General features: G+C 45.0%; 3 protein-coding genes across 3 annotated transcripts; 2 read left to right on the top strand and 1 right to left on the bottom strand.

Moving 5' to 3' along the window:
* Positions 1–2,113: 2,113 nt before the first annotated feature.
* Positions 2,114–2,425, top strand: LOC139273664 (histone H4). Its single transcript, XM_070890703.1, has one exon. It carries the CDS (start codon positions 2,114–2,116, stop codon positions 2,423–2,425), a length of 312 nt encoding a protein of 103 aa, XP_070746804.1.
* A 6,468-nt stretch (positions 2,426–8,893) lies between these two features.
* On the bottom strand, positions 8,894–9,190 carry LOC139273672 (histone H4-like). The gene has a single exon (XM_070890708.1). It carries the CDS (start codon positions 9,188–9,190, stop codon positions 8,894–8,896), a length of 297 nt encoding a protein of 98 aa, XP_070746809.1.
* A 32,220-nt stretch (positions 9,191–41,410) lies between these two features.
* LOC139273626 (zinc finger protein 436-like) lies at positions 41,411–57,036 on the top strand. The gene is made up of 2 exons (XM_070890598.1): positions 41,411–41,571; positions 55,111–57,036. Exon 2 carries the CDS (start codon positions 55,467–55,469, stop codon positions 56,391–56,393), a length of 927 nt encoding a protein of 308 aa, XP_070746699.1. The 5' UTR covers positions 41,411–41,571; positions 55,111–55,466; the 3' UTR covers positions 56,394–57,036.
* Positions 57,037–72,089: the final 15,053 nt, after the last annotated feature.

Here is a 72,089-nt window from a genome sequence, read left to right as displayed (position 1 = left end):
AGTGTGTTTAACACTTACTGAGCTGGGAAACTACAACTAACCCCGAGAATCGGCAGCACAGGCCGAGCGGAGAGGAAACCCTGTGCTGGGAGCTGTAAATCTGGGATAGTTTGTGCTGTGAATGTGCAGATGTGAACATTGTATGAGTGAGCGTGTGTTAAAGGGGCGGCCGGGTGAGACTAATGTCACTGTGTTTGTGGGTCCGTCTCATTGCCGGATTCCAGAGTCCCTCTTGTGTAAAATTCAAAGATTTCCCTGTCACAGGATCGCCCTGCTCCCCTGCTCAGGTCTAAAGTGGGAATTAAACGTCAAGTTTGATGTGATTTTAAATTTCAATCGAAAAACAGAGAAAATGTCCGCGATCGAGTGAGAGAGCGCGATCAGTGCAGCAATGAAACGGGTTTAAATCCAAATTGCTGCCTTCAGTTCGGAGGAAGCTTTCTCGACAACAAACATCCCGGTGTTCGGGACAGAAAGAGGCCAGTCTGGGAATCTGGAGGGCCCGGGTTGAATTGGAATCGGACAGTTAATGAGGAGAGAGAAACACAGAGAGGCTGGAGGGGCGGGGAGCTGACAGCAGGATGTCTCCGCCCCGTCCGCTCGCTACCTTTAAGTTGCTCTGTGCCGCCGCCTCCCGTTTCATTTCTGACCGAGCTCTGACTGTCAGAGATTTTCCACAGAGCCGCCGATATGACTGAATGCCGCCGCCGCTCAAACCAAGGCCCCCCGCAAGAAGAAGAAGGCGGCTCCCCGCTCCAAGTCAGCCGGTCCCACGTTGGGCGAACAGATCCTCAAGGTTGTGGCCGATGGCAGCGATCGCAAGGGAATGTCCCTGGCCGCGATAAAGAAGGCTCTGGCGGCCAAAGGCGTGGATGTGGAGAAGCGCGGGTCCCAGATCAGGTTCAGTATCAAGAGGAATGTGACAAATGGCTTCCTGGTGCAGACCAAGGGCACGGGCGCCTCGGGCTCCTTAAAAGTCGCTAAGAAGGAAAACCAGGGGAAAGTGGGAAGGAAGGTGAAGAAACCAGCAGCCAAGAAATCTCCAGCCAGCAAAACCAGCAGCCAAGAAATCTCCAGACAAGAAACCAGCAGCCAAGAAATCTCCGGCCAAGAAAACGAGCACCAAGAAGGCGCCAACAGTAAAAAAGACAGCGAAAGCGGCGGCTGGGAAGAAGGCGGCAGCGGCGAAGCCCAAGAGCCCCAAGAAGACCTCGGGCGCAAAGGTGAAGGTGGCCAAAAAGGTGGAAAAACCGAGGGCCAAGGCCAAATCAGCAAAACCCAAGAAAGCAGCGCTCAAAAAGTAAATAAAAAGTGCAACTTGTAAACATCTGAACCCAAAGGCTCTTCTCAGAGCCACCCACGCCTCTCAGAAAAGAGTTGATCCCCGAATCAAATGATCCCTGTCCCGGGGCCGGGCTCAGATTTCAGACAAAAATCATTGAACATGAAGCCAGGATCCCTGGTGACTCGCTGACATTGGCTGCACCCACCCCTCCCCCAGTGTCTGCAATAAAACACAGAATGGGATGTCCGGCCCGGGCCTCACTGTAACCGGGGATGTGTTCGGCTCCAGTCTCAGTTCCTGCTCATTGTCATTTCACAGATTCAGGGGGAGAGTCTGTGAGACGGTGATACTGGCGGAGATACCCCGCCTCACAACTCAAACCCCAAACACCACATTCTCCAAATCAGCTGGAATAAGGTGTTTGTAAACTGCTGAACCCGTCTGTGAGAGGAAGCGTGGGGAGATGGAACAAGGTCTGAGATTGACAGGGAAGGGGCTGTATATCGGCGGGAATATTCGCGATTGTTAATTGTAACGGGACTTTATTTTAAAGCTTCAGGTTCCTGGAAGTCTTGAATATAAATTCCGAGTCTGTTTCGGTTCTATTGTCGGAAAACGGTTTGAAATTGGCGGCTGCAGAAAGCTGGAGGCGGAGCTGGAAGATCAGAGGCCGCTCTCTGCTCTGTCTGTCAATCTTGACTCTGTCTCCTCCCCTTCCCGTCTCTCTCACTCTGCGCTTTCTCAGTCAGGTCGGCTCCGGCTCTATAAAAAGGAGCCGGCAGCAATTCACTTCTCATTCAGCGGCAGTTTAACTGAAGAGTCATTATCATGTCTGGTCGAGGGAAAGGAGGCAAAGGATTGGGTAAAGGCGGAGCTAAGCGGCACCGTAAAGTGCTCCGTGATAACATCCAGGGCATCACCAAACCAGCCATCCGCCGCCTGGCTCGCCGTGGCGGTGTCAAGCGGATCTCGGGCCTGATCTACGAGGAGACCCGCGGGGTGCTGAAGGTTTTCCTGGAGAATGTGATCAGGGATGCAGTCACCTACACTGAGCACGCCAAACGCAAGACGGTCACTGCCATGGATGTGGTGTACGCTCTGAAAAGGCAGGGCCGCACTCTCTATGGATTCGGCGGCTGAATAACTCGACCCTTTTCCCCAAACACAACACAAAGGCTCTTTTAAGAGCCACCCACCGGTTCACAGAGAGAGCAGCGACCCGGGGATCGGAGCGCGGACATTTGGGTTGGGAAATGGTTTCGGCTGTTTAATTAATGGAAAGAAAGGTTTGGATTTATATAGCGCCTTTCACGACCACCGAACGTCTCAAGACAGAAACAGAAAATAGGTGCAGGTGTAGAATAGGCCATTCGGCCCTTCGAGCCTGCACCGCCATTCAACAAGATCGCAGCTGATCACCCACTCCAGCACCTCCACTTCCCGACCCCCGCCCCCCCCCTCAGCCGCAAGGACCACATCCAACTCCCTCCCGAACACATCCAATGAACAAGACCAATGAAGTACTTTTGGAGTGTAGTCGCTGTAGGAATATGGGAATTATTAAATATTTTACAACTATTGTAAATATGAGAGATCAAAAACTCCGGCTGACAGTCACAATTACTGGGCAGGATACACAGTCCCAGATATTACAGTCTCCCCACACAGATAATTCCTGTCATGTGAGGTTTCTGTGAGAATCGGTTAAATGGGACGGCACTGGCGGGATCGATGCGGGACTTTATGTTTTCAAGAAGCAGTGACCGGGGATTTATTCCCGCCCGGTACAGACCGATCAGGGAATGGAACAGAATTCAAACCGGAATGTGGCAGAATGGGATTGGTGACTTATAATGGGGCACAATCGCCGTTATAAAGAGCGGGATTCTTAAATTGCTGGCGGGAAATTAGATTTTATTTAATCTCTGTTGGTTGATATTCTGAAATCGGCGGGCTTTTTGAAATTGACCAACTTTCAGTTTCAGTTCAGCCAATCAGGATCCAGTATTCTCCGCCCTTCATTTTCACTATTGGTGCTTGGTTCAAACTTGATTGGCGGTCGGGCTGCAGCCAATCACAGCCCCGGGGCGGACCCTCACACACTTTAAAAGGAGGCACAAGAGGAGGCTCTACATTACCAGTCGCTGTGTCCCAGATTGTGTTGAGATCCGTTCAGAAAATGGCCAGGACCAAGCAGACAGCGCGCAAATCCACCGGAGGGAAAGCTCCTCGCAAACAGCTGGCGACCAAAGCGGCCCGGAAGAGCGCTCCGGCCACGGGCGGAGTGAAGAAGCCTCATCGCTACAGACCCGGCACCGTGGCTCTGAGGGAGATCCGCCGCTACCAGAAATCCACCGAGCTGCTGATCCGCAAACTGCCCTTCCAGCGCCTGGTGCGGGAGATCGCTCAGGACTTCAAGACCGACCTGCGCTTCCAGAGCTCCGCCGTCATGGCCCTGCAGGAGGCCAGTGAGGCTTACCTGGTGGGACTCTTTGAGGACACCAACCTGTGCGCCATCCACGCCAAGCGAGTTACCATCATGCCCAAAGACATCCAGTTGGCCCGCCGCATCCGCGGGGAGCGCGCCTAGACTCCCCCTGCCCCGACTCGGAGCTTCAGCACCAAGTGCAACAACGGCTCTTTTCAGAGCCACCAAATCAGCAAAGGAAAGAGCTGCGATCTCTTGTAACCAAAGCTTCGTGTTGTTCATTAACCCACTGTAGGGACGGGCAGAGGGTGTGGGACTGATTAATGATCGTGTGTTCATATACCAGCTCGGTTCACATGGGAGTTATTGACGATTAACTGATGAGCCCTTTAATATTTTCAGAAACTGACATCGGCTTTACGTCGCTCTGACCCCAAGTTCCCCGGGGCAGAGCACAATTTCCCCATTCGGTGTTGCCGGAGAATGGGGGCAGGCAGATCTGGGAAGCACTGCAATGGACACGGATCCTGTATGTGTACATCGCTCGCTGATGCAGTGCGGTCGAAATTGACTGGGTTAGCAGAGAAATACACAACCCGGGAACGGCCGGAGCTCCCGAAAACAAAATCAGCATTCAAACTATCTCAAACCAGACCAGAATTAAACTAGGCCCTTTTATTACTACATTAATTCATCATCGCCGACTCTCTCGTTTTCAGACAGATTAAAGAATATTTAAAGAACCGGTGGCGGTATTTATACAATTGTTGAGTGACAATTGTAGTTCAATTATTCGCTGTTAACGGGAAGAGTGTATGTGAGAGCAGAGAACCGTAATGCAGAGACCGGGAACTGAAAACTCCCGCGTACGGATAAGGGGTAAGCCATTTAGGACTGAGATGAGAAGCTCATTCACTGAGAGTTGTTAACCTGTGGAATTCCCTACCGCAGAGTTGTTGATGCCAGTTCGTTAGATATATTCAAGAGGGAGTTAGATGTGGCCCTTATGGCTAAAGGGATATTGAGAGAGAGCAGAAAAGGGGTACTGAGGGAATAATCAGCTATGATCTTATTGAATGGTGGTGCAGGCTCGAAGGGCCGAATGGCCGCCTCCTGCACCTATTTTCTATGTTTACAGGTCTAAAACAGATTAATCTATCGGTACATGAATTAAAGGTCTCTGACTCCATTAAGACAGTAAGCAGCCCTTTCACAGATACTGTGGGTGGCTCTGAAAAGAGCCTTTGGGTTATTAGATTAAATCTTGTCCGCTTTACTTGGTCTTGGACGAAGTGGTGGTTTTCTTGGGCAGCAGCACAGCCTGGATATTCGGCAGCACCCCGCCCTGAGCGATGGTCACCTTTCCCAGCAGCTTGTTGAGCTCCTCGTCGTTGCGGATGGCCAGCTGCAGGTGTCTGGGGATGATGCGGGTCTTCTTGTTGTCGCGGGCCGCATTGCCAGCCAGCTCCAGGATTTCAGCGGTCAGATACTCGAGCACAGCAGCCATATAGACCGGGGCTCCGGCACCCACACGCTCAGCGTAGTTCCCCTTTCGCAGGAGCCTGTGAACACGGCCCACAGGGAACTGCAGTCCGGCCCGGGAGGAGCGAGACTTGGCCTTGGCGCGAGCTTTACCGCCGGTTTTTCCTCTTCCAGACATTTTCACGATCCACAAGTTCAGACAAAGAATGAGAAACTCCTCCCACATCTGCCCTTCTTATAGCTTCTGGAGGGATGCAGGGAACGAACTTGTGATTGGTCACTCTGTCGTGGATTTCATTGGCTGTTTCCGATGACCAATCACAGTCTGTCTAGTCCACCAATGAAAGGAGGGCGGAAATTACTGGTTCCCAACAGCCAGAACCTAACGATTTTTTAAATTCAAAAATCCCGCCAAAAATTGTTAAAATTGCGGATTATGTTAGTAACTTCACCATTAGCCAAATACTTCAAAACACTTTGTTTCCTTTTGTCTTATTCCATGTTCCCCTTGCAAATTCCAGCCTGTTACAATCAGGATTAAATTCGGCTTCAGTTTCAAACTGTCTGCAACGGGCGGGACTCAGTCCCCACTAATTCTGTAACGGGACACATTCCAGCTCCATCTTTGTAAAAGTGAACTTCTTTTCACAGGAGCTGCTGTGGGAGTGAGACCAGAACTGAGAGTCCTTCTGTAAAAAGAGAAGAGGGACAGGGTGTTCAAACTGCCCCTGTTCAAACTCCCATTCTGGGTTGTTACACTGCGGAGAGTCCCGGGTTAATAAACGGACTGAGCGCAACGGAATAAAAAAACTCGTGAAAAGGGCTTGAGTGAGAATGTGACAGAAATCGGAGTTTCCCTGCCCCCAAAAATAAATACGTCGGCAGGCGCTGTGAATGAACGGGTCTGAGAACAAAGGGAAAGCGACCAGGGACCGTGTTTGTAGTTTATTCACTGCAGGAAATTCCAGCGACACCAAGGTCAAGCCGATCAGTGAAGCTGCTTATGAGAATTCAAAACTAAATCTACAGCTGGAACTACAAAGGTTCTCAAACACAATTGTTCGGGAAATAATTACAGTAAATTCAGTCTAAAGGGTGATGTATTTGTGCAGCTCTTTCAATGATGTTGTGGGTGGCTCTTAAAAGAGCCGTTGTGTTTGGGGTTTGTTGTCAGGACAATGTGGAGTTTTACTTGGAGCTGGTGTACTTGGTCACCGCCTTTGTCCCTTCCGACACAGCGTGCTTGGCCAGCTCCCCGGGCAGCAGCAGGCGCACGGCGGTCTGGATCTCCCGGGAGCTGATGGTGCGGCGCTTGTTGTAATGTGCCAGGCGGGAAGCCTCACCCGCGATGCGCTCGAAAATATCGTTCACAAACGAGTTCATGATGCCCATGGCCTTGGAGGAGATGCCGGTGTCGGGGTGAACCTGCTTCATCACTTTGTAGATGTAGATGGAGTAACTCTCCTTCCTCGACTTTCGGCGCTTCTTGCCGCCCTTTGGTGGTGATTTCTTGATGACTTTCTTGGCACCCTTTTTCGAAGCTGGTTTCTTTTCCTCAGGCATCGTCTTGTTCAGTCAGGTACAGATATGAAGGAAATTTTGCTCCGGGCTCGCATTATATAGGCAGCCTCACACTCCGCCCACAACCTTATGCTAATGAGGGATGGGTGAAGGCAATGACTGTGATTGGTTCATTGGCCGCGTTGTCAATTTCCATTGTTCTGTATCTCTCTGATTGGTATCTTTAAACATCCAATCAGATTTATTGCTCGCCACAATCTCAAATTCTTAAATTAGGTCATCAATTACATCCCCTCCCGATTTATACTCTGTTCTTTATGTTTCTATTCTGCTCTCAAGCAAAAATGGTTAATGACGGCCGGACTTATGAGGAAGGTTCATTCACGTTTTTTTCTATATATACATTCAATAATCTGAACAGCTGTGTATGTCGATCTACATTTTTACATGTTCGAGACATTGACCGGTTTGTAACCGAGATTGCCTGAGGGTCACTTCTGATCAGGACTTGGGAGTCCTTCTATGAGGGCAAGGGACCCTCACTGTCCTTCCGCCCTGATGCTGCCTTCCTCCCATCGTTTAATTCAACACCTTTCTTATCTGTCACTGCTGTAACATGGATGTAACAGCATGGATTTATGAAGGGGAAGTCATGTTTGACAAATTTGCTGGAATTCTTTGAGGATGTCTCAAACAGGGTGGATAATGGGGAAGCAGTCGATGTGGTGCATTTGAAATTCCAGAACGCATTTGACAAGGTGCCACATAAAAGGTTACTGACTGCACAAGATAAAAGTTCACGGGGTTGGGGGTAATATATTAGCATGGATAGAGGATTGGCTAACAAACAGAAACCAGAGAGTGGGGATAAATGGTTCATTCCCAGGTTGGCAATCAGTAACCAATGGGATGCCACAGGGATCAGTGCTAGGACTCCAACTATTTATGATCGATATTAACGACTTGGAAGAAGGAACCGAGTGTAACGCAGCCAAGTTTGCTGACGATACAAAGATGGGAGGAAAAGCAATGGGTGAGGAGGACACAAAAATTCTGCAAAAGGACATAAGTGAGTGAACAAGGATTTAGCAGATGGAGTATAATATTGGAAAGTGTGAGGTCATGCTCTTTGATTTTTTTCTGCCAAAGTGCAAGTTATTACTTCAATGGTGAAAGATTGCAAGGTGCTGCAGTGCAGCGGGACCTGGGGGTACTTGTGCATGAAACACAAAAGGTTACTATGCAGGTACAGCAAGTGATCAGGAAGGCCAATGGAATCTGGCCTTTATTGCAAAGGGGATGGAATATAAAAGCAGGGAAGTCTTGCTACAGTTGTACAGGGTATTGGTTAGGCCACACCTGGAATACTGCATGCAGTTTTGGTTTCCATATTTACAAAAGGATATACTTGCTTTGGAGGCAGTTCAGAGAAGTTTCACACGGTTGATTCCGGAATGAGGGGGTTGACTTGAGGAAAGGTTGAGTAGGTTGGGCCTCTACTCATTGGAATTCAGAAGAATAAGAGGTGATCTTATCGAAACATATAAGATTATGAGGGGGCTTAACAAGGTGGATGCAGAGAGGATGTTTCCACTGCTAGGGGAAACTAGAACTAGAGGGCTTAATCTTAAAATAAGAGGTCGCCCATTTAAAACTGAGATGAGAAGAAATTTCTTCTGAGGATTGTGAATCTGTGGAATTCGCTGCCTCAGAGAGCTGGGACATTGAATAAATTTAAGACAGAAACAGACAGTTTCTTAATGATAAGGGAATAAGGGAATATAGGGCAGGGAAGTAGACCCGAGTCCATGATCGTATTAAATGGCGGAGCAGGCTCGAGAGGCCGTATGGCCTACATTTGCTCCTATTTCTTATGTTTTTATGTTTTTATGTTCTTATGTTCTAACTACATTAGTTTTTTCAGTATTACCTTCATCTGGAATGCCCCGTAAATGTCTATGATTTGAAGACTAAAAGGACATTCTGTCCATCGTGTATATGCTGATTTAAAACACCTAACACCACAATATAGATCTTGGCAAAAAACATATCTATACAGAACAAAATGTAAATCAACTATCTCGCCCCCGTTCCCCAGGTCACTGCTCTCTCTGTGAGGAGGTGGGTGGCTCTGAGAAGAGCCTTTGTGTTGTGTTTGGGAGAAAGGGTCACGTTATTCAGCCGCCGAATCCATAGAGAGTGCGGCTCTGTTTCAGAGCGTACACCAGATCCATGGCAGTGACCGTCTTGCGCTTGGCGTGTTCAGTGTCGGTGACCGCATCCCTGATCACATTCTCCAGGAAAACCTTCAGCACCCCGCGGGTCTCCTCGTAGATCAGGCCCGAGATCCGCTTGACACCGCCACGGCGAGCCAGGCGGCGGATGGCTGGTTTGGTGATGCCCTGGATGTTATTACGGAGCACTTTGGCTCTGCCTTTACCCAGTCTTTTGCCTCCTTTACCTCCTCCAGTCATGATGATTCTTTACTGAAATCGCCGCTGAATGTTAATCTCTCGCCTTACCCATTGTCTGTTGAGACCACCAATGAAACGAGGGCGGAAATTCCGGTCCTCAACAGTCACACCTCGAACAATTTTTAATTTCAAAAACACCGCCAATAATTTTTTAAAGTGCGGATTATGTTAATAAATGCACCATTAGCCAAAGGTTTACAAACAGGTTTTACTTCCTTTTATTTTATTCCATATTTCCCTTACTAATTCCAGGCTGTTACAATCAAAATTAAATTCTCATTCACTGTCAATCTGTCTGTAACAGACGGCAATCAATCCCCACTGATTCTGTAACGGGGCACATTCCAGCTCAAACTGTGTAAAAGTTGGGAATCACAAATCATGGATTGATCTTCCGCACAGGTGGGAGTGAGACCAGAACTGGGAGCCCTTCTGTGAAAAGGGAAGAGGGATAGAGTGTTCACACTGCTCCCGTTCTGGTCTCTGTACGAACTCCCATTCTGGGTTTTTACATTGCAGGGAGTCCCGGGTTAATAAACGGATTGACCGTAACAGGAATTGAAAAAAAAACTTGTAAAGGACTTGCGAGAGAATGAGGTGACTGAAATCTGAGCCTCATTCCCTAAACAAGCTCTTAATTCCTCGGCAGGCGCTGTAAATGGGAACGAGCAACAATGAATCGTGTTTGTAGCATGAATGGCGGGAAATTCAACAGCGGTCCTAACGTCGAACCAGACAGTGAAGCTGCTTATGAGAATTCAAAACTAAATCCACAGCTGGAACTGCAAAGGTTCCCAAACACACTTGTTCAGGAAATAATTACAGTAAATTGAGTCTAAAGGGTGATGCGCTTTAGATCTTTCAGAGAGGTTGTAGGTGGCTCTTAAAAGAGCCGTTGTGTTTCTGGTTTGTTCTCTCAGGACAGCGTGGAGTTTTACTGGGAGCTGGTGTACTTGGTCACCGCCTTTGTCCCTTCCGACATGGCGTGCTTGGCCAGCTCCCCGGGCAGCAGCAGGCGCACGGCGGTCTGGATCTCACCGGAACTGATGGTGTCAGATTATGGTATGAGAGTGTGTATTTTATTCTGTACCCGTCTATCTCTGGTATATGAATGTGGCATTTAATCTGTACCTGTCAGTTACTGGTATATGATTGTTGGGGTTACTCTCTACCTCTCAGTTTCGGTTATGTGATTGTGGGTTTTAATCTGTACCTGTCACTCTCTAGTATTTGAGTGTGGTGTTTATTCTGTATCCATTTGTCTCTGGTATGTTAGTGTGGGTTAATCTGTACCTGTCAGTCTCTGATACGTGACTGTATTTTTTCTGTAACTGTCAGTTTATATGTGAGTGTGTATTTTATTCTATACATTTCAATCTCTGGTATGCGAATGTGGGGTTTAACCTGTACATGTCAGTTTCTGGTATGTGAGTGTGGGTTTAATCTGTACATATCAGTTTCTGGTCTATTATTGTGGGCTTTAATCTGTACCTATTAGTTTCTGGTATGCGAGTGTGGGTGATATTCTGTACCTGTCTGTTTCTGGTATGAGAGAGTGGTTTTAAGATGTACCATTCAGTCTTTGATATTTGAAAGTGGGGATTAATCTGTACCCGTCAGTTCCTGGTAGTTGAGTATTGGTTTTATCCCATAGCTGTCAGTTTCTGGGGTTTAATCTGTAACCATCAGTTTCTGGTAAAAAGTGTGTGGTTTAATCTGTACATGTCAGTTTCTGGTCTATGAATGTGGGTTTAATCTATACCCATCAGTTTCTGGTGTGCAAGTGTGGGTTTTATTCTGTATATTTCAGTATCTGGTATATGAATGTGATATGTTTCAATAGTGAAACAGCATTTGATCCTACCGCTCTGTGTGGCTGTAAGATTCACAATGTAACTCAGCCACTTTGGATCACTGTTGGACTGACAGCTTCTGCTGCCTGTGATAACAGGATTGAGGTCAGTTCTGTGTCTCTGCGCTCTGTGAGTGATAATGTACTTACTGTATGCGAGAAGGAGCTGCCTGCACTTTGTCTTGTGTTCTGGATGGAAGAAATATCATATTTATACTGGCTCAATGAAGTATTTTGCTTTGAGAATAATAATACCAGAAAAATATTAGTTATGATATGGACAACTGATGGGGAAAATATAAAATAAAGTTGTAATGAATGTATATGTTTATAATAAAGTAAAGTATCTGGAGAGAGGAAACCGTGATTCAAACAGTGTCCTTGTCTGACCTAACTGCAGTACAACAGCACTCAGATTTTCCACACCAGATGTGTAGAACGGTTCTATAGAAAGTTATCAGCAACCAGACACAACCCAAACCCAGCACTGGTCCATGAATGAGATCACCCGATTAATACAATCGAGGTTTATATCCTCCACTCCCATAGGACTAACTGTAAAATTCTGAATCGCTTTCTGGATTATAACCACAGGTACCTGGGCTGTACAACAATTGTTCTCAGTCTATTGGAACCGAGTTAAGTGCCTGTGCAGTCAACAGAATGTCACAGAGCCCGGATCATGATGTATCTGAGGGAGCGACAATGTATCTTTCGATCACCTTCAACGCGGTTCTGGAGAACTCAACGCACCGAAACAAAATTACCAAATTTGAAATGTCTACTTTCTGTCCTGGTGCCTGCAATAGATGCACTTTGTGACACTCCTCACATCCTCACTGTCAGACTGTGTTTCCACTGTTCAATGTCCAAGAAGGGCAGACACGGTGAGATTGAGACTGAATCAGGAACATTCACTACTGGTTTGGTGACAGAAACCAGCAATGATTTGAAAGAGTGTGGTGATTAACTTTCTCTGTTACCTTACACTGTACACACACAGCCCGGGATATCCCCGCTCCTTTCCCCCACTCACTCCATGTTCCCGAACTACTTCCTGCTCCATTCTGCCTCTTACAAACAGCCCCCGATTCCCTGACACAAAGCCCATTTGCGGACACAGTCCCAACGCAATGAGCTGCTGTAAGGTGGCTGCTGTTTGCTTCCTTACTCTGGCCCAGGATATCTCCGCTCCCTGATGTGTTCAACGATTATCAGCCCAGCACAGAGGAAATGGCAGCCACTGGCAGAGTTGGGGGAGGGGAGGTCGCATGGGCCCTTCCCGTCGGTTTAAACACTGGGCGGGGAGACGAGTGGCCGGGGGTGGTGGGGAGCAGGCAAGTATTTCAATGCTCGAGTGTGAAGTTTGGAGGTGGATCTGGAAGCTCAGAGGCCGCTGTCTCTGCTCAATCTGTCACCCTGTATAGTTCAGACTATGGGATGTGAGTGTGTGTTTTACACTGTATAGTTCAGACTATGGGATGTGAGTGTGGGTTTTACACTGTATTGATCAGACTATGTGATGCGAGTGTGTGTTAAATTTTATATGAATCAAAAAGCAGAATGTTTAAAAGAGGAGAGACTAGCAAATGTAGTTACTCAGGAGGATTTGAGTGTCATTGTACACGAATCACATATAGTTAACTTGCAGCTACTGCAAGCAATTCGAAAGGTAAAGGATATGTTGGCCTTTATTACAAGGGGTTTGGAGTATAAGAGTAAAGAAATGTGGCTGCAATTATGTAGGGCTTTGGTGAGACCACACCTGGATTACTGGGCACAGTTTTGGTCTCATTGCCTAAGGAAGGATATTAGAGGGGGTGCAACATTGAATCCTGGGTTAGAGAGATTGAGTGAAATGCACCTATACACTCTGGAGTTTAGAAGAATGAGAGCTGAGCTCATTGAAACCTAAAAAAAATCTTAGAAGTCTTGGCAGGGTAGATGCTGTGAGGATGTTTCCCTTTGCTGGATAGTCTAGATCTAGGGGTCATAGTCTCAGGATAAGGGATCGGACACTTAGGACTGAGATGAGGAGCAATGTATTCACTCAGAGGAATGTGAATCTTTGGAATTCTATACACATAGGTCTGAGATACTCAGTCATTGAGTATATTCAAGACAGAGAACAAAGGGAATCAAGGGAAATGGGTATCAGGCAGGAGTTCAGGGTGAAGTTCAGCCATGAATGTAATGAATTGTGGAGCAGGCTCGAGCGGCCTTACCGCCTGCTATTTCTTATTCTCTTACAGCTGTCAGTATCTGCTACGCGAGTGTTGTTCTTTCTTCAGTTTTTGGTGGACAAAAGTGGGTTTTATTATACACCATGTCAGCTTCTGGAATGTGATTGCGAGTTCCACTCTGTTTTTGCCTGTCTCCGGGATGTGAGTGTGGATTTTACTCTGTACCTGTCGGTCTCTGGTATGTCAATGTGGGTATTATCCTGTACCTGTCAGTTTCTCGTATGTGATTGGGGATTTATTCTGTACTTGTCAGTTTCTGTTATGTGAGTTTTATTCTGTACCTGTTATTTTCTGAATTTGTAACATGGGTTTTCCTCTGTACCTGCCAGTTTCTGGGATTGTGAGTGTTAATTTTTTGTCTGTACCTGTCTGTTTCCAGTATCAGAATGTAGGTAAAACTATGTAGTTCTCAGTCTCTGGGATGTGAGTGTGCGTTTTACTCTGTATCAGTCACGTCTTTGGTATGTGAGTGGGTTTTATTCTATAGCTGTCTTTCTCTGCTATGCGAGTGTGATTTTACACTTTATCATTCAGACTCTGATATGTGAGTTGGGTTTTATTCTGTACCTGTCATTTTCTCGTATGTTAACGTGGGCTTTAATCAGTACCTGGCAGTTTCTGATATGCGAGAGTGGATTTTAGCCTGTATCTGTCAGTTTATGATATCCGAGAGTGGGTATCTCTCATTGTCTTTTATGTAAGTGTAAGTTTTACTCTGTATAGCTTAGTCTCGGATATGGGAGTGCAGAATTTACTCTATAGCTGTCTTTCTGTGTGATGCAAGTGTGGATTTTACTCTGTATCTGTTAGTCTCTGATGTGAGTGTGTGAGTTTTACTCTGTATGTCAGTTTCTGGTATGCAAGTGTGGTTTTCCTCTATCATTCAGGCTCTGGGATGAAAATGAGAGTTTTACTCTATGTTAATATCTGCGATGTGAGTCTGGGTTGTATTCTGTAACTTTCATTTTCTCAAATCTGAGTTGGGTTTTATTTTGTACCCGTCAGTTTCTAGTATATGAATAGGGGTTTTAATCTGTACCTGCCAGTTTCTGCTGTGATAGATACAGCACAAAAGCAGCACTGTCAGTTTCTGATGTGTGAGTCTGTTTTAATCTGTACCTGTTAGGCTGTGGGATGTGAGCGTGTGTTTGGCTCTGCATCGATCAGTATCTTTTATGTGGCTGTTGATTTTGCTCTGTAGCTGTCACTCTCTGGGATGTGAATGTGGGTTTGACTCTGTAGCTGTCATTTTCTCATGTGTGAGTGTGTTATAGACTGTATGTGTCACTCTCTGTGGTGTGAGTGTGGGCTTTACTCTGTATCTGTCAGTTTTTGGAATGAGAGTTTGGTTTTAATCTTTACCTGTCAGTTTCTGGTATTTGTCTATTGTTGTTACTCTCCAATTGTTAGTTTCCAGGATGTGATTGTGTATTTTAATCAGTACCTGCCAGTTTCTTGTACAGGAGTGTGGATATTAGTCATATCTTCCAGTCTCTGGTATGTGAGTGTGTGTTTTACTTTATAGCTGTCTGACTCTGGGATGCAAGTGTGTATTTTATTCTGTATCTACTGGGTTACAGAATGTATTAACAAAAACTGAGAGGTACAGAATAAAAGTTATGTGAATATCCATTTTACTCTGTACCAGTCACTTTCCGATATGTGAGTGTGGATTTTAACCGATATCTGCCAGTCAGTCAGTCTGTTCCCATATGTGATTGTGATTCAATCTCAATCTGTCATTCACTGTGCCCGAGAGTATGTGTCATTCTGTCTCTCTCAGTCCCTGGCACCGTTTGTGGGTGTGGGATCCATTCTGTCTCTCTCAGTCCCTGGCACTGTGTGTAGGTGTGGGGTCCATTCTGTGTCTCAGTCCCTGGCACTGTGTGTGGGTGTGGGATCCATTCTGTGTCTCTCAGTCCCTGGCACTGTGTGTGGGTGTGGGGTCCATTCTGTGTGTCTCAGTCCCTGGCACTGTGTGTGGGTGTGGGGTCCATTCTGTGTCTCTCAGTCCCTGGCACTGTGTGTGGGTGTGGGGTCCATTCTGTGTCTATCAGTCCCCGGCACTGTTTATAGGTGTGGGATCCATTCTGTGTCTCTCAATCCCTGGCACTGTTTGTGGGTGTGGGATCCATTCTGTGTGTCTCAGTCCCCGGCACTGTTTGTGGGTGTGGGGTTCACTATGTCTCTGTTAGAATGGTGATGTGTGTGAGTGCAAGAGTTATTATGTAATTGACAGTCTCTTGTTGCCAGCTATTCTTGCTGTGTGACTGTTGGATTCTGTTCCTTCTTTATGCCTATGCTAGTTTGAGATTATCTGTGATTATCTCAGGAGGAGGTTTGGTTCAGTCCATTACCTCCGTTTCTCTGCTCTTGTATGTTAGTTGCTGGGTTTGAGAGTCAGTGTACAGACACCAGTGTGGATTGACACCGTGTCAGTCAGTCCTTGTGTGTGAGTAAGGGAGTGAAAATGGATCTGCCTCTCAGAGCGATATGTTTGGACTTTGAAACAACATCTTATTGTACTGTTCCAAGTGACTGTGGGATTCATAATGTAACTCTGGGATTCGGATCACTGTGGGACTAGACAGCTTCTGCTGCCTGTGACAATATGATTGAGGTCAGTTCTGTGTCTCTGTGCTCTGTGAGTGATAATGTACTTACTGTGTGTGAGAGGGAGCTGCCTGCACTGTTCCTTGTGTTCCAGGTGGCGGAAAGATCACATTTATTCTGGGGGTGAAGTATTTTGCTCTGAGAATAATAATATGAGAAAAATATTAGGTACAAGTCATGGACAGGAACTGTAGACTATAACAATAAAGTTATAATTAATGTGTTTCTTTATAATAAAGTAAAGTATCTGGAGAGAGGCATGCGCGATACAAACAGTGACATTGTCTGACCTCACTGCAGTACAGCGGCACTCAGATTCTCTCATCATCATCATCATCATAGGCGGTCCCTCGAACCAGGATGACTTGCTTCCACGTGAGCTCACAGATGTTTCAATGAAGGACCTGATATTCCAATCCTGACTCCAATTGAAAGGGTGGAAGATGCCTGTGCGTGGATTTTTTTAACGTGTGGTGACCGTTGCACATCAGCTACCACACAGGCTTGACAGAGCTAGGACTTTATCCAGTGGCAAGGGTTGACCAGGACTGGAGACCTGCTCGGCTGCACGGACCTAGTGCGCACAGACCCAGTGTGGGCTGGCCTGTGCTGCCCCTGGGCCATCGGCTCTTCTGGGCCCTGTACCCTCATTCGCCACACCACTGTCACAATCTCTCGCCGCTCCTCCGCCACAAACATTCGCCGCACCTCCGCCATGATCTCCCACCGCACATCCATTACAAACATTCGCCGAACCTCCGCCACGATCACCCACCGAAGCTCAGCCACGATCCCTCAATGCCCCTCCGCCTTGATCACTCACCACACCTCCGCCACGACCATGAGCAGAGGAGCGGGACGGTCGTGTCGGAGGTGTGGTGAGTGATCAGATTCCCCACACCAGCTGTGTCAGACGGTTCTATAGTAAGTTATCAGCATCCAGACACAACCCAAACCCAGCACTGGTCCATGAATGGGAACACCCGATTGGCAGAGTCCAGGTTTATATCTCCCACTTCCATGGGACAATCTGTAAAGTTCTGAATCGCTTCCTGGATTATAAGCACAGGTATCTGGGCTGTACAACAATTGTTTTCAGTCTAATGAAACAGAGCTGAGAGCCTGTACAGTTAACAGAATGTCACAGATGTATCTGAGGGAGCGACAATGTATCTCTCGATCACCAGCAACACGGTTCTAGAGAATTCAACACACCGAAACAAAATAACCGATTATTGAAATGTCTCTTTTCACACTCCTCTCCTGGTGCCTGCAATAGATGCACTTCGTGACACTTCTCAGTCAGGCTGTGTTTCCACTATTCAATGTCCAAGAACAACAGACACTGAGATTGGAACTGAATCAGGAACATTCACTACTGATTTGGGGAAAGAAAGCAGCACTGATTTGAAAGAGCGAGATGATTTACTTTCTCTGTTACCTTACACTGTACACACACAGCCCGAGAATGGCCTCTCCCTTCCCCCACTCACTCCATGTTCCAGAACTAATTCCTGCTCCACTCCACCTCTTACAGACAGCCCCCGACTGCCGCTGAACTTACCCCGACTCAAAGCCCATCTGTGGACTCAGTGCTAATGTGATGAGCTGCTGTAAGGAGGCTGCTGTTTGCTCCCTTACTCAGGCCCGGGATATCTCCGCTTCCTGATGTGTTCAACGATCATCAGCCCAGCACAGAGGAAACGGCAGCCGCTGACAGAGCTGGGGGAGGGGAGCTCACATGGGCCCTTCCCGTCGGTTTAAACACTGGGCGGTGAGAGCGGGGAGCAGCATGTATTTAGTGCATGCTCAGACCATCTTTTTGTCCCTATTTAAATCAGCAAAAATGGGATTGTTTCACAAGTTGCTTTTATCACTAATTAAATGGGCCACATTGAGAGAATTTTAATTATAATCCGAATTACCAACAAAATGATTCGGTGAGCCGGACACTGGAGTGTGATTTCCTCGAGAGTTTTACTCTTTCCGTCAGTCTCTGGTGTGTGAGTGTGTCCCTGTCATTTCTGATAGGGGACTATGGGTTTTACTTGCTGCATATTATTGTTCTGATAACTGGGTGTGAGTTTTATTCTGTACCTGTTAGTCTCTGCTATGTGAGTGTGGGTTTTATTCTGTATCTCTTAGTTTCTGCTATGTGAGTGTGGGTTTAATTCTGTTCCTATCAGTTTATGCTATGGGAATGTCGGTTTCATTCTGTACTCGTCAGTCTCTGCTATGCCAAAATGGGTTTTACTCGACCTGTCAGCTTCTAGTATGCGAGTGTGGGTTTTTATCCTCAGTTTATGGTGGGAGAGTGTGGGTTTTATTCTGTAGCTGTCAGTCTATGTTGTGAAAGTGTGCATTTTACTCTGTACCTGTCAGTTTCTAATGTGTGAGTGTGGGTTTTATTCTGTACCTGTCAGTCTCTCCTATGCGAGTGCGGGTTTTACTTTACCTGTCAGTTTCTAGTATGTGAGTGTAGGTTTTTTTTGTACCTGTCAATCTCTGGAATGTGAGTTTGGGTTTATTCTATTTTAACCTGGCTATGAAACCTGCTCCCTCGTGGCTTAGGTGTCCTCTGGAAATAAACTCAGCAGATCAGTACGAATCGCTTGCCGATTATTCAAAAGTTTCAGATAAATGCACAAAATGACCAAACTGCTTCAAAAACAGACACAAGCTGTCAAAAATAATGGAAAACAAGGCCCAGTAGATTGAGAGAGAGAGCTCGGCCTGGTGGGAATCCATCACTGGATCGTTCACACAAGCGAGTGGATTAATTTGGTGATAGTACGAATTCATTGGTAGGTATTCGGTGAGTAAGGTAAATAATCACCAGATTGGAATATAGCTTTTTCTTGTAACATCACAGATAAGTGGATCGCAAGCAGAGTGGAGGAATTTGGTGATAGTAGGAATTCATTGCAAATTATTGACCTGGTTAGGAAATTGACTGAGCTGTAGGAGACAGAGGGTAGGGACAAAGGTTGGTTCTCAAGTTGGCAGGATGTGGTGTCCCACAGGGATCTGTGTTGGGGATTAAACTATCCCTAGTATTTATTAATGACTTAGTTGATGGCAATAGAAAGTCATATATCTAAATTTGCCGCTGAACACAAATGAAAGATGGCATTGCAGGCAGTGTAGTTGAAAGCATCAAATTACAAAGGGATAGCGATAGATTAAGTTAATGAGCAAAACTGCATCAAATCGATTTCAATGTAGACAAATGTGAGGTCATCCACTTTCGACCTAAAAAGGATACAAGAGGGTACTTTCTAAATGGTAAAAAGCTAAAAACAGTGGAGGTCCACAGAGACTTGGGAGTCCAGGTACAGAGATCATTAAAATGTCATGAACAAGTCCAGAAAATAATCAGAAAGGCTGATGGAATGCTGGTTTTTACATCTCGAGCACAAGAATACTAGGGGGTAGAGGTTATGCTGCAGCTATACAAAGCCCTGGTTAGCCAACACCTAGAGCACTGTGAGCAGTTCTGGGCACCATGACTTAAGAAGGTTATATTGGCCTTGGAGCGAGTGCAGCGTAGATTTACCACAATGATACCCGGACTCCAAGATTTAAGGTATGAGGAAAAATTACACAAATTAGGGCTGTATCCCCTAGAATTTAGGTTAAGGGCTGATCTGATCGAAGTTTAAGATATTAAGCGGAACAGATGGGGTAGATAGAGAGAAACTATTTCCGCTGGTTGGGGATTCTAGGACTCGGGGCAGTCTAAAAATTAGAGCCAGAACTTTTAGCAGTGAAATGAGGGAACACATTTATACATAATGGGTGGTAAAGTTTGGAACTTGCTTCCTCAAACACCAATTGATGCTAGGTCAGTTGTTAATTTTAAATCGGAGATTGGTAGCTGTTTGTTAACTAAAGGTATTAAAGGATCTGGCCAAAGGTGGGTATATGGAGTAAGGTCACAGATCAGCCATCATCTCATTGAATGGGGGAACAGGCTCGAGGGGCTCAATGGCCTACTCCTGTTCCTATGGAACAGTTGCCAGGACTGGTGAAATAATCCAAATAAAGATTAATTTGCTGAGACTTTGCAGCAGTTGTTTTCTGCTGTTAAATACCAGAATCAAATTGATCAGAATGCACCAATTGAAACAGAAAATTCAGTGCTTTCTGGGGAGGTGAATGGCCGAGACACATTGATACTGAACTGTATTTAGTGAGCAACAGAACAAGGAGGATGAGACAATCTCACACAGACATATACACACACGTAGAGACATACCCACAGAAGCACATACACAAGCACGTACACATTCATATATCAAAATATATACATAAACACATACACAGCCACAAAGATTGACACACATACACTTCTCTAACTGGCGAGAAGCTCGGAGCTGTGGACAAGCAGAGATTTTTCGGGGCAGGGGTATAAAAGGATACAGAGGTAAAGCAGGTGGAAGGAGTTAAGAGACAGATCAGCCCTGATGTCACTGAATGGGGGAACAGGCTCGAGGAGCTGAATGGCCTGTTCCTGTTCCGATGTTCCTTCCTCCACTTTATCTCCAGTGTCACTATCAAGCACTCCCAGGGCACATACAATACTGAGCACCCTCTACATTACCTTGGCATTACTACTGTCACTCTGTCCCCAGCCCTACTCCAAACCATTTCTGTTCCTGAATTTATAAACTAGGAAAATGTAGAAACGATAAATCCTCAGGACTGGATGAATTGCATCCACGCAAACTAAACCATGCAAAGGAAGAGCCCATCGAGAGAATTGTGTTCAGTTCTGGACCTCACGAATGATGCATTAGCTTTGGCGGGGGTGCAGCACAGATTCAGCAGATTGATACCGGGGCTAAAAGGGTTAAATTATGAGGACAGGTGGCATAGACAAGTCTTTTACTTCCTTGAAGATAGAAAATGAAGGATGATATCATGATACTATTTCATCTGGTGGGAGAGTCCAGAACAAGGGGAATAAACTTAAAAGTTAAAGCTAGGCCGTTCAGGAGTGAGGCCAGAATGCACTTCTTCACACAAAGGTCAGTCGCGATCTGGAAATCTCTCAACCAAAAAGCTGGAGCTCAACTGAAACATTCAAGACTCAGACTAACTGATTTTTGTTAGGTTGGGTTCTGTGTCTGTATATTGACACACAAAGATAAACACACACACACAGACATGCTGAAACACACACATGGGTTAAGGATGTAGGTGGACTGAAAGGGATTAAGCAGACTTTTAAAGGCACTTGTTCGTCAGTCCGTCTGCCGATTTCGGGCCTGGTTTGGTACAAATCTGACCTCTCACCAAGGACTCTCTTTGAACTCACCACATTCATTTTACACAAGTCCTTCAGATTGGTAGGGGTGAAAGGTCAGTATTTTGACCCTCTGTGACACCCACCTCATTGCTGAAGATTGTTTCGAGTGCTGTACCATGTCTTTTCAGAATTTACAATAGAATTACATAGTATTTACTGCACAGAAATAGGCCATTCTGCCCAACATGTCCATGACGGTGTTTATGCTCCACACGAGCATTCTCTCACCTTAGTTCACCTCACCCTATCATATCCTTCTATTCCTTTCTCTCTCATGTACGTATCTAGCTTCCCCTTAAAGGCACTCAGCTATTCACCTTAACTCCATGTGCTAGCAAGCTCTACATTCTAACCACTCTCTGGGTAAAGAGGTTTCTCCTGAATTCCTTATTGGATTTATTAGTGACTATCTTATATTTAGTTCCTAGTTTTGGACTCCTCACAAGTGGTAACATCTTCTCTACATCTATCCTAACAAACAGCTACATAATTATAAAGATCTCTTTGAGCCTTCTCTTTTCTAGAGAAAGAGCCCCAGCATGTTCAGCCATTCTGGATACTTATAACCTCTCACTTCTGGTGTCATCCTTGGAAATCTTTTTTGCAACAGCCACAGTGCCTGTATATCTTTTTCATAATATGGAGACCAAAACTGAACACAGTATTCCAAGTGTGGTCTAACCAAGGTTCTATATATGTTTCACAAAACTTCTCTGCTTTGCAATTCTCTTACTCTAGAAATGAGACCCAGTGCTTTACTTACATTTCCATTGCCTTGTTAACCTGCTTTTGATGATTTGTGCATTTGTTCCCCTAGATCACTGGTGGGCAAAATACAGCCCATGGGCCATATCTGGCCCGCCAAGACATTCTATCCGTCCCGCTGGATGGGACAGAAATAGAACGCAAGCCAGATCTCGAGCTGCACATTCGTATATCCACTTTCACTTCTCATGAGTCAGAGACAGACCCCAACTGCAGCCAAGGAAAAAACATAGTAATACTTCATTTAAATTAATAATTCGCCAAAGCGATTCTCTCTGGCCTGATCTTTAAAGGATCCGTTGAGTAATTTTAGGCGCCAATGGCAGACATCGGTACCCAGAATGCACTGCGTACTAGAATATGCCCTGTGCAATTTAGAGTGGAGTCATGACTGCTCATCTCCACAAATCTTTTACCGAAGAAAGTGACTGGCTCTGCATCTTTCTTCTCCCGGTACAATGGCAGGGGAGTTCTCATTTGGCACCAATTGGGACGGCATTAGTAATCTTTGCAGAGGGACATAGTGATGACTGAGGTGGGAAAATAATGCTGACACAGACTCTAAAGGGGGTACAGTTCTATTTCACAGCACTGATTTACAGAGTCCAGAAGATACCACAACATTTTCAACTTTTATCTTTGATTCGGTCAAAGTCAGCATGGATTTATGAAAGGGAAATCATGCTTGACAAATCGTCTAGAATTGTTTGAGGATGTAATTAGTAGAGTGGACAAGAGGGAGCCAGTGGATGTGGTGTATTTAGACTTTCAAAAGGCTTTTGACAAGGTCCCACTCAAGAGATTAGTGTGCAAAATTAAAGCACATGGTATTGGGGGTAATGTACTGACGTGGTTGGCAGACAGGAAGCAAAGAGTAGGAATAAATAGATCCTTTTCAGAATGGCAGACAGTGACTAGTGGGGTACCGCAAGGTTCAGTGCTGGGACCCCAGCTATTTACAATATACATTAATGATTTAGATGAAGGAATTGAATGTAACATCTCCAAGTTTGCAGATGACACTAAGCTGGGTGGCAGTGTGAGCTATGAGGAGGATGCTAAGAGGCTGCAGGGTGACTTGGACAGGTTAGGTTGTGAATGTGCATGAAGAAGTTGTGAATGTGTCAGTTGAAGAGGATCATGGGAAGATAGCTAAAAGAAAATGTCAAGCTGCGATATTTGCAACGTCGACACAAAAAGGGGTTACTCAGATTTGTGGTCAAACACGAGTTACGCGAAAAAGCAAAGTCAGGCATGAGTCAGATGACAGGCTGCTATAACCAGCCGTAAAATAGGGAAATGCAATGTAAAACGAAACTGTAAACACATCCCTGGAGCCCGCCCTATTTGGAGAATTGTTAGCCTGCAATTGGGTATGCTATGGGGGAAGCCGACCAATGATTGTATAAACTGAGTGTCACTCAAATATGTTCTGCTGTAACAATGTATAAATATTGAGCTTTTGTACTGTTACGAGACTTGTCAAGAGAGAGGTGAACAGGCTCAAATCGAGGTTGTTCCCTTTATCTTAACAGGACCCGGCCGGAGAATCTCTAATAAAGGTCTTATGTTGCGAAGACTAAAAGTGTTCGTGCGTCAGTGAATTCGCTGAAACAGATTGAAGGGAAAAGAATCCGTATCAACAAGGTGAGTGGGCAAATACATGGCAGATGCGATATAATGTAGATAAATGTTTGGTGGTAAAAACAGGAAGGCAGATTATCTGAATTATGACAGGTTAGTAAAAGGGGAGGTGCAACGAGACCTGGGTTTCATGGTACATCAGTCATTGAAAGTTGGCATACATGTACAGCAGGCGGTGAAGAAGGCAAATGGCATGTTGGCCTTCATAGCGAGAGGATTTGTGTATAGGAGCAGGGAGGTCTTACTATAGTTGTTCAGGGCCTTGGTGAGGCCACACCTTGAATATTGTGTACAGTTTTGTTCTCCTAATCTGAGGAAAGACATTCTTGCTATTGAGGGAGTGCAGCGAAGGTTCACCAGACTGATTCCTGGGCTGACAGGACTGACATATGAAGAAAGACTGCATCGACTAGGCTTATATTCAATGAAATTTAGAAGAATGATAGGGGATCTCATAGAGACATATAAAATTCTGACGGGATTGGACAGGTTAGATGCAGGAAGAATGTTCCCGATGTTGGGGAAGTCTAGAACCAGGGGTCATAGTCTAACGATAAGGGGTAAGCCATTTAGGACCAAGATGAGAAGAAACTTCTTCACTCTAAGAGTTCTGAGCATGTGGAATTCTCTACCACAGAAAGTTGTTGAGGCCAGTTCGTTAGATATATTCAAAAGGGAGTGAGATGTGGCCCTTACGGCTAAAGGGATCAAGGGGTATGGAGAGAAAGCAGGAATGGGGTACTGAAGTGCATGATCAACCATAATCATATTGAATGGTGGTGCAGGCTCAAAGGGCCGAGCAGCCTACTCCTGCACCTATTTTCTATGTTTCTATGTTTCATTTATAAGCAGTACCGGATACAAGTTGTGTATGTAAGATAGCATCTGACTACTACATGAAATTATGTTTATGCAATGTTTTAATTTTTTTGCGCACGGTCCCTTTAAATTTGCTGCACAGCCGGGCACGATGCAGCTGCACATGCGCAGTGTCTCTTCCAGTGGCAGGAGCTGGGGATCAGTCTGTGCGGGACCCAGCGATTGGTGGAATATTGGTGGGCGGCACTCAACAGCTCAACAAAACTTTAAGTGGCCCTCCAGCCCAAATAATTGTCCACCCTGCCCTAGATCTCTTTGCTCCTCAACACCATTTAGATACTTTTTTCCTGAAAATGGAGTACTTGCATTTATATTGCACCTTTCATCACCACCACACATCTCAAAACAAAGCTTTAAAGCAAATGAAGTACTTTTGGAGTGTAGTCATTATTGTAATGTGGGAAACGCAGCACCAATTTGCACACAGCAAGCTCCCACAAACAGCAATGTGATGAGAACATAAGAAATCGGAGCAGGAGTAGGCCATTCGGCCCATTGAGCCTGCTCCGCCATTCAATAAGATCATGGCTGTTCTGATCATGGACTCAGCTCCACTTCCCTGCCCGCTCCCTATAACCCTGTATTCCCTTATCACTCAAAAATCTGTCTATCTCCACATTAAAGATATTCAAAGACCCAGCCTCCACAGCTCTCTGGGGCAGAGAATGCCACAGATTTACAACCCTCAGAGAAGAAGTTCCTCCTCATCTCAGTTTTAAATGGGCCCCTTATTCTCTGAGACGATGCCCCCTAGTTTTAGTTCCCCTATGAGTGGAAATATCCTTTGTGCATCCACCTTGTCGAGCCCCCTCATTATCTTGTATGTTTCGATATGATCACCTCTCTTTCTTCTGAACTCCAATGTGTATAGGCCCAATCTACTCAACCCATCTTCATAAGTCAACCTAATGAACCTTCTCTGAACAGCCTCTAATGCAAGTATATCCTTCCTTAAATACAGAGACCAAAACTGTACGCAGTACTCCAGGTGTGGCCTCACCAATACCCTGTACAGTTGTAGCAGAACTTCTCTGCTTTTATACTCTATCCCCCTTGCAATAAAGGCCAACATTCCATTTGGCTTCCTGATTATGTGCTGTACCCCATACTAACTTTTTGTGTTTCATGCACAAGGATGCCCAGGTCTCTCGGTACTGTAGCACTTTGCAATTTTGCTCCATTTAAATAATAATTTGCTTTTTAATTCTTTCTGTGAAAGGTGGACAACCTCACACTTTCCCACATTATACTCCATCTGCCAAATGTTTGCCCACTCACTTAGTCGATCTATATCCCCTGCAGATTTTGTGTGTCCTCCTCACAACTTGCTTTCCCACCCATCTTTGTATCATCAGCAAACTTGGCTACATTACACTCGGTCCCTTCATCCAAGTCATTAATATAAATTGTAAATAGTTGAGGACCTAGCACCCTGCGACACCCCACCATTCACTGTTGGCCAACCGGAAAATGACCCATTTATCCCGACTCTCTGTTTTCTGTTAGTTAGCCAATCCTCTACCCATGCAAATATATTGCCCCCTATCCCGTGAACTTTTATCTTGTGCAGTAACCTTTTATGTGGCACCTTATCGAATGCCTTCTGGAAATCCAATTAAACCACATCCACTGGTTCCCCCTTATCCCCTGCTCGTTACATCCTCAAAGAGCTCCAGCAAATTTGTCAAACATGATTTTCCTTTCATAAAACCATGCTGACTCTGCTTGATTGAATTGTGCTTTTCCAAATGTCCTGCTACTGCTTCCTTAATAATGGACTCTAGTATTTTCCCAACGACAGATGTTAGGCTAACTGGTCTATAGTTTCCTGCTTTTTGTCTGCCTCCTTTTTTAAATAGGGGCGTTACATTTGCGGTTTTCCAATCCACTGGGACCGCCCCAGAATCCAGGGAATTTTGGTTGATTACAACCAATGCATCCACTATCTCTGCAGCCACCTCTTTTAAGACCCAAAGATGTAAGCCATCAGGTCCTGGGGACTTGTCTGCCTTTAGTCCCATTATTTTACCGAGTACTACTTCATTAGTGATAGTGTTAAGTTCCTCCCTCCATATAGTCCTTTGATTATCCACTATTGGGATGTTTTTAATGCCTTCTACCTGATAATCCAGTGCAGTGCTGAGGGAGTGCTGCACTATCAGGTGCCGTCTTTCAGAAGCGACGTTAAACCACAGCCCCGTCTGCTCCCTCAGGTGCATGTGAAAGGTCCCATGACACTATTTCGAGGAAGCGCAGCTGAGTACCTGGCCTCCTTATTCCACCTACCAAAATGCACCACGTCACAGCTATTTATATTGGAAGTCGAATCATAGAAGTTTACAGCACAGAAGGAGGCCATTTTGGCACATTATGCCGGCCAACAAGAGGCTATCCAGCTGTAACCCTGCAGGTTACGACACTTCAAGTGCACATCCAAGTATTTTTTTAATGTGGGTGAGGGTTTCTGCCTCTACCACCCTTTCAGGCAGTGAGTTCCAGAATCCCACAACCCTCTGCGTGAATAAATTTCCCCTCAAATCCCCTCTAAATTTCTACCAATTATTTTAATTTATGCCCACTGGTTGTTGAACCCTCTGCTAAGGGAAATAAGTCCTTTCTATCCTCTATATCTAGGCCCTCATAATTTTATACACCTCAATGAGGTCTCCTCTCAGCCTCCCCTGTTCCAAGGAAAACAAATCCAGCCTATCCAATCTGTCCTCATAGCTAAGATTTTCCACTCCCGGCAACAGCCTCATAAATCTCCTCTGTACCCTCTCCAGTGCAATCATGTCCTGCCTTGAATGTGGTGACCAGAACTGCACGCAGTACTCAGCTTCTTTTTTTTTTAAAAAACAGTTCAAGCATAACCCCCTGCTCTTGTATTCTGTGCCTCGGCTAATAAAGGCAAGCATTCCATATGCATTCTTAACCACTTTATCTACCTTTACTGCTACTTTCAGGGATCTGTGGACATGCACCCCAAGGTCCCTTTGTTCCTCTACACTTCTCAGTGTCCTACCATTTAATGTATATTCCCTTTCCTTGTTACCCCTCCCTACATGCATTACCTCACACTTCTCTGCATTAAATTCCATTTGCCACTGTTTTGACCAGTTGATTAATATCTTCCTGCAGTCCTCAACTTTCTTCATTATCAACCACACAGCCGATTTTAGTATCATCTGCAAACTTCCTAATCGTACCCCCTATATTCAAGTCTATATTCAAGTATATCACAAAAAGCAAGAGACCTAGTACTGAGCCCTGCGGAACCCCACTGGAAACATCCTTCCAGTCACAAAAACATCCATCAACCATTACCCTTTGCGTCCTGCCTCTGAGCCAATTTTGGATCCAACTTGCCACTTTGCCCTGGATCTCATGGGCTTTTACTTTCGTGACCAATCTGCCACATGGGACCTTATCAAAAGCTTTGTAAAATCCATATACACTACATCATACGCTTGGCCTTCATCCACCCTCCTGGTTGCCTCCTCGAAAAATTCAATCAAGTTAGTTAGACACGACCTTCCCTTAACAAATCCGTGCTGACTGTCCTTGATTAATCCGTATCTTTCTAAGTGAAGATTTATCCTGTTCTTCAGGATTTTTTCCAATAATTTTCCCACCACTGAGGTTAGGCTGACTGGTTTGTAATTACTTGGTCTATCCCTTTCTCCCTTCTTAAACAAAAGTACCACATTAGTAGTCCTCCAGCACCATATCTAAAGCCAGAGAAGATTGGAAAATGGTGGTTGAGCAGTTATAATGAGGGATGTTCAAGAGGCCAGAATTTGAGGAGCAAGACATCTTGCGGGGTTGTGAGGCTGAAAAAGATTACAGCGAAAGGGAGGAGCAAGACCATGGAATGATTTGTAAACGAGGATGAGAATTTTGAAATCGAGGCTTTGTTTAACTGGGAGCCAATGTAGGTCAGAAAGCACAGGAGTGACGGGTGATCTTGACTTGATGTGGGTTAGTATATGGGGGGCTGAGATTTGGATAACTTCAAGTTTATGTAGTGAGGAATGTGGGAGACCGGCCAGGAGTGAATTGGAGTAGTCAAGTCTAGAGATAACAAAGGCATGGATGAGGGTTTCAGCAGCACAAGAGCTGAGGCAGGAGCGGAGATGGGTAATGTTATGGAGGTGGAAAAAGGTGGTTTTAGTTATGCCACGGATATGTGGCTGGAAACTCATTTCAGGGTCAAATATGACACCTAGGTTGTGAACAGTCTTGTTCACCCTCAGATTGATGCTAAGGAGAGGGATGGAGTCAGTGGTTAGGGAACGCAGATTGTGGCGTGGACCAAAGATAATGGCTTCGGTCTTCCCAATAGTTAATTGGAGAAAATTTCTGCTCACCCAGTACTGGATGTCGGACAAGCAATCTGACAATTTAGATACCAAGCATGGGTCGAGACAAGTGGTGGAGAGGCAGAGCTGGGTATCGTCAGCGTACATGTAGAAACTGACTCCGTGTTTTCAGATGATATCGCCAAGGGGCAGCATATAGATGAGAAATAAGAGGGAAACAAGGACAGATCCTTGGGGGACACCAGAGGTAACAATGCAGGAGTGGGAAGAGAAACCATTGCACGATATTTTCTGGCTACGATTAGGTAGGTAAGAATGGAACCAGGCGAGTGCAGTCCCACCTAGCTGGACATTGATGGAAAGGCGTTGGAGGAGGATGGAGTAGTCAACTGTGACAGAGGTGCAGCAGAGGTTAGAACCTAAAGCAAGTTTTCCACTAGATTAACAGTGACTCCAATTCACTTATAAGAACACGAAAAATAGGAGCAGGCCATTCGGCCCCTCAAGCCTGATCCACCATTCAATATCACAGCTGATCTTCTACCTCAACTCCACTTTCCTCATATTCCTTCACCCCTTAATATTCAAAAATGTATCAAGCTGCCTTGAATATACTCAAACACTGAGCATCCATAGCCCTTTGGGGGAGAGACTTCCAAAGATTTACCATCCTCTGAGTGAAGAAATTTATCTTCATCTCAGTCCTAAATGGCCGACACTTATTCTGAGATTGTGACTCCTGGTTCCAGACTCCCAGCCAGAGGAAATATCCTTCCTGCATCTACCCTGTCAAGCCCTTTAAGAATTGTGTATGTTTCAATTAGATCACCGCTCATTCTTCTAAACTACAGAGAATATAGGCCTAATCTACTCAATCTCTCTTCATAGGACAATCCCCCCATCCCAGGAATCAGTCTGGTGAACCTCCATTCCTCAATGGCAAGTATATCCTTTCTTAGGCAAGGAGATCAAAACTGTACACAATACTTCAAATGGGGTCTCACCAGGGCAGTATGTAATTGCAGTAAGACATCTTTACTCTTATACTCAAATTCTTTTATAATAAAAGGTCAACATACCATTTGCTTTCTTAATTGCTTCCTGTACCTGCAGGTTAACTTTCAGTGATTCATACCCATGGACCCACGGACCCTCTGAACAACAGCATTTTCCAATCTTTCAGCATTTACAAACTACTCTGCTTTTCTATTTTTCCTTCCAAAGTGGATAACTTCACATTATATTCCATTTTCCATCTTCTTGCCCACTCACTTAGCCCATCTATATCCCTTTGAAGTTTCTTTGCATTTTGTATCATCCTCACAACTTACATTCCCACCTAGCTTTGTATCATCAGCAAATTTGGATATCATCCAAATCATTGATATAGATTATGAATAGCTGGGGCCCAAGCCCTGATCCCTACGGTACCACTCCACTAATTACAGCCTGCCAACCCGAAAATTACCCGTTTATTCCGACTCTGTTTTCTGTCCATTAACCAATCCTCAATCCATGCTCGTGTCCACTGTAAATGACGCAAGGTCAGCCCGCTGGATGGAACCCCTGAGCTTGATCTCCGGTGTCTCCAGTCCCGATTACCCCCTTACATCAGTCTCCCCTCACTTTTATACCCTGCAGTGATCCACCTCTGGCACCTGACTCTTCTTTGTCTTCTCTGCTGGGTTTTGGCAGGAAGCTGGGAAAAGACAGCTGGAACTTCTCTAATCTGTGATTTACAAGGACACTTTCCCTGGTTACCAGCAGTTACTTTTCTTCAGCAATTTTCTGATTATCCCTAAACTCCCCTGCCTGCTGTTAGTTGTTATTTCTTATAGTTTCATAATTATAGGTATAAACATCACACATTATAATCTAACCTATTCTATTACTTACTCTGGTTTAAGCTTATATTGTCCTGTACTATTTTATGATTTTATAACCAATCCTCAATCCATGCGAGTATAGTACCCCCAATCTTATGAGCTCTAATTTTGTTTAATTATCTCTTGTCGAATGCCTTCTGAAAATCCAAATACACCATATCCACTAGTTCCCCCCCTTATCTATTCTGCTAGTTACCACCTCAAAAAATGCTAAGAGATTTGTCAAACATGATTTCAGTTTTATAAATCCGTATTGACTCTGCCCAATCCTGTTATTTTTAAATAGTGCCCTGTTACCACATCCTTATAACAGATTCTAGCATTTTCCTTACTACTGATGTCAGACTAACTGGTCTGTGATTCCTTGTTTTCTCTCTCCCTCCTTTCTTAAATAGTGGGGTTATATTTGGTACCTTCCAATCTGCACGAAGGGAGAGAACACGAATGAGAGAGAGGAAGATTGACACAGAAGGGAGAGAGAGCTGGACAGAGTGAGATCAAACAGACAGCAAAGTAAGTGAGACAGAGTGAGACTTAAATTCAAAAGGGGGAGTGAGAGAGACAGAATGAGGCAGAGAAAGAAAGGAAAGGAAGAGAAGGTATTGGCCGGGATGGCAAGGGAGAAGAGAATGGGGCAGAGAGAAGAGAGAAGGGTGAAAGAGGCAGAGAGAGGTAGACTGAGAGCATAGCAGAAAGAGGGACAGAGAAGCAGAGAAGAGAAAGGTGAAAAGAGTGAGAGACAGTGAGGCAGAGAGAAATGAGAGAGGTAGAGGTCTTATTGAATGGCGGAGCAGGCTCAAGGGGCAAAATGGCCTACTCCTGCTCCTATTTCTTATGTTCATAATAGAGCAAATGTGAATTAGAGAGAGAGAGAGAGAGAGAGAGAGAGAGAGAGAGAGAGAGAGAGAGAGAGAGAGAGAGAGAGAGAGAGAGAGAGAGAAAACAAGGTGGGGGGGGGGGGGGGGAAAAAGAGAGAAATTGAGAAAGAAACAGGTGGAGATATGAGAGTGCTTCTTCGGCAGCCCCTCCCAAACCCTCGACCTCTACCATCTAGAAGGACAAGGGCAGCAAGCACATGGGAACACCACCACCAGCACGTTCCCCTCCAAGTCACACACCATCCTGATATGTAAGAATATCACCGTTCCTTCGTGGCTGGGTCAAAATCCTGGCACTCCCTCCCTCATCATCATCATCATAGGCAGTCCCTCGAATCGAGGATGACTTGCTTCCACGTCAAAAAGTTCACAGGTGTTTCAATGAAGGACCTAATATTCCAGGTCCCGTACTACATGTTGAAGGGTGGAAGATACCTGTGCGTGGATTTTTTTTAACGTGTGGTGACCGTTGCACACCAGCCACCACACGGGCTTGATAGAGCTAGGTCTTGGTCCAGTGGCAAGGATTAACCAAAACGACTGGAGACCAGCTCTGCTGCACGGACCTAATGCGCACGTATATCGCAGTGTGGACGGCCCGTGCTGCCCGTGGGCCCTCGCCTCTTCTGGGCCCCAAACTCACGCCTCTCCTCGGCCCCGATAATGTCCCTCTACAATCTCTCGCAGGTTCCTTCACCCTGACCTCGCCGCTCCATCACACGGACTGCAGCGGTTCAAGAAGGTGGCTCACGACCATCTTCTCAAGGGCAATTAGAGATGGGTAATAAATGCTGGCCTTGCCAGCGAAGCCCACATCCCATGAACAAATTTTTTTTTTATTTAAAGTCACCTCTTTTCAAGAGGAAGAGACCCAGCCTGTTCATTCTTTCCTAATAGGCATAACCTCGCATTTCTGGTATCATAATTGTAAATCTAATTTCCACCCTCGCCAATTCCTCTATATCCTTTTTATAATATAAAGATCACAATTGTACACAGTACTCCAAATGTGGTCTAACCAAGGTTCGATACAAGTTCAGCATAACTTAGCTACTTTTCAATTCAATCCCCCTGGAAATAAACCCGAGTGCTTGGTTTACTCTTTTTAACGGCCTTATTAACCTATGTCGCTACTTTTGGTGATTTTTGCATTTGTGTTCAGAGATCACTTTGCTCTTCTGCCCCATTTAGATTCTGGTTTTCCAACGAATATGTGACCTCCTTATTTTTGTTACCAAAATGCAATACCTCACATTTATCAGTGTTGAAATTCATTATATGCCAATTCTGCAAATATATTAATGCAATAAGACATGTAGTACAGCACAGATTAGATACAGAGTAAAACTCCCTCCACACTGACCCTTCAAACACTCCCAGAGCATAGACAACACGGGTTAGTGACAGAGTAATGCTCTCTCTGCATTGTCCCATCAAACATTCCCAGGTCATATATAGCACGGGCAAGGCACAGAGTTAAGTTCCCTCAACATAGAGAGAGTAAAGCTCCCTCTATACTCCCCATCAAACACTCCCAGGCCAACTACAGCCTGGTTTAGATACAGAGTAAATCTCCTTCTACACCCTCCAGGCCAGTTTCCAGTGGGCTTCCGCAGGGCTCAGTACTTGGTCCCTTGCTTTTTGTGATATATATATAATCAATGATTTGGACTTGAATGTAGGAGGTATGATTCAGAAGTTTGCAGATGATACAAAAATTGGCCCTGTGCTTGATAATGAAGAAGCGGTAGACTGCAGGAAGGTATCAATGGACTGGTCAGGTGGGCAGAACAGTGCCAAATGGAACTCAATCCGGAGAAGTGTGAGGTAATGCATTTGGGGAGGGCTAACAAGGAAATGGAATACACAATAAATGGTAGGACACTGAGAAGTGTAGAGGGACAAAGGGATCTTGGAGTGCATGTCCACAGATTCCAGAAGGTAGCAGGACAGGTAGATAAGGTGATTAAGAAGGCATACGGGATACTTGCCTTTATTAGCCGAGGCATAGAATAGAAGATTAGGGAGGTTATGCTTGAACTATATAAAAAAACTACTTAGGCCACAGTTAAGAGTATTGCGTGCAGTTATGGTCACCACAGTACAGGAAAGATGTGACTGCCCCAGAGAGGGTAGAGGAAATTTACAAGGATGTTGCCTGGACTGGAGAATTTTAGCTATGAGGAAAGATTGGGATAGGCTGGGGTTGTTTTCTTTGGAACAGAGGAAGGAGGCTTAGGAGACCTAATTGAGGTGTATAAAATTATGAGGGGCCTAGATAGAGCAGATAGGAAGGACCTATTTCCCTCAGCAGAGAGTTGAATGGCCAAGGGGCATAGATTTAAAGTAAGTGGTAGGAGGTTTAGTGAGGATTTGAGGTAAAATATTTTCACCAAGATTGGTGGGGGTCTGAAACTCACTGCCTGAAAGGGTAGTAGAGGCAGAAACCCTCATAGCATTTAAAAAGTACTTGGATATGCACTTGAAGTGCCGTAACCTACAAGTCCACGATCCAAGAGCTGAAAAGTGGGATCAGGCTGGAAAGCTCTGTCAGCAAGCACGGACATGGGCCGAATGGCCTCCTTCTTTGCTGTAAATTTAATCAAAGTGAAACACTCGGTCACTGAGAGTAATACCGAACGGCCCTGAGCTGCAAGATTACAGAGAGTACAACAGGCAAGCGAGGGTTAAATGTGGGACATTGGCCTCAAGTTTCCACACGATAAAAAACGGGCGCCCCTCCGAGCTGGGCGCCCGTTTTTCACGCCGGAAAAAAACCGCGCGATTCTGGAGCGCCCTGCAGCTCCATGTCTGCTTGGCGCGGCGCCCAGGGGGGCGGAGCCTACCACTTGCGCCGATTTTGTAAGTGGGAGGGGGCGGGTACCATTTAAATTAGTTTTTTCCCTGCTGGCAATCCTGCGCGTGCGCGTTGGAGCGTTCGCGCACGCGCAGTGTGAAGGAAACATTGGCACTTGGCCATTTGTTTAATTTTTGAACATTTTTTAATAAAAGCACATTGCCATCAGCACATCAGCACTGAGGCTTCTTGCAGCAGTGAGAAGGCTGCAGGAAGCCTCAGAAAGTTGAGGCAACTGTTTCCCTCCCCGCACCCCGCGGGAACGACCGGCTTCCTCCTCCCTCCTCCCTCCTCCTCCCTCCTCCTCCCTCCTCTCCTCCCCTCCTCCCCTCCTCCCCTCCCCCCCCCCCCGGGAACGACCGGCTGCCTCCTCCCCCACCCGGAACGAACGGCTGCCTCAACTTGCGAGGCTTCCTGCATTCTCCCTGGCTGAAGCACTTTCACACAGGTCGGAAGATGGTTTATTTAATCTTTTCTTTGCTTATAAATTTTTATTCAGGTTGGATTTATTTGTATAATATTTGTATAAGTATAAATAAGGATTTATTATAAAATTTAATGACTTCGCCTCCCCCCCCACCTCGTTCTGGACACCTAATTTGTAACCTGCGCCTGATTTTTTAATGTGTAGACAAGGTTTTTTCAGTTCTACAAAAATCTTCACTTGCTCCATTCTAAGTTAGTTTGGAGTACGTTTTCACTGTGGAAACTTTGAAATCAGGCGTCAGTGGCCGGACACGCCCCCCTTTGAAGAAAAAATTCTGTTCCAAAGTGAAACTGTTCTAACTGACTAGAACTGTAGAAAAAAAAATGTGGAGAATTGCGATTTCTAAGATAGTCCGTTCTCCAGCAGTTGCTCCCAAAAATCAGGCGCAAATCATGTGGAAACTTGGGCCCGTTGTTTCTCTCATTCTCTGACACTGTCCCGCAGTGTGGGATTAATAGTGTGTCTGTCTGTGGTACAATATCAGAGAGAGACTTTAACTTCTGTCCCCCCCCCCAAAGGATAAAAGCAGACTTCACAGGTCAGTCTGGAACTGATACTGTGCATGGCTCTCTCTCGCACTCGTACTGTTTGTGAAGGCAGGATACTGTTATTTCACGTGATGTGGACACACTTGTGAGTACAACACTGGCACATAGAAACATAGAAAATAGGTGCAGGAGTAGGCCATTCGGCCCTTCTAGCCTGCACCGCCATTCAATGAGTTCATGGCTGAACATTCAACTTCAGTACCCCATTCCTGCTTTCTCGCCATACCCCTTGATCCCCCTAGTAGTAAGGACCTCATCTAACTCCTTTTTGAATATATTTAGTGAATTGGCCTCAACAACTTTCTGTAGTAGAGAATTCCACAGGTTCACCACTCTCTGGGTGAAGAAGTTCCTCCGCATCTCGGTCCTAAATGGCTTACCCCTTATCCTTAGACTGTGACCTCTGGTTCTGGACTTCCCCAACATTGGGAACATTCTTCCTGCATCTAACCTGTCTAACCCCGTCAGAATTTTATATGTTTCTATGAGGTCCCCTCTCATTCTTCTGAACTCCAGTGAATACAAGCCCAGTTGATCCAGTCTTTCTTGATAGGTCAGTCCCGCCATCCCGGGAATCAGTCTGGTGAACCTTCGCTGCACTCCCTCAATAGCAAGAATGTCCTTCCTCAGGTTAGGCGACCAAAGCTGTACACAATACTCCAGGTGTGGCCTCACCAATGCCCTGTACAACTGTAGCAACACCTCCCTGCCCCTGTACTCAAATCCCCTTGCTATGAAGGCCAACATGCCATTTGCTTTCTTAACCGCCTGCTGCACCTGCATGCCAGCCTTCAATGACTGATGCACCATGACACCCAGGTCTCTTTGCACTTCCCCTTTTCCTAATCTGTCACCATTCAGATAATAGTCTGTCTCTGTTTTTATCACCAAAGTGGATAACCTCACATTTATCCACATTATACTTCATCTGCCATGCATTTGCCCACTCACCTAACCTATCCAAGTCGCTCTGCAGCCTCACAGCATCCTCCTCGCAGCTCACACTGCCACCCAACTTAGTGTCATCCGCAAATTTGGAGATACTACATTTAATCCCCTCATCTAAATCATTAATGTACAGTGTAAACAGCTGGGGCCCCAGCACAGAACCTTGCGGTACCCCACTAGTCACTGCCTGCCATTCTGAAAAGTACCCATTTACTCCTACTCTTTGCTTCCTGTCTGACAACCAGTTCTCAATCCATGTCAGTACACTACCCCCAATCCCATGTGCTCTAACTTTGCACATCAATCTCTTGTGTGGGACCTTGTCGAACGCCTTCTGAAAGTCCAAATATACCACATCAACTGGTTCTCCCTTATCCACTCTACTGGAAACATCCTCAAAAAATTCCAGAAGATTTGTCAAGCATGATTTCCCTTTCACAAATCCATGCTGACTTGGACCTATCATGTCACCTCTTTCCAAATGCACTGCTATGACATCCTTAATAATTGATTCCATCATTTTACCCACTAACTATGCCTGTCTCTCTGCCGCTCACTCGGATAGCTATTTCTGGGTGATGAGGATGGGATGGATAGATCACTGTTAAATGTCCCTCAGTTTAGGAGGAGAGAGAGGCAGACAAAGAGGCACTGGTGGGGTGGTGAACACAATTTATATTTTCACGTTAATCAAACATATTTGCATATATGAAGGGGAAGTAATGTTTGACAAATTTGCTAGAATTCTTTGAGGATGTAACGAGAAGGTTGGATTAAGGGGAACCAGTGGATGTGATGTATTTGGACTTCCAGAAGGCATTTGACAAGGTGCCACATAAAACATTACTGCATAAGATAAAAGTTCACAGGGTTGGGGTAATATATTAGCATGGCTAACTAACAGAAAACAGAGAGTTGGGATAAATAGTTCATGCTCTGGTTGGCAATCAGTAACCAGTGGCGTGCCGCAGGGATCAGTGCTGGGACCCCAACTATTTATAATCTATAATAACAACTTGGAAAAAAGGACCAAGTGTAACGTAGCCAAGTTTGCTGATGATACAAAGATGGGAGGAAAAGCAATGTGTGAAGAGGACACAAAAAATCTGCAAAAGGACATAGACAGGCTAAGTAAGTGGGCAAAAATTTGGCAGATGGAGTATAATGTTGGAAATTGTGAAGTCATGCACTTTGACAGAAAAAAAATCAAAAAGAGCAAGTTATTTTATAAATGGAGAAAAATTGCAAAGTGCTGCAGTACAGCAGGACCTGGGGGTACTTGTGCATGAAACACAAAAGGTTAGTATGCAGGTACAGCAAGTAATCAGGAAGGCCAATGGAATCTTGGCCTTTATTGCAAAGGGGATGGAGTATAAAAGTAGAGAAGTCTTGCTATAGTTCTACAGGGTATTGGTGAGGCCACACCTGGAATACTGCATATAGTTTTGGTTTCCTTATTTATGAAAGGACATACTTGCTTTGGAGGCTGTTCAGAGAAGATTCACGAGGTTGATTCCGGAGATGAGGGGGTTGACTTATGAGGAAAGAATGAGTAGGTTGAGCCTCGACTCATTGGAAGTCAGAAGATTGAAAGGTGATCTTATCGAAACCTATAAGATTATGAGGGGGCTTGACAAGATGGATGCAGAGAGGATGTTTCCACTGATAGGGGAGACTAGAACTAGGGGGCATAATCTTAGAATAAAGGGCCACCCATTTAAAACAGAGATGAGGAGAAATTTCCTCTGAGGGTTGTAAATCTGTGGAATTCACTGCCTCAGAGAGCTGTGAAAGCTGGGACATTGAATAAATTTAAAACAGAGATAGACAGTTTCTTAACCGAGAAGGGAATAAGGGGTTATGGGGAGCGGGCAGGGAATTAAACCAGAGTCCATGATCAGATCAGCCATGATCGTATTAAATGGCGGAGCAGGCTCGAGGGGCCTCATGGCCATACATTTGCTCCTATTTCTTATGTTCTTATGTAAATTTGAGGTCATCCAAAACTCGGCAGCCCATGTCCTAACTTGCACCAAGTCCCAATCACCCATCACCCCCCGTGCTCACTGACCTACATTGGCTCCCAGTTAAGCAATGCCTCGATTTCAAAATTCTCATCCTTGTTTACAAATCCCTCCATGGCCTCACCCCTTCCAATCTCTAATCTGTAATCTCTTTCAGCCTCAAAATGCCACGTGATGTCTGCGTTCCTCAAAATTGGCCCTCTTGAGCATTCCTGATTAGAACTGTTCAACATCGGTGGCTATGCCTTCAGCTGCCTGGGCCCTAAGCTCTGGAACTCCCTCCCTAAGCCTCTCTGCCTCTGGACATTTCTTTCCCCCTTTAAGATGCCCCTTAAAGCTACTCTTTGACCAGATTTTGGTCATCTGCTGTAATTTCTTCTTATGTGGCTAGGTGTCAAATTTATTTGCTTTGTCTTATAACACTGAAGTGCCTTGGGACATTTTACTATGTTAAAAGCGGTATATAAATAAAGTTGTTGTTGTTGAAAGCAATGGGAGCTCATACAACCAGAGCTCCCATTATTATCAATGAGAATACTAGATGTCCATTGGTGGTCCGGGTCCACGTGATCCTAGGATACAAATACTACGAAACTCGGACTCCGACCGCAATCCTATGTTCCTCTGAGACCACCAGGCAATTTTTTTTTAAATTCTGGTCAGATGCGGTCACCCAAAAGAAGCTTACAACCACAATTTTCCACCCAAAGTATTTGTTTAATTTCTTTGCCATTTCCTTGTTCCGCATTATAATTTCTCAGCCTGTAGGGGACTCACGTTTACTTTTGCTAATTTTTCCTTTGTAACATACCTACAAAAGGATTCAGTCTGTGTTTATGTCTCTCGCTAGTTTACTCTCATTTTCTATTTCCCCTTTCTTGATCAGTTTCTTGGTCCTCCTTTGCTGAATTCTAAAATGCTCCCAATCCCCAGGCTTACTGCTCTTTTTGGCAACATTATAAACTTCTTCCTTTGATCTAAAACTATCTTTAACTTCACTTCTTAGTCACGGTTGGACCACCTTTCCTGTGGGAGTCTTGTGCCTTAAAAGGAATGTAATTATTGTAAATTATGTATTAATTCTTTAAAGCAAGCCATTGCTTATCTATCTTGATACCTTTTAATGTAATTTCCGAATCTATCTTAGCCAACTCACCCCTCATACCTAAAAAGTTTGCTTTGTTTAAATTTAAGACCCCAGTTTCTGATTTAACAAAATCACTTTCAAACTTAATGTAACATTCTATCAGATTATGGTCATTCTTCCGTTGCCAGCACGTCCCATGTACAAATAAACAAAATAAACAAGACTCACTGTTAAAAGTTGTTGCTGTTAATAATCACAAATCACTTTTTACAAATCACTCCAGGGCCTCGCCCCTCCCGATCTCTGGAATCTGTTGCAGCCCACAAGATGTCTGCACTCCTCAAATTCTGCCCTTTGGACCATCCCTGATTATAATCGCTCCACCATCGGTGTCCGGCCCTTCAGCTGCCTGGGCCCCGAGTTCTGGAACTCCCTCCCTAAACCTCTCCGCCTCTTTCCTACTTTCAGACCCTCCTTAAAACCTACCTCTTTGACCCAGCTTTTGGTCATCTGCCGCAATTTCTTCTTCTGTGGCTCGGTGTGAAACGTATGTTTTGTATCCGGCGCAGGCGCACGGCGAGCGGTCCCGCCCCACAGCACCGACGCCACCTGTGACGTCTCCAAGTAACGGTTAAACGGCCGCAATTTTTGAAATCAGGAACTGCGTGACCCCCGAGCTGCCCAGCGCGCCTTCATCACAGTGGGCGGGGCTCTGCGGCGCTGCCGACTCCTATTGGTGGGAGTGGCTGGCAATCTGCTTCGTGCAGCCAATAGACGACCGGGAATTCTCTGAAGGTCATTAATTTATGCAGAACGCGCTCTGTGCTCGGTGCCACTCTCCATCAGTCCCCGGATGCCGGGCAGTTTGCTGTAACCAGCGGTTGGACAATGTGAGGAACCGGGGGCAGCAGGGAACCGGACTGATGGTGGGCGGCTGGGGCCGGGGCAGAGCGCAGGGCCGGCGGGCGGGGAGGGTGCGGTGAGTCTGTGAGGGAAACCATCGAACTGAACACACAGCCCTGGAGCTCGGTTTGGGGACATGCGGGAGATAGACTGAAACTTCCAGTGAGATCAGACAGTGTGTAACCCGGGGGCCCACTGAGATTAGACAGTGTGTAACCCGGGGGCCCACTGAGATTAGACAGTGTGTAACCCGGGGGCCCAGTGAGATTAGACAGTGTGTAACCCGGGGGCCCAGTGAGATTAGACAGTGTGTAACCCGGGGGCCCAGTGAGATCAGACAGTGTGTAACCCGGGGGCCCAGTGAGATTAGACAGTGTGTAACCCGGGGGCCCAGTGAGATCAGACAGTGTGTAACCCGGGGGCCCAGTGAGATCAGACAGTGTGTAACCCGGGGGCCCAGTGAGATCAGACATTGTGTATCCCGGGGGCCCAGTGAGATCAGACAGTGTGTAATCCGGAGGCCCGGTGAGATCAGACAGTCTGTAACCCAGGGGGCCCAGTGAGATCAGACAGTGTGTAACCCCCCCCGGGCCCAGTGAGATCAGACAGTGTGTAACCCGGAGGCCCAGTGAGATCAGACAGTGTGTAACCCGGAGGCCCAGTAAGATCAGACAGTGTGTAACCCGGGGCCCAGTGAGATCAGACAGTGTGTAACCCGGGGGCCCAGTAAGATCAGACAGCGTGTAACCCGGGGAGGATGGGCCCAGTGAGATCAGTTAGTGTGTAATCCGGGGAGAATTCTGGTGATTTTCTGTAAGTCCAGACGGGTGGGACAGGAATCTTGAGGAATAGGATAAAATCAAACAGAAATACTGGACATAGACTTTTCTGAAACATTGGAAAAACACTTTACATTACATTCCACTTCACAACATTAATATTCTTCTAATTTTCTGCCCTTTCATAATTAGATCTCCCGGTGAATGGCGGAGTGATTGAGAAAGTTCCACAGCTGGAAGGAAACAGGGATTGTGGACTGAGGAACAACAGCAGGTGAACCAGCACAGGATTGTGAGAGCACCAACCAGTGAGCCCCTTCCGATTGAATGCGCTTCAATAGATTGACTGGGGAGAAAGGTAAGAGAAAGTGCCATTTACTCAGATACACACCGGTCCTGTAGACAGTACACACAGGTTACAAGGTAAGGCAGGAAATGAGACTGGGAGAGACTGACCACCGAGCACAATTATCCAGCATGAGGCCGTGCAATGGGATTTGAAGTGAGATCACTTTCTGTCTCTAAACACACAGTCACAGTGAATCTTGTGTGTGTTTTAGAGTAAAGGGCTTTGATCTAAGAGGTGACTCCAGTTTGAGGCAGAGACCAGCAGATGGACCCGTCTCTGTACATTCGGTGGGGCTGAACTCACACCGACACCATCAGATCTCAATGTTCAAATATTTCCCATCTGGTGAGAAAGCCATTGGAAAGATTGAACTGGAAGCATCATAGTCAATTCATTGATCACGATGCACAAACCAATCTGAAATACCAGCACGGCCTATTACTGACAGAATCAATTATTCATTCATGAACATTTGGAATTAACAGAAAATATATTGATAAGTACTACTATTGAAGCATTGATCACTCGAGGTATGTAGTATTCTAATATACTGAAACACAGATATGGAGAGTTGCAATTTATTAATTGGCGTCGTACTTGACCCTGAGATGAGCTTCCGAACCCATATTCCCTCAATCACCAAGTACGTTTACTTCCAGCTCCATAACATCGCCGGTCTCTGCCCCTTCCTCAGCTCATCTGCTCAAACCCTCATCCATGCCTCTGTTACCGCTACATTGGACTATTTCCAATGCTCTCCTGATCGGCCTCACACCTCGCACTCTCCGCAAGCTTACGCTTATCAAAAACACTCCTGCCCGTATCCTTACTCAAGAACACAAGAAGTAGCAGCAGGCGTAGGCCATACGGCCCTCCCGTCTGCTCCGCCATTCAGTAAGATCTCTATTCAATACAGAATTTCAAAGATTCACAACTCTTAAGTGAAGAAATATCTTATCTCAGTCTTAAATGGCCGATCTCTTATCCTAATACTAGGACCACTAGCCCTAGACTATCCAGCCCTTGTCAATTCTATGTTTCAATGATATCACCTTCCATTCTTCTAAACTCCAGAGAATATAGGCCTATTCGACTCAATCTGTCCTCAGCCCTCTCATCCCAACTTGTACCAATTTCCATTCACCCATCACCCCTGTGCTCACTGAACTACATTGGCTCCTGCTCCATCGATTTCAAAATGCTCAACCTTGTTTTGAAATCCGTCCAGGACCTTGCCCCTCCCGATTGCTGTAACCTCCTCCAGCCCTGCAACCCTCAGAGATATTTGCATTCCTCCAATTCTGGCCTCTTGAGCAGCCCCAATTTTCATCCCTCCAATATTGGTGGCCATACCTTCAGCTGCCGAGGCCATAAGCTCTGGAATTCCCTCCCTAAATCTCTCCACCTTCAAAATGCTCCTTAATACCTATCCTTTTGAACAAGCTTTTAATCCTGTTGTAGTATTTCCTTACGTGACTGGGTATCAAATTCTGTTTGCTAACGGTCCTGTGAAGTGCCTTGGGACATTTTACTATGTTTAAGGCTCGATATAAATGCAATTTGTTGCTGATAACTGAAGATATTTTAAATTGTAAAATAACAAAACTGCAGGTATGGGGAATTGCAATAGACTGATAACTGCAGAGGAAGAGGATTGTTTTGTATTGCTAACAGCATGAATTATTTTAACGTGAGGTGGCCATTGCACACCGGCTACCACAAGGGCTTGGCAGAGCAAGGTCTTGGTCCAATGGCAAGGGGATCCAAGACGGCTGGACACCAAGCTCTGCTGCTTGTTTCCTCTGGTACTGACACTCACGGGTACATTTTTCTCTGGCACTGACTCTCACTGGGATACAGTTTCCTTTGGCACTGACTCTCACTGGGGTACAGTTTCCTCTGGCACTGACTCTCACTGGGGTACAGTTTCCTCTGGCACTGACTCTCACTGGGGTACAGTTTCCTCTGGCACTGACTCTCACTGGGGTACAGTTTCCTCTGGCACTGACTCTCACTGGGGTACAGTTTCCTCTGACACAGATTTACTGTGTATCTAATTCGTGCTGTCCCTGCCCTGGGAGTGCTTGATGGGACAGTACAAAGGGAGCTTCGCTCTTTACCGAACCCGTGCTATACCTGACCTGGAATTGTTTGTTGGGACAGTGTAGAGGGAGCTTTGCTCTGTATCTAACCCGTGCTCTACCTGCCCTGTGAGCTTTGATGGGTCGCTGTAGGGGAAGCTTTCCTCTGAATCTAACCTGTACTCTACCTGCCCGAGTTGTATCTGATGGGACAGTACGGAGAGAGGTTTACTCTGTATCTCATCATCATCATTAGCAGTACCTTGAAACATAGAAAATAGGAGCAGGAGTAGGCCATTCGGCCCTTCATGCCTGCACCACCATTCAATATGATCATGGCTGATCATGCAACTTCAGTGCTCCATTCCTGTTTTCTCTCCATACTCCTTGATCCCTTTAGCTAAAAGGGTCACATCTAACTCCCTTTTGAATATAACTAATGAACTGGCCTCAACAACGTTTTGTGATGGAGAATTTAACAGGTTTACAATTCTCTGAGTGAAGAAGTTTCTCCTCATCTCGGTCCTAAATAGCTGACCCCTTATCCTTAGGCTGTGACCCCTGGTTCTGGACTTCCCCAACATTAGGAACATTCTTCCTGCGTCTAACCTGTCCAATCCCGTCAGAATGTTATATTTTTCTGTGAGATCCCCTCTCATTCTTCTAAATTCCAGTGAATATAAGCCTAGTCGATCCAGTCTTTCTTCATATGTCAGTCCTGCCATCCCGGGAATCAGTCTGGTGAACCTTCGCTGCACTCCCTCAATAGCAAGAATGTCCTTCCTCAGATTAGGAGACCAAAACTGTGCACAATATTCAAGGTATTGCCTCACCAAGGCCCTGTACAACTGCAGTAAGACTTCCCTGCTCCTATACTCAAATCCTCTCGCTATGAAGACCAACATGCCATTTACCTTCTTCACCGCATGCTGTACCTGCATGCCAACTTTCAATGACTGATGTACCATGACACCCAGGTCTCATTGCACCTCCCCTTTTCCTAATCTGTCACCATTCAGATAATATTCTACCTTCCTGTTTTTGCCACCAAAGTGGATAACCTCACATTTATCTACATTATACTGCATCTGCCATGCATTTACCCACTCACCTAACCTGTCCAAGTCATCCTGCAGCCTCTTGGCATCCTCCTCACAGCTCACACTGCCACCCAGCTTAGTGTCATCTGCAAACGAGGATGACTTGCTTCCACGCCAAATAAGGATGAGTTCACAGGTGTTTCAATGAAGGACCTAATATTCCAGATCCTGAACTACATCCTGAAGGGTGGAAGATGCCTGTGCGTGGCTTTTTTTAACGTGTGGTGGCCGTTGCACGCCAGCCACCACATGGGAAACTCAGTATCTAATCTGTGCTGTGCCTGCCCTGGCATTGTTTGATGGGACAGTGTAAATGGAGGTTTACTCTGTATCTAATCCGTGCTGTTACCTGCCTTGGGAGTGTTTGACGGGACAGTGTAAATTGGGCTTTATGCTGTATCTAATGTTTGCTGTACCCGCCTTGGAAATATTTGATGGGACAGTGTGGAGGGAACTTTACGCTGTATCCAATCCATGCTATATCTGTCCTGTGAGTGTTTGATGGGACAGTGTAGAAGGAGCTTTGCTTTGTATTTAACCCGTGCTGTACCTGCCCCGGGAGTGTTTTTGGGACAGTGCAGAGGGAGCTTTACTCTGCACCTAACCCGTGTTGTACCTGCACTGGGAGTGTTTGATGGGATAATGTAGAGGGAGGTTTACTGTATATCTAACCTGTGCTAACCTAGCAAGTTGTGAGGAGGACGCAAAGAATTTACAAACAAATATAGATAGGCTAAGTGAGTGGGCAAAGCTTTGGCAGATGGAGTATAATGTGGGAAAATGTGAGGGTATCCATGTTAGTAGGAGTAATAAAAAAGCAAATTATTATTTAAATTGTGAGAGATTACAAAATGCGGTGGTACAGAGGGATCTGGGGGTCCTTGTACATGAAACACAAACATTTAGCATGCAGTTACTGCAATTAATTATGAAGGCAAATGGAATGTTGGCCTTTATTGCAAGGGGGATGGAGTATAAAAGTAGGGAAGTCCTGCTCCAACTGTACATGGTGTTGGTGAGACCACAACTGGAGTACTGCGTACAGTTTTAGTCTCCTTATTTCAGGAAGGATATACTTGCACTGGAGGCAGTTCAGAGAAGGTTCACGAAGTTCATTGCTGAGATGAAGGGGTTGTCATAATGAGAGAGGTTGAGCAGGTTGGGCCTGTACACATTGGAGTTTAGAAGACTTAGAGGTGATCTTATTGAAACGTATAAGATTCTGAGGGGGCTTGACAGGGTAGATACAGAGAGGATGTTTCCCCACGTGAGGGAATCTAACACTAGGGGGCATAGTTTCAGAATAAGGGGTCACTCATTTAAAAGGGAAATCAGGAGGTGTTTCTTCTCTGAGGGTTGTGAATCTTTGGAATTCAATACCTCAGAGAGCTGTGGGGGCTGGGTCATTGAATGTATTTAAGGTGGGGATAGACAGATTTTTGAAAGATAAGGGAGTCAAGGATTATGGGGAGCGGGCAGGGAAGTGGAGTTAAGGCCTGAATCTGATCAGCCATGATCTTATTGAATGGCGGAGCAGGCTCGAGGGACCAAAATGGTCTACTCTGCTCCTATTTCTTATGTTCCATACCTGCCCTTGTTGATTCCTGGATTCTTTTATCTCAATCTGGTTCAGCAAAATTACTGAAACGAATACCGTTTGTGCTTTAAACAAAGCAAGCTTTTATTTAAAAAGCAAATCCCGATCGGGGACTTTATCAGACAGAAGGAATGCAAGTCTGTTCGAACGCACTCACTTCCTACGGACAAAGTGACGTTACATTGTAAAGGGACGATGGTTATACATTTTCGGCAAAAGATAACAAGATAGGGCCAGAGTGACATCCCAGCTCAGCCCATCTCTTTTGATCCCTCCTTCCCTTTGTCCACTCATAAGCCGACCCAAGCATGGTCCGATTTTAAACAAAGATCTTCTGTCAATGTTTCAGGTTAATAACATGATTTAATAAGACCTTGAGGTTTTTCTGCAAGCTGTGGGTTTTGTTTCAATATGTGTTAGTGTTATAACATTTCCAGTCTCGAGTCTGAGAAGTCATGGCTATTCCTCCATGAATTGTTTGTTAGCTTATACTGTCCCTATAGAATTCCCACGTTCTCAACTTCAATGTCTCTATACATTTTTAAACATTCACACCCTTGGAGTGATGGATGGGACAGTGTAGAGGGAGATTTGTTCTGTATCTAATACTTGCTGTACCTGCCCTGGCAATGTTTGATGGGACAGTGTAGAGGGAGTATTACTCTGTATCTAACCCATGCTGTACCTGCCCTGGCAATGTTTGATGGGACAGTGTAGAGAGAACTTTACTCTCTGCATAACCCGTGCTGTGTGGATATGTGAAAATGTATAAGCAATAAAGACAGTGAAGTGAACTGGATATTAAATGTATACAGACATTAAAGTCGAGAAGTTGAGAACGTGGGAATTATATATGGACAGTATAAGCTAACAAAGAATTAATGGAGGAATAGCCATGAAAATCTCAGACTCGAGACTGCAAAATGTTACAATACTAACACATATTGAAACAAAACCCACAGCTTGCAGAAAAACCTCAAGGTCTTATTAAATCATGTTATTAACCTGAAACATTAACAGAAGGTCTTTGTTTAAAATCAGACCATACTTAGGTCGGCTTATGAGTGGACAAAGGGAAAGAGGGATCAAAAGGGATAGGCTGAACTAGGATGTCACTCTAGCCCTATCTTGTTATCTTTTGCCGAAAATGTATAACCGTCGTCCCTTTACAATGTAACTTCACTTGTCCGTAGGAAGCGTGTACGCTCTATCAAGAGAGTACTCCTTCTGTCTGATAAGTCTCAGCCGGTAAGAAATAAAGACTGCTTTGTTTGAAGCACAATCGGTATTCGACTCAGTGATTTCACTGAACCAGATTGAAGGAAAAGAACGCAGAAATCAACATTTGGTGTCAGAAGTGGGATCTCAACGGACGACTGCTGAAAACTTGCGAATTAAGAGCCAGACTAGCTTTGGACGAGACGAGGGGAAAGTGGCCACTGGAGTAAGTATATTTTCAATACTGCTCCAGTTTCCCCCGGTTTCAAAAGTCTGAGGAAAGTTTAGCCACTTGCTGGTTCTCAGGTAGTGTCTGAACGAGATCCAGGACAATCTGATGAATACCTTTCAAACTTAGAATAGGGATAGAGATAGGGAAATTGCGCGGTGACGCAAACCAAGCGGCGACTCGGAAAGATAAGTTAGAATAGGTAACCTGCCTAGGTTCGAGGCCCAGTGTCTGTGTGGGTTCGAGGCCCAAGTAAAACCGCGCGGCAACGCGGAGAGAGAGAGAATCGCGCGAACCGCGTAGGGAAACGCGGAGGTTAGGGAATTACGTTAAATTAAGCCGCGGGACTGTGTAAATTTTAAATTGTACTTGCGCCAGGTACGGCGTCGATCTTGTATATCACTTGGTCCGCCTAGGCTCTGGGTAAGATAACTGAAACCACCACGGGGCGACGTGGAGACAATCAGGACTAATTAGGACCCTGATCCAACGTGCGGCGACACAGGATGGGTAATTTAGATAAAACTACGAATTCCCTGAAAGGTCATGGATCCAAAAATTAATAGGAAAGAAGAGAGACTCTTGTGAACATCTGTTTTAAATGAGAAATGCTTGTGTGATTTTTACTGTGGAAAAAAAAAAGCCGGGGAGTTGTGGTTTGTTTTAGCTCCACCCACTTTTTCAAACAGAATAAAAGATTTTTTTAACCCTTCGTAGTGTTGTCCTGTATGTGGGAAGTTTAAGAGTGTGAACCTTATTGAATTACAAAGTTTGAATCGGGATTTTGAGATATTCAGAGAAGGCACAGAAAATACTGAGATGGATTCAAAAGGATTCAAAAAAAAATATTATATTAAATAACACGACCTTGAGGCTGGAACAATTGAGATAACGAAAAGCAGTCCACAGCCTACGTGTAAATGTCAACAATTGTAATTAAGTGCTGTTTGGAGGGCAGTGTCATTTATTTAAAATTTTGTACATCAACAACAATAGCAGGAATCAGTGAGTGTAGATGAACGTGCCAGACTTCCCTCTCGTTATGGAAAAGACGGAAAAAAAAGATGTAACGTACTAAATAGGTGCTGGAAAAAAAAATGTGTTCTGAGATTTTAAATTATGAGAAAAATTCCACTGCAGTCTAAAAAAAAATCACTCCTGTCGAGTTGGCAGAAAAACTCCATTAAATTAGGGCTTTCATTGACAGAAGGAAGACATATTAAAAACCGTAGACGTCTTAAAGAAAGAGTGCACGCACGAGAAATGTATTCAGAGTTCCACTGGGACCTCTGAGAAATGTATCGATAGACTACTTAGTTAAAATGGTTGGCTTTGCATTGACCGAGGCTGATGACCAAATTGAATTTCAGTAAATAAATAGCTATTAAAAATTTGTGGTCTCGTTTTAAATCAATTAAAAAAAATATCTTTGGCAAGTACTTGAATAAGAAGTTAAAAAATATTGGCGTTTAATCAAATGCTGCCTTTCCTGATGAAAAGATTTTTTTTTCAGATGGTTACGTGAAGTCACGTAATGACATCAGGTCTTCTTACAAACCTGTAAAGGAGTTAACCCTTTCCATTGACAGCCGTTTCATACTGAACATTATCAATTTGGATTTCTTAATAGAAAAAAGACTCACCTAACAGAGGAATGGTGCAATAGTCAGAATAAAAATAAAAACAGAACTAGCTTATGTAATAATACTTGCCTGATACAATAAAGAAATAGATACTCAAACAAAACAAATTGAAGAGTTAAAAGGCTAAGATAAATAAGCTGAAAGGGATCCACAAACCCAACTTAACCCTGACCTCCGATTTCACGGAGTGACCTCGACATGCATGGATATAATGCAGAATCAAGGGACCTGTGGGCCCTGGTAAAGCAAACCCTGAGCCCAACTGAGCATGCCCGATTTCTAACTCACCTAGGACGTGCTACTCATGATGCATTGTTGGTTACTCACCCTAACGATGTCCAGGATCGCCTAAACGCTATCTTTAATGCTCTCACCACGACCCTTCAGAAGCCCATCAGTATGGCCGCAGTATTAGAAACTAAACCCAAACGAGAAGAAACTGCCGATGAATTCATGGAAAGATTTATTGAAATATACGGAAGTCAATCAGGAGATAATGCCTTCAGGGCAGGAGAGGATTCTCCTCAATTCTGCGCTATCCTACTTCAGTGCCTGCCCAATTCTATTGCTCACGCTATCCGGACAAATAATATGAATTGGGCAGATATCAGTAAAGCGCAGATGGAAAGGGCGGTTAAATATTATTGGCAGGAAAAGAAAGGAGAGGGGGGAGGTACGCCCCCAACCCAGATCAAGACTGAATACATGACTAGAAAGGAAGAGCCGCCTCGGGTGGAAGGACCAAAACCCGACCCAAGGTGATACCAGATGGAACCGCAGTGTTGCGTGCAGGGTTGGGTGGATAAACAGGGATACGGTTATATCAAACACCCAAATGGCCCGGGCCCTGCTAATTAAGGACCGCCCTACTGTCCCCGGCCTGGTATGGGAAGACGAGATGGATGCTTTATTTGTGGGCAAGAAGGACATTGGAATAGAAATTGTCCCTCCCGTCAGCACGAAAAAGGAAGAGGCGGGGGGCAAGGGGGGAAGAGGACGGGGATCTTACACTAACTTCTCCCAGAACAACCCCTTTGGCCAACCGTCCCCCGATTCTTATTGACTACGCAACTTGATTGTGCAGGGACCCTCCCCGGATGACAAACCGATGATATTGTTAAAAATTCGGAATGAGTGGCAACCCTTCTTGATAGATACGGGAGCCTTCATGTCTTCTGTACAATCAAAGCTTAAACTCCCCACCTTCACTGAAACACAGGAACTGTCAGGATTCCTGGAACAAGTATCTACATTCCCGGTGTCAGAACCGGTTAAAATGGGTTACCAGGAAGAATCGGTGGAACATCGATTTGTTATCACAACCAATCTGGACTGCAACTGTGAATGTTTAAAAATGTATCGAGACATTGAAGTTGAGAACGTGGGAATTGTATAGGGACAGTATAAGCTAACAAAGAATTCATGGAGGAATAGCCATGACATCTCAGACTCGAGACTGCGAAATGTTACAACACTAACACATATCGAAACAAAACCCACAGCTTGCAGAAAAACCTCAAGGTCTTATTAAATCATGTTATTAACCTGAAACATTAACAGAAGGTCTTTGTTTAAAATCAGACCATACTTAGGTCGGCTTATGAGTGGACAAAGGGAAAGAGGGATCAAAAGGGATAGGCTGAACTAGGATGTCACTCTAGCCCTATCTTGTTATCTTTTACCGAAAATGTATAACCGTCGTCCCTTTACAATGTAACTTCACTTGTCCGTAGGAAGTGTGTACGCTCTATCAAGAGAGTACTCCTTCTGTCTGATAAGTCTCAGCCGGTAAGAAATAAAGACTGCTTTGTTTAAAGCACAACGGTATTCGCCTCAGTGATTTCACTGAACCAGATTGAAGGAAAAGAACTCAGAAATCAACATTGTACCTGCCTTGTGAGTGATTGATGGGACACTGCAGAGGGAGCTTTCCTCTGTATCTATCCCGTACTCTACCTGCCCTGTGAGCTTTGATGGGTTGGTGTAGGGTAAGCTTTCCTCTGTATCTAACCCGTACTCTACCTGCCCTCGTTGTGTTTGATGGGACAGTGTAGTGGGAGCTTTCTGCTATATCGAATCCGGACTGTACCTGCCCGAGGAATGTTTGATGGGGCAGTTTAGAGGGAGATTTGTTCTGCATCGAACCCGTGCTGTACCTGCCCTGGCATTGTTTGATCGGGGAGAATAGAGGAAGCTTTACCCTCTGCCTAACCCATGCTTTACCTGCCCTTGGAGTGTTTGTTGGCCGGTGTAGAACAAGCTTTACTCTGTATCTAACCTGTGCTGTACCTCCCCTGGGAGTGTTTGTTAGGGAAGTGTAGAGGGATTTTTACTTTGTACCTAACCTGTGCTGTACCTGCTCTGGCATTGTTTGATGGGCCAGTATAGAGGTATCCAACTTGTGCTATGCCGGCCCTGGGAGTATTTGATGGGACAGTGTAGAGGGAGCTTTACTAAGACCCGAGGTTGCAAGCCATCAGATCCAGGGGGCTTTTCCACCTTTCATCCCATTATTTTACTGAGCACTTTTTCTTTAGTGATTGCTTTAAGTTCCTCCCGCGTTTTTAATGTCTTCTACCGTGAAGACTGATACAAAATATTTGTTCAAAGTCTCTGCCATTTCCCTGTTCCCCATTATTAATTCTCCAGTCTCATCCTCTAAGGACCAACGTTTACTTTAGCTACCCTATACTTTTTACATACCTGTAGAAGCTCTTTTTATATTGCTTGCTAGTTTACTCTCATAATCTACCTTCCCTCTCTTTATTATTTCTTTAGTCATCATTTGCTGTTTTTAAAAACATTTGCCAATGCTCTGGCCTCCCACTAACCTTGGTCACTTTGTATGCCATTGTTTTCAATTTGATCCCATCCTTTACTTCCTTCATTAACCGCGGATAGTTCTCTCGTCGCTTAAAGTCTTTCCTTCTCACCAAAATATATTTGCTCGTGGCTCAGGTAGTAATCCAGAGATTATTGCCTTTGTGGTTCTGCTTTTTAATTTAGCCCCTAGCTGCTCAAAATCCTTCAGCAGAACCCCTTTCTTTGTTCTACCTATGTCATTGGTACCTACGTGGACCACGACAACTGGATCTTCCCCCTCCCATTCCAATCCCTCTTCAGCCCAGAGGAGATGTCCTGAACCTTGGCACTGCGCAGGCATCACAGCCTTCGGGACTCACGCACTCGGCTGCAGAGAACAGTATCTATCTCCGAAACTATACTGTTTCCGATCACTACAACATTTCTTTTTACTCCCCCTACTTGAATGGCCTCCTGTACCACGGCACTGTGGTCAGTTTGCTCATCCTCCCTGCAGTCCCTGCCCTCGTCCAAACAGGGAGCAAGAATCTCGTACCGTTGGACAATTGCAAGGACTGAGGCACCTCCATCACTATCTCCTGGGTCCCCACAGCTGCCTCGCTTGTAGCCACACCATCCTGTCCCTAACCACGGACCAAATTTAAATTAATTAATCTAAGGGGTGGGACTGCTTCCTGGAACACAGGGTCCAGGTAACTCTCCCCCTCCCTGATGTGTCGCAGTGTCTGCAGCTCGGACTCCAGCTCATCAACGCGGAGCCGAAGTTCCTCGAGCAGCCAACACTTACTGCAGATGTGGTCACCGTGGACCTCAATGGGGTCAACCAGCTCCCACATGCAGCAGCAGTAACACATCGCCTGCCCTGCCATCTCTAATGTATTTAATTAATTTTTCACATTTTGAAAGTTTAGATTTTTAATCCCAGCTCTTAATTTAAACCAATGCCGAAGAAAAGAGAGAAAAACTGACCAACCAATCACTTCCCTGCTTTTCTGCGACACCACATTTTGAATCTTTTTACTTCTTATCCTCCCAGGTCACTTGGTGCTGTTTCAGCTGTCTGCTCGGCTGACTCACGCCCTTTGTAGGCTTACCGCTGCTCCCGCTCTTGTGCCCTTTCCAAAGGGATGGGCGCAAGTCTTTTTTTCCACTCGTGTTGATTCTTTCATCATCTGCTGCAGGCACAGTCTGGCAGCTGTCCTTCAGCACTCGGCCAGCTCAGTCAGTAGTGGTGCTACCGAGCCAGTCTTGATGGACATTGAAGTCCCCCACCCAGAGTACATTCTGTGCACCTTGCTACTCGCAGTGCTTCTTCCTAGTGGTGTTCAACATGGAGGAGCACTGATTCATCAGCTGAGGGAGGGCGGTGGGTGGTCATCAGCAGGAGGTTTCCTTGTCCATGCTTGACCTGAAGCCAGGAGACTTCATGGGGTCCGGAGTCGGTGTTGAGGACTCCCAGGGCCACACTCTCCCGACTGTATACTACTGTACCGCCACCGGTGGGACAGGACATATCCAGGGAGGTGATGGAGGAGTCTGGGACATTGGCTGAAAGATATGATTCTGTGAGTATGACTATGTCAGGCTGTTGCTTGACTAGTCTGGGCCATCTCTTCCAATTTTGGCACAAGTCCCCAGATGTTGGTGAGAAAGACTGGGCTGGGTGTGCCGTTGTCGGGTCCGTAGCCGATGCGGAGGTCGATGCCGGGTGGTCCGTCCGGTTTTATTCTTATTGTTTTTTGTAGCGGTGGATCAATTGATGAATCAATATGATCTTATTGAATGGTGGAGCAGGCTCGAGGGGCCAAATGGCCTACTCCTGCTTCTAATTCTTATGTGTTTATTCCGTAGCCCTGTCTCTATATTAAGAGCAATGATCCCAACACTGACCCTGGGGGACACCACTGTTTACATCCCTCCAGTCTGAAGAACATCCATTAACCACTACTCTCTGTTTTCTGCCCTTTACCCAACTTCCTCTCCACGCGGCCCCACTCCCTTTAATACCATGAGCCTTAATTTGATCAACAAGCCTCCTGTCCGGCACCTTATCAAACACCTTTTGACAATCCATCTACACAACATCCACTGTATTTCCTTTCTCACTGCACTGTGTTATTTCCTGCAATAATCCCTGCTGTCTGTCCTGAATGAATCCCTTTCACTACCAAATGTTGCAACGTTTACTTCTGTAACCAGAATCTACCCGCGCAGGGATAAAGCGCTCTATCAATGACACCAGGAGCCCGGACACGGGTCCGGGCTGTGCTCTGAACAGGAGCAGTGCCAGTGGTGGAGGTGGTCTGAGGTGGAAGAGACATTCCGCGAGTCAGTAGGAGCTTGTGGGCTCAGCGGAGGAATTAGACCCCTGGGTGGGCTGGGCAGCTTCATAAACACCTGGTGTAGGCCCCAGGCACCTAATATGAGCCGGCAGGACACATGTTTGACTCGCGATGATGGACCCGACTGCTCGGGGTAACTAGCCGAATTATTAGACATGATCAGCGTGCCTGCGCGGCCATCTTGGTACAGGAACAGAGGGTGGGCGGGGCTTTAGGGTCCCAGTGACCTCGAGAGAAAATCATTTCCTCATTTATTCTCAGTCTGCACAGACGGGATGTAGAACTGAACCCAACCAGAGAAGAGGGAGTGAGAAAACTGCAGATGGAAGAAAGAAATGATGGAGGTGGTGCGATGAGTTTGGATTTCAGCACAGGGTGGAGGGAGAGTGTGTGGGATGGGAATTTACAGCTTTGGGGAACAAGAGAGGAAAGAATGTTCCATAAAAAGTAGGATTGTCTGTCCTCAATTTCTATCCTGCACTTCCAGTGCTGACTTTCGTAAACACCTTTTACAGGATATTAGAAGAGGAGGATTTACAGACAGGAAAATCGAACCAATTGTATCAAGATCTGACAGAGTCACTCGATTCACTTGAATATCATCAGCCTTTGAATGTGAAAGGAGAAACGTTTGTCTGCTCTGTCTGTGGGAAAAGATTTCAAACATCAATGTGACTGGAAAAGCACCGAGACATGCACAACCGAGTGAGAGTGTTCCAGTGCACTGATTGTGGAAAGAGCTTCAACCAGTTACACAGCCTGAAAAAAACATCGCACTATTCACAGCGGTGAGAAACCATACACGTGTTCTGTGTGTGGACCAGGCTTCAACTGATCGTCCAACCTGGAGAGTCACAAGGACACCTGCACCATGGAGAATCCGTGGAAATGTGGAGACTGTGGGAAGGGATTCAATTGCCCCTCTGCGCTGGAAACTCATCGACGCAGTCACAGCAGGGAAAGGCCGTTCACCTGCCCCGCGTGTGGGAAGGGATTCACTCGTTCATCCAACCTCACTGAACACCAGCGAGTTCACACTGGGGAGAGGCCGTTCACTTGCACTGTGTGTGGGAAGGGCTTCACTTATTCATCCAGACTGCTGGCACACCAGCGAATTCACACTGGGGAGAGATCGTTCACCTGCTCCGTGTGTGAGAAAGGATTCACTTGTTCATCCAGCTTGGTGAGACACCAGCATGTTCACACAGGGGAGAGGCCGTTTACCTGTCCCATGTGTGGGAAGAAATTCGCTGCATCTTCACACCTCATTGAACACAAGCGTGTTCACACTGGGGAGAGACCGTTCGTCTGTCCCGTACGTGGGAAACGGTTTGCTAAATCATCTCATCATCTGAGTCACCAGCGAGCTCACACAGGAGAGAGGCCATTCATCTACTCTGTGTGTGGAAAGGGATTCGCGAATTCATTCGAGCTTCATGCTCACCAGCGTATTCATACTGGGGAGAGACCTTTTACCTGTTCTGTGTGTGGGAAGGCATTCACTCGTTCATCCCACCTCACTGAACACCAACTTGTTCACACCAGTAAGAGACCGTTTAAATGTTCTGACTGTGAAAAGAGCTATAAAAGCAGAAATGAACTAATGAAACACCAACACACTCACACTGGGGAGAGGCCGTTCATCTGCTCCGAGTGTGGGAAGGGCTTCACTCTTTCATCCAACCTGCTGACACACCAACGCATTTACACTGGGGAGAGGCCATTCATCTGCTACGAGTGTGGGAAGGGCTTCACTCGTTTATCCAACCTTCAGTCACATCAGCGAGTTCACAAGTAACTGCAGGGGTTGGACTCTGCTTTTATTGTTGCAGTTAATCACATCCAGGACTGAACCATGTTCACTCGGACAGTTGGAGTTTGTTGCTGCTGGTGTAATTAATCCCTATAACTGGGCTGGAGTTTAATTTTCTGGATATCATAGAATCATAGAATGCTTACAGCACAGAAGGAGGCCTTTCGGACCATCGAGCCCGTGCCGGCTCTCCAAGTCCCACTCCCCGCCCTTTCGCTGTAGCCCTGCAATTGTTTTATTTCAGGTACTTATCCAATTCCCTTTTTGAAAGCCACGATTGAATCTGCCTCCACCAGCCTTACAGGCGGTGCATTCCAGATCCTAACCACTCGCTGCTTAAAACAAAGTTTTTTCTTATGTCGCCTTTGGTTCTTTTGCCAATCACCTTGAATCTGTGTCCTCTGGTTCTCAATCCTTCCGCCAATGGGAATATTTTCTCTCTACTCTGTCCAGACCCCTCATGATTTCAGAGCACCTCTATCAAATCTCTTCTCAACCTTCTCTGTTCTAAGAAGAACAACCCCAGCTTCACCAGTCTATCCATGTAACTGAAGTCCCTCATCCCTGGAATCATTCTTGTAAATCTTTTCTGTCAAACAACGATCAAATAAATCAGCTTTGTTTCCTACATACAGTGAGTCGATTCCTTGATTTCTCCACGAGGAGACTAATTGATGTCCTGTTATCGACTGTTCCTTTTCTCCTTTGTATTTATAAAGTGCCTTTCACGGCCTCTGTTTTAGTGATGTTGGTTGAGGGATAAATGTTAGCTTGGACACCAGAGAGATTTCTTCGAAATAACGTCATGGAATCTTTTACGCCCACTTGAGAGGTCAGATGGTTCTGATTCTCAGAAGATCAAGATGTAGGTCAGTTTGGGTGGAGATAAGAAATAATAAGGGAACAAAGTCACTGGTGGGAGTAGTCTATGGGCTCCCTATCAATAGCTACACTGCAGGACAGCATATATATCAAGAAATAATGGAGGCTTATCAGAAAGGTACTGCAATAAGCATAGACGATTTAAATCTTTATATTGATTGGATATATCAATATAAAGATTAGGTGGCCTTGAGGAAGAGTTCATAGAGTGTATTCGGGATGTTTTCTTAGAACAATGCGCTATGGAACCAACCAGGGAGCAGACTATTTTAGAATTGGTAATGTGTAATGAGACTGGGATTAATTCATGATCTCATAGTAAAGGATCCTCTTGGGAAGAGTGATCATAGTATGGTAGAATTCCAAATTCGGTTTGAGGGTGAGAAACTTGGGTCTCAAAATAGTGCCCTGAAAAATAAAGGCAATTACAAAGGAAGGGTAAGACAGTAGATAAGGAGTAGCAGACATTTAAGGAGATATTTCATAGCTCAGCAAAGATATATTCCAATGAGAAAGAAAGACTCTAAGAAGGATGAACCATCTGTGGCTAACTAAGAAGTAATGGGTGGTATCAAATTGAAAACAAAGGCATATAATGTTGCGAAGATTAATGAAAGGCCAGAAGATTGGAAACTTTTTAGAAAATAGTAAAGGACGACGGAAAAAAAGGGAATAGATTGAGAGTAAACTAGCAAGAAATATAAAAACAGACAGTAAGAGCTTCTACAGGTATATAAAAAGGAAGTGAGTAGCTAAGTTGGTCCTTTTAGAAGATGAGACTGGGGAATTAATAATGGGAAACAAGGAAATGGCAGAGAATTTGAATAAATATTTTGTATCGGTCTTCACTGTAGAAGACACTGAAAGCATCTCAATAATTGATAATCAAGGGGCTATTGGGAGGGGAGAACTTAAAACAATCACTATTGCTAGGGAGAAAAGGTACTAGGCAAACTAATGGGACTAAAGGTGGACAAGTCCCCTGGACCTAATAGCCTGCATCCTAGGATCTTAAAAGAAGTGGCTGCAGAGATGGTGGCCACATTGGTTGTAATCTACCAAAAATCCCTGGATTCTGGAGAGGTCCCAGCAGATGTAATTCCCCTATTTAAGAATGGAGGGAGACAGAAAGCGGGAAACTGCAGACCAGTTAGACTAACATGTCATTGGGAAAATGCTGGAGTCCATTATTTAGAAAATCATTATGCAGTCAAGCAGAGTCAGCATGGTTTTATGAAAGGGAAATCATGTTTGACAAATTTGATGGCGTTCTTTGAGGATGTAACGAACAGGGTGGATAAAGGGGAACCAGTAGATGTCATGTATTTGGATTTCCAGAAGGCACTCGATAAGGTGCCACATAAAAGGTTACTGCACAAGATAAGAGCTCACGGGATTAGGGGTAATATATTAGTATGGATAGAGGATTGGCTAACAAACAGAAAACAGAGCGTAGGGATAAATGGGTCATTTTCAGGCTGGCAAACTGTAACTAGTGGGGTGCCACAGGGATCAGTGCTGGGCCCTCAACTATTTACAATCTATATTAATGACTTAGATGAAGGGATCGAGTGAATGTAGCTAAACTTGCTGATGATACAAAGATAAGTGGGAAAGCAAGTTGTGAGGAAGATGCAAATAAAGGGATATAGATCAGCTCAGTGAGTGGGCAAAAGTTTGGCAGATGGAGTATAATGTGGGAAAATGTGAGGTCATCCACTTTGGTAGGAAAAATAAAAAAGCAAATTATTATTTAAATGAGGAGAGATTAGAAAATGCTGCAACACAGAGGGATCTGCGGTACTTGTGCATGATACACAAAAAGTTAGCATGCAGGTACAGCGTAACTAAAAAGGCAAATGGAATGTTGACCTTTATTGCAAGGGGGATGCAGTATAAAAGTAGGGATGTCCTGCTACAACTACACTGTTGGTGAGACCACACCTGGAGTACTGCGTACAGTTTTGGTCTCCTTATTTAAGGAGTGATATACTTGCATTGGGGGCAGTTCAGAGAAGGTTCACGAGGTTGATTCCTGAGATAAAAGAGTTGTCTTATGAAGAAAGGTTGAGCAGGTTGGGCCTATATTCATTGGAGTTTAGAAGAATGAGAGGTGATCTTATTGAAACGTATAAGATTCTGAGGAGGCTTGACAGGGTAGATGCAGAGAGGATGCTCCCCCCCTGTGGAGGAATCTAAAACTAGGGGTCATAGTTTCAGAATAGGGGGTCGCCTATTTAAAATAGAGATGAGGAGGAATTTCTTCTCTCAGAGGAACATGAACCTTTGGAATTCTCTGCCCCAGAGAGCTGTGGAAGCTGGGTCATTAAATATATTTAAGGTGGAGATAGACAGATTTTTGGGAGTCGAGGGTTATGAGGAGTGGGCAGGGAAGTGGAGTTGAAGGCAAGATCAGATCAGATCAGCCATGATCTTATTGAATGATGAAGCAGATTCGAGGGGCTAAATGGCCTACTCCTGCTCCTATTTCTTATGCTCTTATGGGGCCTCATGTGAAAGACGGCACCCCTCACAGTGCAGCGCTCCCTCTGCACTGCATTGGAATGTCGGCCTAGATTTTATGCTCCATGCTCTGGGAGTGGACTTGAACCCACAACCTACTGACTCAGAGACTACCACTGAGCCACGACTAACACCGCATTGCTCGGGATTATTTGAGTTCTCTTGCCGTCTGTTACTCCCACAGACAAGTCCGAGCTCCCCATACCTTCAAGAGTGCCTCTCCTAGCCTTCCAATCAGAGAATCATAGAAATTTACAGCACAGAAGGAGGCCATTCAGCCCATCATGTCCGTGCTTGCTGACAAAGAGCGTTCCAGCCTGATCCCACTTTCCAGCTCTTGGATCGTAGCCTTGTAGCTTACGGCACTTCAGGTGCATATCCAAGTACTTTTTAAATGCTATGAGGGTTTCTGCCTCTACCACCCTTTCAGGCAGTGAGTTTCAGACCCCCACCACCCTTGGTGAAAATATTTCTCCTCAAATCCCCTCTAAACCTCCTACCACTTACTTGAAAGCTATGTCCCTTGGTTATTCAACCCTCTGCTGAGGGAAATAGGTCCTTCCTATCTGCTCTATCTAGGCCCCTCATAATTTTATACACCTCAATTAGGTCTCCTAAGCCTCCTCTGTTCCAAAGAAAACAACCCCAGCCTATCCAATCTTTCCTCATAGCTAAAATTCTCCAGTCCAGGCATCATCCTCATAAATTTCCTCTACCCTCTCTGGGGCAGTCACATCTTCCCTGTACTGTGGTGACCAGAACTGCACGCAGTACTCTAACTGTGGCCTGAGTAGATTTTTATACAGTTCAAGCATAATCTCCCTACTCTTCTATTCTGTGCCTCGGCTAATAAAGGCAAGTATCCCGTATGCCTTCTTAACCACCCCCCTTTGTCCCTCTACACTTCTCAGTGTCCTACCATTTATTGTGTATTCCATTTCCTTGTTAGCCCTCCCCAAATGCATCACCTCACACTTCTCCGGATTGAGTTCCATTTGGCACTGTTCTGCCCACCTGACCAGTCCATTGATATCTTCCTGCAGTCTACCGCTTCTTCATTATCAAGCACAGGGCCAATTTTTGTATCATCTGCAAACTTCTTAATCATACCTCCTATATTCAAGTCCAAATCATTGATTATATATATATCACAAAAAGCAAGGGACAAGTACTGAGCCCTGTGGAAGCCCACTGGAAACTGCCCTGGGATGGTAGAGAAGGAGATTTATTCTGTATCTAAACCAGGCTGTAGTTGGCCTGGGCGTGTTTGATGGGGAGTATAGAGGGAGCTTTCCTCTATATATGTAGAGGGAACTTAACTCTGTACCTTGCCTGTGCTATATATGACCTGGGAATGTTTGATGGGACAGTGCAGAGGGAGCATTACTCTGTCACTAACCCATGTTGTATATACCCTGGGAGTGTTTGAAGTACAGGCCATCCACACTGCGACATACGTGCGCATTAGGTCCGTGCAGCAGAGCTGGTCTCCAGTCGTTTTGGTTAATCCTTGCCACTGGACCAAGACCTAGCTCTGTCAAGCCCGTGTGGTGGCTGGTGTGCAACGGTCACCACACGTTAAAAAAAATCCATGCACAGGCATCTTCCACTCTTCAACATGTAGTACGGGACCTGGTATTTTAGGTCCTTCATTGAAACACCTGTGAACTTTTTGACGTGGAAGCAAGTCATCCTCGATTCGAGGGACTGCCTATGATGATGAGGGAGGGAGTGCCAGGATTTTGACCCAGCGACGAAGGAACGGTGATATTCTTACATATCAGGATGGTGTGCGACTTGGAGGGGATCGTGCTGGTGGTGGTGTTCCCATGTGCTTGCTGCCCTTGTCCTTCTAGATGGTAGAGGTCGAGGGTTTGGGAGGGGCTGCTGAAGAAGCACTCTCATATCTCCACCTGTTTCTTTCTCAATTTCTCTCTCTTCCCCCCACCTTGTTCTCTCTCTCTCTCTCTCTCTCTCTCTCTCTCTCTAATTCACATTTGCTCTATTAAGAACATAAGAAATAGGAGCAGGAGTAGGCCATTTGGCCCCTTGAGCCTGCTCCGCCATTCAATAAGACCTCTACCTCTCTCATTTCTCTCTGACTCACTGTCTCTCACTCTTTCCACCTTTCTCTTCTCTGCTTCTCTGTTCCTCTTTCTGCTATGCTCTCAGTCTACCTCTCTCCGTCTGTTTCGCCCCTCTCTCTTCTTTTTGCCCCATTCTCTTCTCCCTTGCCATCCCAGCCAATACCTTCTCTTCCTTTCCTTTCTTTCTCTGCCTCATTCTGTATCTCCCACTCCCCCTTTTGGATTTAAGTCTCACTCTGTCTCACTTACTTTGCTGTCTGTTTGATCTCACTCTGTCCAGCTCTCTCTCCCTTCCGTGTCAATCTTTGTCTCACTCATTCGCTCTCTTTCCCTTCGTGCGGATTGGAAGGTACCAAATATAACCCCACTATTTAAGAAAGGAGGGAGAGAGAAAACAAGGAATCACAGACCAGTTAGCCTGACATCAGTAGTAAGGAAAATGCTAGACTCTGTTATAACGATGTGGTAACAGGGCACTATTAAAAATAATAACAGGATTGGGCAGAGTCAATACGGATTTATAAAACTGAAATCATGTTTGACAAATCTGTTTACATTTTTTGAGGTGGTAACTAGCAGAATAGATAAGGGGGAAACTAGTGGATGTGGTGTATTTGGATTTTCAGAAGGCATTCGACAAGAGATAATTAAACAAAATTAGAGCTCATAAGATTGGGGGTACTATACTCGCATGGATTGAGGATTGGTTATAAAATCATAAAATAGCACAGGACAATATAAGCTTAAACCAGAGTGAGTAATAGAATAGGTTAGATTATAATGTGTGATGTTTATACCTATAATTATGAAACTATAAGAAATAACTAACAGCAGGCAGGGGAGTTTAGGGATAATCAGAAAATTGCTGAAGAAAAGTAACTGCTGGGAACCAGGGAAAGTGTCCTTGTAAATCACAGATTAGAGAAGTTCCAGCTGTCTTTTCCCAGCTTCCTGCCAAAACCCAGCAGAGAAGACAAAGAAGAGTCAGGTGCCAGAGATGGATCACTGCAGGATATAAAAGTGAGGGGAGACTGATGTAAGGGGGCAGTCGGGACTGGAGACACCGGAGATCAAGCTCAGGGCGCCCGAGGTTCCATCCAGCGGGCTGACCTTGTGTCATTTACAGTGGACACGAGCATGGATTGAGGATTGGTTAATGGACAGAAAACAGAGTCGGAATAAACGGGTAATTTTCGGGTTGGCAGGCTGTAACTAGTGGAGTGGTACTGTAGGGATCAGGGCTTGGGCCCCAGCTATTCACAATCTATATCAATGATTTGGATGATATCCAAGTTTGCTGATGATACAAAGCTAGGTGGGAATGTAATTGTGAGGATGATGCAAAATGCAAAGAAACTTCAAAGGGATATAGATGGGCTAAGTGAGTGGGCAAGAAGATGGAAAATGGAATATAATGTGAAGTTATCCACTTTGGGAGGAAAAATGGAAAAGCAGAGTAGTTTGTAAATGCTGAAAGATTGGAAAATGCTGTTGTTCAGAGGGTCCTGGGTGTCCATGTATATGAATCGCTGAAAGTTAACATGCAAGTACAGGAAGCAATTAAGAAAGCAAATGGTATGTTGACCTTTATTATAAAAGGATTTGAGTGTAAGAGTAAAGATGTCTTACTGCGATTACATACTGCCCTGGTGAGACCACATTTGAAGTATTGAGTACAGTTTTGATGATCTTGCCTAAGAAAGGATATACTTGCCATTGAGGAATGGAGGTTCACCAGACTGATTCCTGGGATGGGGGATTGTCCAATGAAGAGAGATTGAGTAGATTAGGCCTATATTCTCTGTAGTTTAGAAGAATGAGCGGTGATCTAATTGAAACATACACAATTCTTAAAGGGCTTGACAGGGTAGATGCAGGAAGGATATTTCCTCTGGCTGGGAGTCTGGAACCAGGAGTCACAATCTCAGAATAAGTGTCGGCCATTTAGGACTGAGATGAAGATAAATTTCTTCACTCAGAGGATGGTGAATCTTTGGAAGTCTCTCCCCCAAAGGGCTATGGATGCTCAGTGTTTGAGTATATTCAAGGCAGCTTGATACATTTTTGAATATTAAGGGGTGAAGGGATATGAGGAAAGTGGAGTTGAGGTAGAAGATCAGCTATGATATTATTGAATGGTGGATCAGGCTCGAGGGGCCGAATGACCTGCTCCTATTTTTTGTGTTCTTATAACATAAGTGGATTGGAGTCACTGTTAATCTAGTGGAAAACTTGCTTTAGGTTCTAACCTCTGCTGCACCTCTGACACAGTTGACTACTCCATCCTCCTCCAACGCCTCTCCATCAATGTCCAGCTAGGTGGGACTGCACTCGCCTGGTTCCATTCTTGCCTATCTAATCGTAGCCAGAAAATATCGTGCAATGGTTTCTCTTCCCACTCCTGCATTGTTACCTCTGGTGTCCCCCAAGGATCTGTCCTTGTTTCCCTCTTATTTCTCATCTATATGCTGCCCCTTGGCGATATCATCTGAAAACACGGAGTCAGTTTCTACATGTACGCTGACGATACCCAGCTCTATCTCTCCACCACTTGTCTTGACCCATGCTTGGTATCTAAATTGTCAGATTGCTTGTCCGACATCCAGTACTAGATGAGCAGAAATTTTCTCCAATTAACTATTGGGAAGACCGAAGCCATTATCTTTGGTCCCCGCCACAAACTGCGTTCCCTAACCACTGACTCCATCCCTCTCCTTAGCATCAATCTGAGGGTGAACAAGACTGTTCACAACCTAGGTGTCATATTTGACCCTGAAATGAGTTTCCAGCCACATATCCGTGGCATAACTAAAACCACCTTTTTCCACCTCCATAACATTACCCACCTCCGCTCCTGCCTCAGCTCTTGTGCTGCTGAAACCCTCATCCATGCCTTTGTTCCCTCTAGACTTGACTACTCCAACTCACTCCTGGCCGGTCTCCCACATTCCTCACTACGTAAGCTTGAAGTCATCCAAATCTCAGTCCCCCATATACTAACCCACATCAAGTCAAGATCACCCATCACTCCTGTGCTTTCTGACCTACATTGGCTCCCAGTTAAACAAAGCCTCGATTTCAAAATTCTCATCCTCGTTTACAAATCATTCCAGGGTCTCGCTCCTCCCTATCTCTGTAATCTTTTTCAGCCTCACAACCCCACAAGATATCTTGCTCCTCAAATTCTGGCCTCTTGAACATCCCTCATTATAACTGCTCAACCACCATTTTCCAATCCTCTCTGGCTTTAGATATGGTGCTGGAGGACTACTAATGTGGTACTTTTGTTTAAGAAGGGAGAAAGGGATAGACCGAGTAATTACAAACCAGTCAGCCCAACCTCAGTGGCAGGAAAATTATTGGAAAAAATACTGAAGGACAGGATAAAGCTTCACTTAGAAAGACACGGCTTAATCAAGGACAGTCAGCACGGATTTGTTAAGGAAAGGTCGTGTCCAACTAATTTGATTGAATTTTTCGAGGAGGTAACCAGGAGGGTGGATGAGGGCCAAGCGTATGATGTAGTGTATATGGATTTTACAAAGCTTTTGATAAAGTCCCACTTGGCTGTTTGGTCACAAAAGTAAAAGCCCATGAGATCCAGGGCAAAGTGGCAAGTTGGATCCAAAATTGGCTCAGAGGCAGGACGCAAAGGGTAATGGTTGATGGATATTTTTGTGACTGACTGGAAGGATGTTTCCAGTGGGGTTCTGCAGGGCTCAGTACCAGGTCCCTTGCTTTTTGTGATATACTTGAATATAGACTTGAATATAGGGGTTATGATTAGGAATTTTGCAGATGATACTAAAATCGGCTGTGTGGTTGATAAAGAAGAAAGCTGAGGACTGCAAAAAAATATCAATCAACTGGTCAAAACAGTGGCAAATGGAATTTAATCCAGAGAAGTGTGAGGTAATGCAAGTGGGGAGGGCTAACAAGGAAAGGGAATACACATTAAATGGTAGGACACTCAGAAGTGTAGAGGAACAAAGGGACCTTGGAGTGCCTGTCTACAGATCCCTGAAAGTAACAGTACAGGTAGATAAGGTGGTTAAGAATGCATACGGAATGCTTGCCTTTATTAGCCGAGGCACAGAATACAAAAGCAGGGGGTTATGCTTGAACTGTTTTTTTTAAAAAAAAGCTGAATACTGCGTGCAGTTCTGGTCACCACATTAAAGGAAGGACATGATTGCACTGGAGAGGGTACAGAGGAGATTTATGAGGCTGTTGCCGGGAGTGGAGAATCTTGGCTATGAGGACAGATTGGATAGGCTGGATTTGTTTTTCTTGGAACAGGGGAGGCTGAGAGGAGACCTCATTGAGGTGTATAAAATTATGAGGGCCTAGATATAGAGGATAGAAAGGACCTATTTCCCTTAGCAGAGGGTTCAACAACCAGTGGGCATAAATTAAAATAATTGGTAGAAAATTTAGAAGGGATTTGAGGGGAAATTTATTCACGCAGAGGGTTGTGGGATTCTGGAACCCACTGCCTGAAAGGGTGGTAGAGGCAGAAACCCTCACCCACATTAAAAAATACTTGGATGTGCACTTGAAGTGTCGTAACCTGCAGGGTTACAGCTGGATAGCTTCTTGTTGGCCGGCATAATGTGCTAAAATGGCCTCCTTCTGTGCTGTAAACTTCTATGATTCTACTTCCAATATAAATAGCTGTGACGTGGTGCATTTTGGTAGGTGGAATAAGGAGGCCAGGTACTCAGCTGTGTCAGCTGTGGCTCAGTGAGTAGCACTCTCACCTCTGAGTTATAAGATTGTGGGTACAATTCCCACACCAGGGATTTGAGCACAAAAATCTAGGCTGACAATCCAGTGCAGTGCTGAGGGAGTGCTGAACTATCAGGTGCCGTCTTTCAGAAGCGACGTTAAACCACAGCCCCGTCTGCTCCCTCAGGTGCATGTGAAAGGTCCCATGACACTATTTCGAGGAAGCGCAGAGGAGTTATTCCCGGTCTCCTGGCCAGTATTTATCCTTCAACATTACAAAAACAGATTGTCTGGTCGTTATCCCCTAGAGGATGAGATGGGGAATTAATAATGAAGAACAGGAAAATTGCAGAGATGTTGAACAAATATTTTGCATCGGTCTTCACGGTAGAAGGCATTGGATAATCAAAGGACTGTATGGAGGGAGGAACTTAACACTATTACTAATGAAGTAGTACTCGGTAAAATAATGGGACTAAAGGCAGACAAGTCCCCAGGACCTGATGGCTTACATCCTGGGGTCTTAAAAGAAGTGGCTGCAGAGATGGTGGATGCATTGGTTTTAATCTACCAAAATTCCCTCGATTCTGGGGCGGTCCCAGTGGATTGGAAAACCGCAAATGTAATACCCCTATTTAAAAGAAAAAGGAGGCAGACAAAAAGCAGGAAACTATAGACCAGTTAGCCTAACATCTGTTGTTGGGAAAATGCTAGAGTCCATTATTAAGGAAGCAGTAGCAGGACATTTGGAAAAGCACAATTCAATCAAGCAGAGTCAGCATGGTTTTATGAAAGGGAAATCATGTTTGACAAATTTGCTGGAGCTCTTTGAGGATGTAACGAGCAGGGTGGATAAGGGGGAACAAGTGGATGTGGTTTAATTGGATTTCCAGAAGGCATTCGATAAGGTGCCACATAAAAGGTTACTGCACAAGATAAAAGTTCACGGGATAGGGGGCAATATATTTGCATGGGTAGAGGATTGGCTAACTAACAGAAAACAGAGAGTCGGGATAAATGGGTCATTTTCCGGTTGGCCAACAGTGAATGGTGGGGTGTCGCAGGGTGCTAGGTCCTCAACTATTTACAATCTATATTAATGCCTTGGATGAAGGGACCGAGTGTAATGTAGCCAAGTTTGCTGATGATACAAAGATGGGTGGGAAAGCAAGTTGTGAGGAGGACACACAAAATCTGCAGGGGATATCGATAGACTAAGTGAGTGGGCAAACATTTGGCAGATGGAGTATAATGTGGGAAAGTGTGAGGTTGTCCACTTTCGCAGAAAGAATTAAAAAGCAAATTATTATTTAAATGGAGCAAAATTGCAAAGTGCTACAGTACCGAGGGACCTGGGCATCCTTGTGCATGAAACACAAAAAGTTAGTATGGGGTACAGCACATAATCAGGAAGGCAAATGGAATGTTGGCCTTTATTGCAAGGGGGATAGAGTATAAAAGCAGAGAAGTTCTGCTACAACTGTACAGGGTATTGGTGAGGCCACACCTGGAGTACTGCGTACAGTTTTGGTCTCTGTATTTAAGGAAGGATATACTTGCATTTGAGGCTGTTCAGAGAAGGTTCATTAGGTTGACTTATGAAGATAGGTTGAGTAGATTGGGCCTATACACATTGGAGTTCAGAAGAATGAGAGGTGATCATATCGAAACATACAAGATAATGAGGGGGCTTGACAAGGTGGATGCACAAAGGATATTTCCACTCATAGAGGAACTAAAACTAGGGGGCATCGTCTCAGAATAAGGGACCCATTTAAAACTGAGATGAGGAGGAACTTCTTCTCTGAGGGTTGTAAATCTGTGGCATTCCCTGCCCCAGAGAGCTGTGGAGGCTGGGTCTTTGAATATCTTTAAGGTGGAGATAGACAGATTTTTGAGTAATAAGGGAATACAGGGTTACAGGGAGCGGGCAGGGAAGTGGAGCTGAGTCCATGATCAGAACAGCCATGATCTTATTGCATGCCAGAGCAGGCTCAATGGGCCGAATGGCCTACTCCTGCTCCTATTTCTTATGTTTTCATCACATTGCTGTTTGTGGGAGCTTGCTGTGTGCAAATTGGTGCTGCGTTTCTCACATTACAACAATAACTACGCTCCAAAAGTACTTCATTTGCTTTAAAGCTTTGTTTTGAGATGTGTGGTGGTGGTGAAAGGTGCAATATAAATGCAAATCTTCCATTTTCAGGAAAAAAGTATCTAAATGGTGTTGAGGAGCAAAGAGATCTCGGGCAGGGTGGGCAATTATTTGGGCTGGAGGGCCACTTAACAAAGTTTTGGTGAGCTGTTGAGTGCCGCCCACCAATATTCCACCAATCGCTGGGTCCCGCACAGACTGATCCCCAGCTCCTGCCACTGGAAGAGACACTGCGCATGTGCAGCTGCATCGTGCCCAGCTGTGCAGCAAATTTAAAGGGACCGTGCGCAAAAAAATTAAAACATTGCATAAACATAATTTCATGTAGTAGTCAGATGCTATCTTACATACAGAACTTGTATCCGGTACTGCTTATAAATGAAACATAGAAACATAGAAAATAGGTGCAGGAGTAGGCTGTTCGGCCCTTCGAGCCTGCACCACCATTCAATATGATCATGGTTGATCATGCACTTCTGTACCCCATTCCTGCTTTCTCTCCATACCCCTTGATCCCTTTAGCCGTAAGGGCCACATCTCACTCCCTTTTGAATATATCTAACGAACTGGCCTCAACAACTTTCTGTGGTAGAGAATTCCACATGCTCACAACTCTCTGAGTGAAGAAGTTTCTTCTCATCTCGGTCATAAATGGCTTACCCCTTATCCTTAGACTATGACCCCTGATTATGGACTTCCCTAACATCGGGAACATTCTTCCTGCATCTAACCTGTCCAATCCCGTCAGAATTTTATATGTTTCTATGAGATCCCCTATCATTCTTCTAAATTTCATTGAATATAAGCCTAGTCGATCCAGTCTTTCTTCATATGTCAGTCCTGTCAGCCCAGGAATCAGTCTGGTGAACCTTCGCTGCACTCCCTCAATAGCAAGAATGTCTTTCCTCAGATTAGGAGAACAAAACTATACAATATTCAAGGTGTGGCCTCACCAAGGCCCTGAACAACTATAGTAAGACCTCCCTGCTCCTATACACAAATCCTCTCGCTATGAAGGCCAACATGCCATTTGCCTTCTTCACCGCCTGCTGTACGTGTATGCCACTTTCAATGACTGATGTACCATGAAACCCAGGTCTCGTTGCACCTCCCCTTTTACTAACCTGTCATAATTCAGATAATCTGCCTTCCTGTTTTTACCACCAAAAATTTATCTACATTATATCGCATCTGCCATGTATTTGCCCTCTCACCTTGTTGATGCGGATTCTTTTCCCTTCAATCTGTTTAAGCGAATTCACTGACACACGAACACTTTTAGTCTTCGCAACATAAGACCTTTATTAGAGATTCTCCGGCCGGGACCTGTTAAGATAAAGGGAACACCCTCGATTTGAGCCTGTTCACCTCTCTCTTGACAAGTCTCGTAACAGTACAAAAGCTCAATATTTATACATTGTTACAGCAGAACATATTTGAGTGACACTCAGTTTATACAATCATTGGTCGGCTTCCCCCATAGCATACCCAATTGCAGGCTAACAACTCTCCAAATAGGGCGGGCTCCAGGGATGTGTTTACAGTTTCGTTTTACATTGCATTTCCCTATTTTACGGCTGGTTATAGCAGTCTCTCATCTGACTCATGCCTGACTTTGCTTTTTCGCGTAACTCGTGTTTGACCACAAATCTGAGTAACCCCTTTTTGTGTCGACATTGCAAATATCGCAGTTTGACATTTTCTTTTAGCTATCTTCCCATGATCCTCTTCAACTGACACATTCACAACTTCTTCATGCACATTCACAACCTAACCTGTCCAAGTCACCCTGCAGCCTCTTAGCATCCTCCTCATAGCTCACACTGCCACCCAGCTTAGTGTCATCTGCAAACTTGGAGATGTTACATTCAATTTCTTCGTCTAAATCATTAATGTAAATTGTAAATAGCTGGGGTCCCAGCACTGAACCTTGCGGTACCTGACTAGTCACTGCCTGCCATCCTGAAAAGGACCTATTTATTCCTACTCTTTGCTTCCTGTCTGCCAACCACGTCAGTACATTACCCCCAATACCATGTGCTTTAATTTTGCACACTAATCTCTTGAGTGGGACCTTGTCAAAAGCCTTTTTAAAGTCTAAATACACCACATCCACTGGCTCCCTCTTGTCCACTCTACTAGTTACATCCTCAAACAATTCTCGAAGATTTGTCAAGCATGATTTCCCTTTCATAAATCCATGCTGACTTGGACCGAATCAAAGATAAAAGTTGAAAATGTTGTGGTGTCTTCTGGTCTCTGTAAATCAGTGCTGTGAAATAGAACTGTACCCCCTTTAGAGCCTGTGTCAGCATCATTTTCCCACCTCAGTCATCATTATGTTCCTCTGCAAAGATTACTAATGCCGTCCCAATTGGTGCGAGATGAGAACTCCCCTGCCATTGTACCGGGAGAAGAGAGATGCAGCGCCAGTCACTTTCTTCGGTAAAAGATTTGTGGAGATGAGCAGCCATGACTCCACTCTAAATTGGATAGGGCATATTCTAGTACGCAGTGCATTCTGGGTACTGATGTCTGCCATTGGCGCCGAGAATTACTCAACGGATCCTTTTAAGATCAGGCCAGAGAGAATCGCTTTGGCGAATTATTAATTTAAATGAAGTATTACTATGTTTTTTCCTTGGCTGCAGTTGGGGTCTGTCTCTGACTCATGAGAAGTGAAAGTGGATAGACGAATGTGCAGCTCGAGATCTGGCTTGAGTTCTATTTCTGTCCCATCCAGCGGGACGGATAGAATGTCTTGGCGGGCCAGATATGGCCCATGGGCTGTATTTTACCCACCAGTGATCTAGGGGAACAGATGCACAAATCATTAAAAGCAGGTTAACAAGGCAAAGGAAATGTAAATAAAGCACTGGATTTCATTTCTCGAGTAAGAGAATTGCAAAGCAGAGAAGTTTTGTTAAATGTATATAGAACCTTGGTTGGACGACACTTGGAATACTGTGTTCAGTTTTGGTCTCCATATTATGAAAAAGATATACAGGCACTGTGGCTGTTGCAAAAAAGATTTCCAAGGATGACACCAGAAGTGAGAGGTTATAAGTATCCAGAATGGCTGAACATGCTGGGGCTCTTTCTCTAGAAAAGAGAAGGCTCATAGAGATCTTTATAATTATGTAGCTGTTTGTTAGGATAGATGTAGAGAAGATGTTACCACTTGTGAGGAGTCCAAAACTAGGAACTAAATATAAGATAGTCACTAATAAATCCAATAAGGAATTCAGGAGAAACCTCTTTACCCAGAGAGTGGTTAGAATGTAGAGCTTGCTAGCACATGGAGTT

Source organism: Pristiophorus japonicus, chromosome 9 (genome assembly GCF_044704955.1).
Source record: "Pristiophorus japonicus isolate sPriJap1 chromosome 9, sPriJap1.hap1, whole genome shotgun sequence".
Classification (NCBI taxonomy): Eukaryota; Metazoa; Chordata; class Chondrichthyes; family Pristiophoridae; genus Pristiophorus; species Pristiophorus japonicus.
Note: the sequence above shows the minus strand (reverse complement) of the source record. Positions and strands in the feature narration are given on the sequence as shown.

Excerpts from the sequence above, each read along its gene's own strand:
- LOC139273664 (XM_070890703.1), top strand. The coding sequence starts at position 2,114 with ATGTCTGGTCGAGGGAAAGGAGGCAAAGGATTGGGTAAAGGCGGAGCT.
- LOC139273672 (XM_070890708.1), bottom strand. The coding sequence starts at position 9,190 with ATGACTGGAGGAGGTAAAGGAGGCAAAAGACTGGGTAAAGGCAGAGCC.
- LOC139273626 (XM_070890598.1), top strand. The coding sequence starts at position 55,467 with ATGGAGAATCCGTGGAAATGTGGAGACTGTGGGAAGGGATTCAATTGC.